The sequence below is a fragment of the Bos javanicus genome, chromosome X (assembly GCF_032452875.1).
Source record: "Bos javanicus breed banteng chromosome X, ARS-OSU_banteng_1.0, whole genome shotgun sequence".
In the NCBI taxonomy this organism is placed as follows: Eukaryota; Metazoa; Chordata; class Mammalia; order Artiodactyla; family Bovidae; genus Bos; species Bos javanicus.
In genome coordinates, this window is record NC_083897.1 from 53,530,138 (window position 1) to 53,602,226 (window position 72,089).

A 72,089-nucleotide genomic window follows, 5' to 3' on the forward strand; every position below is an offset into this window, starting at 1 on the left:
TTTGTGGTAATTTGTTACAGTAACAATAGGCAACTAATAACATTTAGAGAATAACAAGAAAGGTCCATGAAATAGCTGTTGTTGTTTAGTCACTCACTCGTGTTCGACTCTTGTGCAACCCCATGGACTGTAGCCCACCAGGCTTCTCTGTCCATGGGATTTTCGAGGCGAGGATATTGGAATTGGTTGCCATTTTCTTCTCCAGGGGCATCTTCCTGACCCAGGGATCAAACCCACATCTCCTGCATTGGCAGACAGATTCTTTATCACTGAGCCACCTGGGGAGCCCAAAAGAACTGTAAGGGACACCAGTATTTCAGGGGCCTGCAATATAACTGATTGGCTATGACCATAAGTGGTGGTGTCAAACAGATCTGGATCCAAATTCAACTCTTCACTTAAGAGCTGTGTGACTCTGGGTGAGTTTAAAAAACTATATACCTAAGTTACCCTGTCTGTAAAACTGGGACAATAATACAATGTATCTCAAAGGACATTGTTGAGGATTAGAGGTGAATAACCAGTCAATGTACCTGGTACATTAAATACTTCATAGATAGCAGTTTTCAAGAGCCACATGTATAAGCATGACTTATAGCTATTATTGTGTACTTTATGTTTTTAATGTGAAGATGAGCCAAACCTCGAGAGTTGTATTAGATTGTCCAGCTCAGTTTAGCAATGTAAGAGACTATATGAGGCTTGCATGCCAAGGCCTGTACATTTTAAAAATTTTATGTATTTATTTTTATTGGAAGATAGTTACAATATTGTGATAGTTTTTGCCATGCATCAACGTTAATTGGCCATTGGTGTACATGTGTCTCCCCCAATCCTGAACTTCCTCCCACGTCCTTCCCCACCCGATTCCTCTACAAGGCCTGCACTTTTAATAAAGAATGCATCCACCTGGGCTGCTGTATGTGTATATGTGTGTTGCATACATGTACATCCAGGTGGCGCTAGTGGTAAAGAACCCACCTGCCGATGCAGGAGTCATAAAGAAACGTGGGTTTAATTCCTGGGTCTGGAAGATCCCCTGGAGGAAGGCATGGCAACCCACCCCAGTATTCATGCCTGGAGAATCCCATGGAGAGAGGAGTCTGGCAAGAGTTGGACATGACTGAAGCAACTTAGCACAGCACACATACATTGGGAACAAACAGGTAAAAATACAGCTTGTTGAGGATGTGAGATGGCACAAAAATCTTTTTCTACTTTAATAGTTACTTAACGACTGTGACAATGACACCACATTCTCTATTAAGGTTGCTCTCTCCTTCTTGATCATTTACATAGAAGTGAATTCTGAAAGAGATGGGAATACCAGACCACCTGACCTGCCTCTTGAGAAATCTGTATGCAGGTCAGGAAGCAACAGTTAGAACTGGACATGGAACAACAGACTGGTTCCAAATTGGGAAAGGATTACGTCAAGGCTGTATATTATCACCCTGTTTATTTAACTTATATGCAGAGTACATCATGAGAAACGCTGGACTGGAAGAAACACAAGCTGGAATCAAGATTGCTGGGAGAAATATCAATAACCTCAGATATGCAGATGACACCACCCTTATGGCAGAAAGTGAAGAGGAACTCAAAAACCTCTTGATGAAAGTGAAAGTGGAGAGTGAAAAAGTTGGCTTAAAGCTCAACATTCAGAAAACGAAGATCATGGCATCTGGTCCCACCACTTCATGGGAAATAGATGGGGAAACAGTGGAAACAGCGTCAGACTTTAATTTTTGGGCTCCAAAATCACTGCAGATGGTGACTGCAGCCATGAAATTAAAAGACGCTTACTCCTTGGAAAGAAACTTATGACCAACCTAGAGAGCGTATTCAAAAGCAGAGACATTACTTTGCCAACAAAGGTCTGTCTAGTTAAGGCTATGGTTTTTCCTGTGGTCATGTATGGATGTGAGAGTTGGACTGTGAAGAAGGCTGAGCGCCAAAGAATTGATGCTTTTGAACTGTGGTGTTGGAGAAGACTCTTGAGAGTCCCTTGGACTGCAAGGAGATCCAACCAGTCCATTCTGAAGGAGATCAGCCTTGGGATTTCTTTGGAAGGAATGATGCTAAAGCTGAAACTCCAGTACTTTGGCCACCTCATGCCAAGAGTTGACTCATTGGAAAAGACTGATGCTGGGAGGGATTGTGGGCAGGAGGAGAAGGGGACGACAGAGGATGAGATGGCTGGATGGCATCACTGACTCGATGGACGTGAGTCTCAGTGAACTCCAGGAGTTGGTGATGGACAGGGAGGCCTGGCATGCTGCGATTCATGGGGTCTCGAAGAGTCAGGCACGACTGAGTGACTGAACTGAACTGAACTGAATTATGGTTACAAAGTTAATAAATTACCTCTTTGAAGGAACACAAACTTGAAATGTTTTTCAAATCCCTTGGTTCTTTCTGAAGTTTCTAAAGTAAGTTGGTGCAATGTTAATAATCTCAAAAAAATTTTTCTCCTCTCAAATAAAATTAGCTTTATGGTATTTATGATTTGAAATAGAAACTATGCAGAAAAAATCCTGAGAATTAGTAAAAATCACACTTTAGATCCCTGCTACCTTGCATAACAAAAGCAGGGTACTTGGTAGGCATTGATGGCTGGGGGAAAAGGTAAGAGGGGGAAGGGAGGTGGTAGGAGAGGCAGAGGACAGAGAAGCAGAAAAGGCCAAGGCCTGGTGGAAGTAGGGATGGGGAATGGATGGAGATCTTCATTAGTAACCAGAGAAGGGCAAACTCCAACCTAAGGCTGTGATGCCACTTGTAGTTCCTCAGGTTGGTGAGGACGGGAATGAATGACAGGGCAGTGTGCGGACAGGGGCTCCCTGCACAGATTGGTGGAGGGAGGGGGAGCGTATATGTGGCAAGAGTGAGGTAGGGGTTCCTGCTGCACATCCTGCCAGCTGAGAGGTGGGTGGGGGCCCTTGGAGCTGTTTGTGTGTTGGGGGAGGGTGGTTGGCAAGCTCAGTAATGATGCGAGGGCTTCCTGTGACCAGGAGCCAAGGTGGGCATATGTCCCTCTAGTTCAGGTCTTTTTTCTGCAGTATTCACTCCCTTTTCCATTGAGGGAAGCTGGCATCTAGCCAAGAGAGGGAAGGGGATGAACACACTTCCTCAGAACAAAGCAGGTCTGTGTGAGCAATTGGACCAGGAGCTCTGCATGTGTCATGGCATGCAGGGGTGTGGAGGCAAAGGAGGACAAAGACTGAAGTTGGTTTGGGCCTGTTTCACCGAGACCTCTTTAACTCCTCGGAAGAAAAATGATGGGCTTCGGGATGGAGAAGAGAAGGCTGGAGAAGAATGGTCAGGGAGGAAACACAGAGACTTGAGAATAGTTTGGAAATAATCTGTTGCTTTTATACCCTGTCTACAGGGAAGTGGTGTATAAACATGGAGATGACCCTTGAAATGGAGAGGGAGGAGGTAAAACAAATGGTCATGTAAGGGCACACAGTGCATTAACAAAGACAAACAAATATTTAAAATGAATTCTCTATTCCAATATGGAGGCATTTAATGGCTGGGGATAGGGGAGAGGCAGGGCAGGAAGGGGCGTTTTGAGAATTGAGGGGATGGGGTAGGCCAATCTTGAATGAGACCCTTGTTTAGAGTACTGGTCTAGCCACCAAGCAGTTCCATACCACACTCTCTCTCATCTGTCTGCAGGTCCAAACGTCCATTAGGCGTGTCTCAGTCCAAGAAGGGAAAAAGGAGGAGGAAACTGCTTGTGACTGGGGCAAGTAGGTATGACACAGTGCTCTGGGCCGGAATCCCTGGTGGTGCTGGGGTAAAGGAGTAGATATGGTCCAGGACATAACCAGGACTTCACATTGCTTCTACCTGCCCTTCATTCAGTAAAAGAAGAGACTCATAGAAAAGACTAAAGGGGAAATTGTTGAACGAGACTGAGGGAATCTAGAGGTGCTCTTTGGGTATGGAAGAACGGCAAGGACCTGAATAACAGGATGAGAGGGAATTTTACACTCTTTTCCTTGATTCAATAAAGCAGATGGGTGATGGAATGGACAACACAATAGAAAGATGTCTGGAAAAGACAAAAAAGATTAAGAAATAAATTTAGAGTAATGCATTGGAAGCAATGATAGTCCAGGAAGCAGCCACATTCCATTTATTCTTTTTGCCTTGAATTTTTTTCCCCTATATAATTAGAGCCTGACTTTTATTTTTGATAGGGCTTCCCTTGTGGCTCAGCTGGTCAAGAATCCGCCTGCAATGCAGGAGACCTAGGTTCGATCCCTGGGTTGGGAAGATCCCCTGGAGAAGGGAAAGGCTACCCACTCCAGTATTCTGGCCTGGAGAATTCTGTGGACTGTATAGTCCATGGGGTTGCAAAGAGTCGGACATGACTGAGCAACTTTCACTTTATTTTTGGTTGCATTCTCTAGTTATAACTGTGCTTATCTTACTTTTAAAATTCTGATGTTACTGGTTTTATTTTTATTGAAGTGTAGTTGAATTACAATGTGTTAATTGTAATGAACTGTACTAATTAACTACTTAACTGTAATAAACTGTACTGCTATATGGCAAACTGACTCAGTTATACATATGTATCCATTCTTTCTCATATTATTTTCCATTATGATTTAACACAGGATGTTGAGTACAGTTCCCTGTGCTATACAATAGGACCTTGTTTATCCGTTCTATATATACCAGCCTGCATCTGCTAATCCCAAACTCCTAATCCGACCGTCTCCCACCATCTTCCCCTTGGCAACCACCAGTCTATCCTCTATGTCCCTGATTCTGTTTCTGTTCCATAGATAGGGTCATTTGTGTCATATTTTAGATTGCACATATAAGTGATATCATATGGTATTTGTTTTTCTTTTTCTGACTTACTTCACTTAGTCTGATAATCTCTAGTTGCATCCATGTTGCTGCAAATGTCATTATTTCATTCTTTCTAATGGCTGGATAATATTTCATTGTGCATATGTACCACATCTTTGTCCATACACCTGTCAATGGACATTGAAGTTGTTACCATGTCTTGGCTACTGTGAATAGTGCTGCTATGAACATAGGGATGCATGTATTTTTTTAATTACAGTTTTTCCTGGATACATGCCCAATAGTGGGATTGCTGGATCATATGTTAAGTTAGTTTTTAGTTTTCTGAGGAACATCCATATAGTTTTCCACAGTGACTGCAGCAACTTACACTCCCACCATCAGAGTATGAGGGTTCCCTTTTCTCCACACTCTCTCCAGCAGTTGTTATTTGTAGATTTTTTTAATGATGGCCCTTTCTTGGAGAAAAGGGAACCCTCTTACACTGATCGTGGGAATGTAATTTGGTGCATCCACTGTGGAAAACAATATGGAGATTCCTCAGAAAACTAAAAAGAGAATTAATGTATGATCCAGCAATCCCATTCTCCAGCACCACAGTTCAAAAGCATCCTTTCATTGGTGCTCAGCCCTCTTTATGTTCCAACTCTCTACATCCATACACGACTACTGGGAAAACCATAGCTTTGACTAGATGGACTTTTGTTGGCAAAGTGATGTCTCTGCTTTTTAATATGCTGTCTAGGTTGGTCATAGTTTTCCTTCCAAGGAGCCAGCGTCTTTTAATTTCATGGCTGTAGTCACCATCAGCAGAGATTTTGGAGCCCAAGGAAACAAAATCTGTCACTCTTTCCACTTGTTCCCTCCATCTCCCTTCCCAGAAGTTCATCCTGTTTGGTGGAACAGTTACAAATGTGCTTGGAAAATTGCCACTTAGAAAAGCATGGAGAAAGGTAATATATATAAAGACTTTTTATTGGTTCTCAGGTCTGTCCTGACTGAGCACTTCTTACAACGCTAATGCCTAAAGCAGTGCTGTTCATACCTTAGAGCACAACACTATCACTTGGCAGACTTGTAGACACAGATGGTTGAGCCCTACCTTCAGAGCTTTTATTCAGTCTGGAGTGAAGGGTGGAAATTTGCAATTTTAACAGTTTACTAGGTGACGCTGCTGTCCTGGCCATTATACTTTAAGAACTACTGACCTACAATAGTAGTTAGTAGCCATTCAATACATTTGTTAAATAAATGAATGAAATAAATTAATCTTAACAACAATTATTTGAAATACATTAGAATTACTTTTTTACAAACAGGGCATCTGGGGGACAAAGAAGTGAAGTGAATTGTGCAAGGTAAGAATTGTACCGAATTTTCTTTTATCTAAAGTCATGGTTCTTCAAACAAGGTTGCCAGAGGGGAAGGGATAGTTGGGGAGCTTGGGATGGACATGTACATGCTGCTATATTTAAAATGGATAACCAACAAGGACCTGCTATATAGCACATTGAACTCTGCTCAATGTTATGTGGGAGCCTGGATTTGGGGGAGAATGAAGACATGTAAATATATGGCTGAGTCTGTTGTCTGTTTACCTGAAACTATCACAACACTGTTAATCAGCTATGCTGCTGCTGCTGCTGCCAAGTCGCTTCAGTCGTGTCCAACTCTGTGCGACCCCATAGACGGCAGCCCACTAGGCTTCCCCGTCCCAGGGATTCTCCAGGCAAGAACACTGGAATGGGTTGCCGTTTCCTTCTCCAATGCATGAAAGTGAAAAGTGAAAGTGAAATCACCCAGTCATATCTGACTCTTCGCGACCCTGTGGACTGCAGCCTACCTGGCTCCTCCATCCATGGGATTTCCCAGGGAAGAGTACTGGAGTGGGTTGCCATTGCCTTCTCCGTTAATCAGCTATACCTCAATAGAAAATAAACAGTTTTTGTTTTTTTTTTTAAAGAAGGTAAAAAAAAAAGTTACGATTCTTAACAACTATGTTTTGCTATGGCCTCTGGGTAAATTTAATGGTTTTAACTTTAAGATATTAGAGAATTTATTACCACACTCCAGTGTTTGGATGTTTTTCCTATTAGCATTGTTCAATTGTTTTTTTTTTTTTCTTTTCTTTTTCTGCTATAAGCATTACTGTAATCAGAAAATTCCATAAAAATATTATAAATGCCTTAAAATAAAATAACATCATAAAGTATGTTAAAAATACATATAAACAGTGCAATGCAGTATTTACAACATGTGTTACTGATTTGGAGTTTTTCATAATATTTGGGTGGCTCTTACAACTCAATAGCATAATAGACTTGGACATGAATGGAAAATTCAGAGTAAGGGAAACATAAAGGGCCAGTAAACAAATGGAAACTCAACTAACAACAGAAAAAATACAAATGAAAACAAAAAAAATCCTTCCTTTGTTTAATCAAATCATAAAAATTAAAAAGGCTGATAAGATTCTGGTTTGTCTGGGAGTCAGTAAATATAACTATCATATGCTGTGGGTAGGAATAATATATAAGCACAACCTTTACAAAGTAGGGCTTGTATACAGACGTCAATTAGAACAATAATGATAATATTGAAATTTGAAAACAACACAAATATCCATGAGTAGAGAGGACTGGTTCGATACATTATGATACACATACTGACAAGGAATACAGGCATACTGTGGAGACATTTTTTGGCGTGGTTCCAGACCACCACAATCAAGGGAATACTGCATAAAATTCATCACACTGGTTTCCCAGTGCATATAAAAGTTATGCTTACACTATACGGTAGTCTCTCAAGTATGTAATAGTATTATGTCTAAACAAAGTCAGAGAAGGCAATGGCACCCCTCTCCAGTACTCATGCCTGGAAAATCCCATGGACGAATGAGCCTACTAGGCTGCAGTCCATGAGGTCGCTAAGTCGGACACGACTGAGCGACTTCACTTTCACTTTTCACTTTCATGCATTGGAGAAGGAAATGGCAACCCACTCCAGTGTTCTTGCCTGGAGAATCCCTGGGGTGGGGGAGCCTGGTGGGCTGCCATCTATGGGGTCGCACAGAGTCGGACACGACTGAAGTGACTTAGCAACTTAGCAACTAAACAAAGTATGTACCTTAATTTACAAATACTTTATTGCTTAAAAAACATGAACTATCATTTCAGCCTTCAGTGGGTCACAGTAGTAACAGCTATGTTACTACTATGTTACTAACAGTAACAGCAGTAACTTAGTAGTAACAGTAGTAAAGATTACTGATCACAAATCACTATAATAAATATAATAATAACGAAAAAGTTTGAAATATTAAAAGAATTACTAAAATGTGACACAAAGACATGAAGTGAACAAATGTTAGAAAAACAGTCCCAATAGACTTGCACAATGCATGACTGCCTCAAACCTTCAGTTTGTAAAAATACAGTGTCTTCGAATCACAGTAAATTGAGGTATGCCCCATATAGATGTGAATATGTGAATGTATGTGTATATATGAATGAGCACCTATGTCTGAGTGTGTATCTATACATATACAAGTATTGTCTAATTTTTTCCACCCTAATTCTAATTCACTCTAGTTTTTCCTCCCAGAGAGCTTGGGAGCCCAGCACCCCAATAGCAATAAGCACAACTAGAGTCCATATCTTGTCTTCTAGATACTGTTATCCAATGAAAAGGACAAGGACTCTTTGGAGAAATGACTGATTACATGGACAGGGCAGATAAAGAATACAATGGGCCCAGAACATTTTGCTGTGCCAGAAAGCAAGTGCTCAAAAGATGACGGGAGGGGAGCATACCAAAAGGCCACAAAGGTCAGTCTGAAAAGGCTCTTTAGAAACCTGATAAGATAGAAAACAGAATGGCTACACTTCCGTGATATTCCTGCCAAATATGCATAACCTGAATCCACTTAAGAGATATTAAGCAAAGCCAAATGGAGGGGCAATGTAAAAAATAACTGAGCTCCAATGTTGTGAGAGCCAAAGAAAGTTGAGGGCATATTTTATACTGAAGGCAAATAGACATGACAACTACATGCAACTGGGGATTCTGAACTGGATCCTTTTGCCATTGTTAGAATAACTGCTAAAAACCTACTGGGATCTGAGTTTAGATGATAGTAATATATCAATGTTAATTTCTTATTTTGATAATTGTAGTTTGGTTGTGCTGGAAAATGTCTGTTTGTGGGAAATGTGCACTGAAGATGCTTGGGGTTATGTTTATTTTCTATTGCTGTGTAATATGTTACCATGAGCTTTGCAGCTTAAGACAATGCTTGTTTATTAGCTCACAGTTCTGTAGTTCAGTAGTCTGGGAGGGCTTGACTAGTTCTCTGTTTAGGTCTCATGAAGCTGACATCAAGATGTCGGCTGTTCTGTGCTCTTATTTATCTGGGTGATCAGGGGAAGAAGCCCCTTAGAAGCTTCTTTGGGTTGGTGGCAGAACTCAATTATTAATATTTTGTACTGATAGGACTTATTTCCCCATCTCCTTGCTGGCTTTTGACAGAGGGTTGCTCTCAACTCCTGGAGGTTTCTCTCTGTCCTTGCATTTGGCTCCTGACATCTTCAGAGCAGCAGTAGTGATGCATCCAAGCCTTATCATGTTTCCAAATTCTTTGACTTCCCCTTCTGCCAAAGGCCATATAAAACTTTCTCCTTTTAAAGAGCTTGTGTGATTAAATTAGTCCCACCTGAATAATCTCCATTTTTCCGTATATGTAACATAATGGTAGGAGATGAAAGTCATAAGGGCCCTCTTCAAATTTTGTGTACCATGGGGTTAATGGGGTCTCAGGCTGGCATTACTCTCAAACAATTCAGGAAAAAATTCTCTGTACAGCTTTTGCAATATTTCTATAAATTTGTGATTTGTCTTCAAATTAAAAGTAAACATAAAGATTTATACAGTGCAGTTCTGGTCCCAAATAACATAGAATAAACACTTTCTAACTCTGCAGCCCTGAACAGAGCTGTGAAAAACCAGAGAGAGTGTGTGCTGCAGCTATTTGAATTCTCTGTAAAGGAAATATTAAATGGCAGATGTACTGGTGAAGAATACCGGAATCCGAAGTACTCTCAAATGGATAGATGTAAACAAGACCCAAAATTTCATAACATTATATTCAATGTCCAAAATACAAACCAAACTCACTCAGCATATAAAAACCATGAAAATCTCAAAAAGTATGGGGAAAGGCAATCAACAGACACCAGTGATAGTTGCTATCTGTAAATATTTGCTAGTCTTTTAAGCAACTATTATAAAAGTGGTCAAAAGAGCCATCACCCTTGAAGAACTAATTAAAATGGAAATTACCAGCAAAGAAATAAATATAAAAAAGAACTTAATGGAAGTTTTAGAACTGCAAAATGCAATAACTAAATTTTAAAACTGACACAATAGATTTAATGAAAATAGGGAGATAACAGAGGAAAGAGATAGCTAATTGGAACATTAATCAATAGATATTGTCCAAATTGAACAGCACTCAAGATAAAATAGATAAACTCAATAGCCCTACAACTATTAAAGAAATCAAGTTCATGGTTTAAAAACACCCCAAAACAAAACTCTACACCTAGATGGTTGCACTGGCAAATTCTACCAAACATTTAAAGTAGAAACAGCACCAATAGTACACACTCACTTCCAGAAGATAGAATATGTCATAGGCGGGATGATGATTCTCCAGATAGCCACACCCTAACCACTGGAACCTATGAATATGCTATGCTACATGGCAAAAGGGACTTTGCTGATTTGATTAAGAGTTTGGACCTTGAGATGAAGAGATTGCCCTCATTATCCATGTGAGGCAAATCTAATCTTTAAACACAGAGAACATTTCCTATCTAGGTCAGAGAGATGAGATAGAAGGAGAAAGAGAAACTGAAAATGTGGCAAGCACTTTACCAGCCATTACTGATTTTGAAGATGGAGAAAGAGATTCATGAGCCAAAATATACGGTTGGCTTCTGGAAGCTGGGAATGACCTCTAGCTGACAGTCAATAAGAAAATGGGGATTTCAGTCCTACAATCACAAGGAACTGAATTTTGCCAACAGTCTTTGAGGAAAGAAACAGATATTCCCCTAGAACCTCCAGAAAGGAATACAGCTCTGCTGACATCTTGATTTTTGGCAGATGAGGCCTATGAACAAGATAATTGTAAGGTAATATATTTGTATTATATAAAGCTCTAAATTTGTGGCAATTTCTTATCACAGCAATTGAAAACTAATACAAAAAGGAAAAAATACATTCCAACTCATTTTGCAAAGGCAACATTACTCTGATACCAAACCAGAGAAATATACTACAAATAAAAGTAAGACCAATATCTCATATCACCAAATTAAATTTCTCAATATAGAGAAAGAATAACCTACTGCAACCAAGTGGGGTTTATCCCAAAAATGAAAGGTGAATTCAACAGTTGAAAATCAAGCAACATAATCCACTGCATTAAGAACCCAAAGAAGAAAAACCACATGAGCATAGCCATAGAAGCAAGAAGTTTTTTGACAAAATACAATATATATTAATGATTAAAATTGTGAATAGAAGTCAACATCCATAACCTGATAAAAGGCTTCTACAAAATCCTCCAGCTAACATATTTAATGGTGAGGGACCAAATATTTTCTCTCAAGACTGGGAAAAAGCAAGGATATCCACTCTCAGCACTCTTATTCAACATCATAATGGAAGGCTTATTCTGTAAAACAGGAAAAAGGCAAAAAAAAAAAAAAAGAAATAAAAGACATAGAAATTGTAAAATAAATTTTTTTCCCATATTCGTGGATGACATTATTGTCTATGAATAAAATCCCAAGGAACCTATATTGGAAAAGAAGAAATAAAACCAACATAACTAGACATGAGTAATTAAAATATGGACTTCAGCACATACATCACAACTTATAGAAAAGTGACTCAAAATGTAATGTACTTAAATGGTAATTTACATTTAGATATATAAAAATGACTTAAATATAAATGAAAACATAATGTAAATCATAAAGTGTAGATGCAAGACTTAAGAAAATAAAGATGAACTCCCCAGATCGGTAGGTGTCCAATATGCTACTGGAGAAGAGTGGAGAAATAGATCCAGAAGGAATGAAGAGGCTGAGCCAAAGCGGAAGCATTGGCCCAGGTGTGGATGTGTTTGGTGGCGAAAGTAAAGTCTGATGCTGTAAAGAACAATATTGCATAGGAACCTGGACTGTGAGGTCCATAAATCAAGGTAAATTGGAAGTGGTCATACAAGAGATGGCAAGAGGGAACCATCAACAGTTTAGGAATCAGTGAACTAAAATGGATGGGAATGGGCAAATTTAATTCAGACCATTATGTCTACTACTGTGTGCAAGAATCCCTTAGAAGAAATGGAGTAGCCCTCATCGTCAACAAAAGGGTCGAAAATGCAGTATTGATTGGGTGCAATCTCAAAAACGACAGAATGATCTCAATTTGTTTCCAAGGCAAACCATTCAGTATCACAGTAATCCAAGTCTATGCCCCAATTGCTAATGCCGAAGAAGCTGAAGCTGAATGGTTCTATGAAGACCTACAATACCTTCTAGAACTAACACCAAAAAAAAGATGTCCTTTTCAGCATAGGGGACTGGAATGCAAAAGAAGGAAGTCAAGATACCTGGAGTAACAGGCAAGTTTGGTCTTGGACTACAAAATGAAGCAGGGCAAAGGCTAACAGAGTTTTGCCAAGAGAAAGCACTGGTCATAGCAAACACCCTCTTCCAACAACATAAGGGATGACTCTACACATGGACATCACCAGATGGTCAATACCGAAATCAGATTGACTATATTCTTTGCAGCTGCAGATGGAAAAGCTCTAGATAGTCAGCAAAAACAAGACCAGAATCTGACTGGCTCAGATCACGAACTCCTTATTGTAAAATTCAGGCTTAAATTGAAGAAAGTAGGGAAAACCACTAGACCATTCAGGTATGACCTAAATCAAACCCCTTATTATTTTACAGTGGAAGTGAGAAATAGATTCAAGGGATTAGATCTGACAGACAGAGTCTATCATAGCCTGAAGAACTACGGATGGAGATTCATAACATTGTACAGAAGGCAATGATCAAAATCATCCCCAAGAAAAAGAAATGCAAAAAGGCAAAATGGTTGTCTGAGGAGGCCTTACAAATAGCTGAGAAAAGAAGAGAAGTGAAAGGCAAAGGAGAAGAGAATAGATATAACTATTTGAATGCAGAGTTCTAAAGAATAGCAAGGAGAGATAAGAAAGCCTTCCTCAATGATCAATGCAAAGAAATAGAGGAAAACAATAGAATGGGAAAGACCAGAGATTTCTTCAAGAAAATTAGAGATACCAAGGGAACATTTCATGCAAAGATGGACGCAATAAAGAACAGAAATGGCATGGACCTAACAGAAGCAGAAGATATCAAGAAGAGGTGGCAAGAATACACAGAAGAACTATACAAAAAAAATTCTTAATGACCCAGATAACCACAATGGTGTGATCACTCACCTACAGCCAGACATCCTGGAGTGTGAAGTCAAGTGGGCATTCGGAAGCATCACTACGAGCAAAGCTAGTGGAGGTGATGGGATTCCACCTGAGCTGTTCAAATCCTAAAAGATGATGCTGTGAAAGTGCTGCACTAAATATGCCAGCAAATTTGCAAAACTCAGCAGTTGTCACAGGACTGGAAAAGGTCAGTTTTCATTCCAATCGGAAAGAAGGGCAATGTAAAAGAATGTTCAAACTACCCCACAAATGCACTCATTTCACTTGCTAACAAGGTAACACTCAAAATCCATCAAGCTAGGCTGCAACAGTATGTGAACTGAGAACTTCCAGATGTTCAAGCTGGATTTAGAAAAGGCAGAGGAACCAGAGATCAAATTGCCAACATCAATTGGATCAGAGAAAAACCAAGGGAATTCCAAAAAAACATCTATTTCTGCTTCATTGACTATGCTAAAGCCTTCATTGTGTGGATCACAACAAACTGTGGAAAATTCTTAAAGTGATGGGAATACCAGACCACCTTACCTACCTCCTGTGAAATCCGTTTGTAGGTGAAGAAGCAACAGTTAGAACCAGACATGGAACAATGTCCTGGTTCCAAATTGGGAAAGGAGTATGACAAGCCTGTATATTGTCACCCTGCTTATTAACTTATATGCAGAGTACATCATGCAAAATGCCAGGCTGGATGGAACACAAGCTAGAATCAAGACTGCCAGGAGAAATAACAACCTCAGATATGCAGATGATACCACTGTTATGGCAGAAAGCATAGAGAAACTAAAGAGCCTCTTGATGAAGATGAAGGAAGAGAGTGAAAAGCTGGCTTAAAGCTCAGCATTCAAAAAACTAAGATCGTGGCATCCAGTCCCATGATTTCTTGGCAGATAGATGTGGAAACAGTGCAAACAGTGACAGACTTTATTTTCTTGGGCTCCAAAATCACTGCAGATAGTGACTGCAGCCATGAAATTAAAAGATGCTTGCTCCTTGTAAGAAAGTGAAAGTGAAAGTCACTCAGTCATGTCTGACTTTTTGAGACCCCCATGGGATATACAGTCCATGGAATTCTCCAGGTCAGAATACTTGAGTGGGTAACCTTTCCCTTCTCCAGGGGATCTTCCCAACCCAGGGATCGAACCCAGGTCTCCCATATTAGCTATGACAAATCTAGACAGCACATTAAAAATTGGAGACGTTACTTTGCCAACAAAGTTCCATATAGTCAAAGCTATGTTTTTTCCAGTAGTCATGTACGGATGTGAGAGTTGGACCATAAAGAAGGTTGAGCACTGAAGAACTGATTCTTTCCAACTGCTGTGTTGGAGAAGACTCTTGAGAATCTGTTGGACTGCCAGGAGATCAAACCAGTCAATCCTTAAGAAAAGTGAAGTCGCTCAGTCGTGTCCGACTCTTTGCGACCCCATGGACTGTAGCCTATCAGGCTCCTCTGTCCATGGGATTTTCCAGGCAATAGTACTGGTGTGGATTGCCATTTCCTTCTCCAGGGCATCTTCCCGACCCAGGGATCAAACCTGGGTCTCCCGCATTGTAGACAGGCGCTTTAGAGTCTGAGCCACCAAGGAAATCAACTCTAAATATTCATTGGAAGGACTGATGCTCAAGCTCAAGCTCCAATAATTTGGCCACCTGAGGCAAAGAGTCGACTCACTGGAAAAGAACCTGTGCTGGGAAAGACTGAAGGCAGGAGGAGAAGGGAAGGGCAGAGGATGAGATGGTTGGATGGCATCACCGACTCAATGGACATGAGTGTGAGCAAACTCCAGGAGATGGTGAAGGACAGGGAAACCTGGAGTGCTGCAGTCTATGGGGTCGCAAAGAGTCGGACAGGACTGAATGACCAAACAACAACAAAGACAGAAGAAAATCTTCATAACTTCCAGGAGAAAATATAGGAGAATATCTGTGATATACAGGTTTTGGCAATGAGTTTTCAGGTATGACACCACAAGAGAATATGTATCAGTATGACATTAATTAAAAAATGATAAATTGAACTTTATCAAAATGAAAACTTTTGGTCTATGAAAGACACTGTTAAGAGAGTAAAAAGGCAAGCCATACTGTGTGAAAGTATTTGCAGATCACATGTCTTATAGAATACTTATATTCTGAATATTTTAAGAACTCTCAAAACTCAGCAAAAGAAAAAAATTCAATTAAAAATTGTCAATATAACCGGACTTCTCTGGTGTTTCAGTTGTTGAAAATTCACCTGCCAGTGCAGGGGAGATGGGTTTGATCCCTGGTCCGGGAAGATTTTACATGCCAAGGGGTAACTAAGCCCACTCACCACAATTATTGAGCACACATTCTGTGACTACTGAAGTCTGAGTGCCCTAGAGCCCAGGCTCTGCAGCGAGAAGCCACAGCACTGAGAAGCCCATGCACCACAACCCTTGCTCGCTACAACTAGGGAAAGCCTGTGTGCAGCAACCAGGACCCAGCACAGCCAAAAATAGACAAGTAAATAAACATACAATTTTCTAAAATTGTCAAAATGCCTGAAGAGACTTAACTGAAGGAGATATCCAAATGGAAAAAAACATAAATGAAAAAATGCTCAATATTGAGAGTCATTAAGGAAATCCATATTAAAACCACAATGAGATACTAGTGCATACTTATTAGGATGGATAAAATTTTATAACCCTCCACAATTGCATATGGTGGTGAGAATGTGAAAGAAGAACTCTCATGCATTGCTTCTGGGGATGCAAAATGATACCGCTATGTTGTAAAACAAATTGGCAGTTTAATGTAAAGTTGAATATATATTTACCATATGACTCAGTGAATTTCAAACACATATTCACACAAAAACCTGCAAATGAATAATCATAGTAGCATTATTCATAGTCTCCAAAATCTGGGAATAATCCAGATGTTCTTCAACAGTTGAATATATAAATAAATATTGGCACATCTATAAAATGGAATACTACTCAGCAGTAAAAAGAAATACACTTTTGTTTCATGCAACAACATGTAATCATGCAAAATTTAAGTGCATTATACTAGCTGAATAAAGTCAGATACTAAAGGCTACCTATTGTGTAATTACATTTATATGATGTACTAAAAAAGTTAAAATTATGGAATTAAAATCAAATTAGTGAGGGAATTCCCTGATGGTCCAGTGGTTAGGACTCAGCACTTTCACTGCTGTGACCTGGGTTCAATCCCTGGTTGGGGAACTAAGGTGCCACAAGCCGTGTGGCCAAAAAAAAAAAAAAATCAGATCAGTGGGTCACAGGGATTGGGGGTAATGGATGTGTTTGATAGCAAACAGGCTGCAAAAAGGAATTCTTAGGGTGGTAGAACTCTTCTATATGTTATTATGGCGATTAACACGCATATGCAAACCCATAAAACCATACACCACAGAGTGACTTTTACCTATGTTAGTACTTCTAAACTGGGAGTGATTTTGCCCATAAGGGGATATTTAGGAGTACCTGCAGACATTTTTTGTCCTCACACTGGGGAACTTGGTGCTACTGGCACCCTAGTAGGAGACTAGGAATATTGATAAACATCCAACAACTCACAAGACAACCATCCAAACAAAACATGATCCAGCCCAAAATGTCAACAGTACCAAAGCTGAGAAAGCCTTCTACATGGAAAGTTTAAAAGTCAACTAGAATGTCAGGAGAATCCAGGAAAGAGTACAGATACATCTAACTGAATTACACATGTCTTAGTCTATTTGGGCTGCTATAATAAAACACCACAGGCTGGGTAGCTTATAAACAACAGAAATTTATTTCTCACATTTCTGGAGGTTGGAAGTCAAAGATGAAGGTGCCAGCATGGTCGAATTCTAATGAAATTGTTTTCTGGGTTGTAGGTTGCCAATCTCACTGTGTCCTCACATGGTGGAAAGGATTAGGGAGCTTTCTGGGGTCTCTTTTATAAAGACGCTAATTCCATCCATGAAAAGTCTGCCTTCATGACTGAGTATCTCCTAATACAATCACATTTCACATTAACATTTCAACAAATTAACTTTTGGGAGACACAAACATTCAGACCATAGCAAAATGTATGAAATCACTTCCTTGAAGTGGATAGGGAATAATGGAGATGACCTAAGTAACTTTAAGAAACGACATTTGACGGGGTGGTAGTAGTGTTTAGTCACTAAGTCATGTCTGACTCTTTTGCAACCCCATGGACTGTACCCTGCCAGGCTCCTCTTCCATGGGATTTCCCAGGCTAGAATACTGGAGAGAGTTGCCATTTTCTTCTCCACCGGATTGTCCCAACCCAGCGATTGAACCCATGTGTCCTGCATTATTAGCAGGCGAATTCTTTACCATTGAGCCACCAGGGAAACCCTTTGGGTACTGCAAAGCAAAAGCCAAAATTAACTGTACTCTAGTTGGTATATCTGTTTCAGAGTGTAGTATAGCAGTTCATTACATGTATAGCCATACATTGCATGTGTAAACCAGAGAAGGCAATGGCACCCCACTCCAGTGCTTTTGCCTAGAAAATCCCATGGACAGAGGAGCCTGGTGGGCTGCAGTCCATGGGGTCGCTAGAGTCGGACACGACTGAGCGACTTCACTTTCACTTTTCACTTTCATGCATTGGAGAAGACAATGGCAACCCATTCCAGTGTTCTTGCCTGGAGAATCCCCGGGTCGGGGGAGCCTGGTGGGCCGCCGTCTATGGGGTCGCACAGAGTCGGACACGACTGAAGCGACTTAGCAGCAGCAGAAGGTTAAACAAAGAAGTTTATATTATATATTGTAGATAGTGGAAGCCAAGTTTCCAACGTCAGAGAAAAAAGTTGCAAAAAGGAAAAGATTTAGTGTCAGAGACATCAATATGAACTCCTGTGTGTGTGTGTGTGTGTGTGTGCACAGTTAGTTCTGTCCACTGAGAGGGCCTAGACACAATGCTGCCCCATTAGCAATGAACACACACAGGGCACAGATCTTGGTTTCTAAATACCATTTTCTAATAAAAGGAACCATGACTCCTTAAAGAAATAGTTGATCCTAGGATCAGGGCAGGGGAAGTACAAGATGAACCTGGAATGTCTTGTAGTACTAGAAAGTAAAGAAGTGTTTTGTAAAGAATATGCAAATGTATTTGTTTTCCTTTGCTGTGTAACAAATAACCACAAAAGTAGTGGCTTGAAACAGAAATCCAGGCGGGCTCAACTGGATTCCTTGCTTAAGGTCTCAGAATGCTGAAGTCAGGGTGGCAGTAAGCTTGGACTCCTATCTGAAGGTTCTGAGGAAGAACCTGCTGCTGGACTCATTCAGGTTGTTGGCTGAATTCAATCCATGCAATTAGAGGACTGTGGTCCCTGTTTCCTTCCTGGCTGTTGACTGAGGGTTGTTTTTGGTTTTTTTTTTTTTTCCAGCTTCTAGAGACTCCTTATATTTCTTGGCTCTTGGTCACCTCCATTTTACAAACCCAGCAATGACAAATTGAATCAATCTCTTGCTTTGAACGTCCTCGACATCCTCTCCTTTCTTTTCTGCCTTCCTCTTCTGCCACCAGCTAGAGAAGGGTCTATGCTTTAACAACTCATGTGATTTTACTCAGCAGATCAGGATAGTCCAGGATCATCTCCCACTCTTAAAGTCAACCGATTGAGTGTTAAATTATATCTGAAAAAAATCTCCTTACAGCAATACCAAGATTAGTATTTTATTGAAGGACAGGAATCTTGAGGGGAATATCTTTAAAATTCTGTCTAACACATTGGACATGTCAAAGGGACATGAGCCAATACCAAAGAGCTTCTAAAGGACAAAACTGGATCAATTTGAGAAAATCAGATGCTATTTGATTATATCACAAAGAATAAAACATCGAGGTAGCTCAGTGGTAAGGAATCTGACTGCAATGCCGGAGACGTGTATTCAATCCCTGGGTCAGGAAGATTCCCTGGAGAAGGAAATGGCAACTCACTCCATTATTCTTGCTTGGGAAATCCCATGGACAGAGGAGCCTGGCAGGCTACAGTCCATGGGCTCACAAAAGAGCCGGACATGTCTTAGCAACTAAACAACAATAGCAATACGGATATAAGTTAATGATTAAATAAATAAGGTAGGACTTACTTACAGAGTAATTCCAAGTAATAAATGTAGGTGATATGAAGGACATAGAAAATCACCATTAGAACACCAAAGTAGTAATTTGATGCAGGTAAGACCCACTGATGAATGTTAAACCTAATGGGCAAAACTTTAAGGAAAATCAAGATATTTGCATAGCTTCAAAGTATCTCACCTCCAAATTTTAATTAATAATTGTGTTTATTTTTATACTCACAAATTCTTTGGTACTTCTTCCTCCAAGAGGTGAAGCTTAATCCACCTCCCCATTCTATTGACTATGAGCTGGACTAGATGACTGATTTCTAAGAAATAGAGTATGGAAATGGAGAAATAGAAATTTACAGAGGAAAAACTTAGCTAAGGGATCAAAGTAAACACCACCACCAATAAGTCATGTTGATATCATATAATTTATATGAATGATAAAAAGAGCTATCAACGCTGTGGTCTTATTCCCCAAATCTCATAGTAATCCCAGTTATCATGAGAAAACATCAGACAAGTCCAAATTGAAGGCCATCCTACGAAACAGCTGATAAGGACTCTTCAAAAAGTGTTAAGGTTATTAAAAACATAAAATAATAAGGAACTGTCAGAGAATGTAGGAGAATGAGGAGACATGATGACTAAATACAATCAGTATCCTGGATTGAACCTTGGGGAGGAAAAAGGACTTTGGGGAAAACTTGTTAACATTTGTATAATGTGTCTAGCTTAGTTAATAGTACTGAACTAATGTTAATTTCTTAATTTTAATAGGTGACATATGTTAACTTAGGGGAATCTAGATGAAAGGTATACAGGAACGCTCCTTACTACCTTTGCAACTCTTCTGTAGATGTAAAAGTATTCCAAAGTAGAAAGTTAAGAAAGGATTATTAGTTTACTTGGGCTTTCCTTGTAGTTCAGCTGGTAAAGAATCTGCCTACAATGTGGGAAACCTGGGCTCAATCCCTGGGTTGGGAAGATACCCTGGAGAAGGGAAAAGCTACTCACTCCAGTATTCTGGTCTGGAGAATTCCATGGACTGTATACCCCATGGGGTTGCAAAGAGTCGGACATGACTGAGCGACTTTCACTTAATTCTTGTGAGATTTCACAAAGAAAGGAAGACAAAAACCCTTGTAGTCAATTTGCAAAATTTAATCAGAAGTCTCCCCTAAGTTTTTGATTTGCTATATACTACAAATCATACCTCATACCTCGAGGCAGACCTCATTTTATTGTGCTTTGCTTTCTTGTGATTTTTACAAATAGAAAGTTTGTGGCAATCCTGCCTTGAGCAAAATGTCTATTGGTGACATTTTTGAAAGAGCATTTGCTCACTTTGTGTTTCTGTGTTACATCTTGGTAATTTTGCAATATTTCAAATTTTTATTGTTACTATATTTGTTTCAGTGATTCATGATTGATGATCTTTGATGTTTCTATTGTAATTGTTTTGGTATTTTTTATCAATAAGGTATTTTTATATTCAGATATGTATTTTTTAGATATAATGCACACTTCATAGACTGCAGTATAATATAAACATAATATTGTGACTTGCTTTATTGTGATATTCACTTTATTGCTATTCTGGAACTGAACTTGCAATATCTCTGAGGTATGCTTGTAATGCTATTATAAACACTTTTGTACAGGTTTTGCGAACACGTTTTCAATTCTCTTGAGTATATACCTACAAGTGGAATTGCTAGGTCGAATGGTAGCTCTCCGTAGAACTTTTAGGAGGACGGTCACAATGCTTTCCACAGCAAGTGCATGATTACACTTTTCCACCGGCAATGTTTGAAGGTTATAGTTCTCCACATCCTTGCCAACACTTGGTACTGCTTTTTTTGTTTAAGGTGTCAGCAGGGCTGCATTCGTTACTGAGACTCCAGAGAAGAATACATTTCTCTGCTTTTTGAGCCCCTCAAGCCTGCCCACATTCCTTGGCTCAGAGCCCCTGTGTTCTATCTTTAAAGCTAACACCACCAAACTGAGTCGTGCTCATGTTACCACTTCTCTGTTTCTACTGTCTGCTTTTTTTTTTTTTTTTTTTTTGGATACTAGCCTTGCTAGGGGATGTGAAGTGCTGGAGGGGCACATCCCCAGTGGCTCTGCTCTTCTCTAACCTTTCTGCAGAAATTGGTCCTCCTGACTGATTTACTTCTGGACCAAATTCTGCCATTTGCTTGGGAACATTTGGCCTAATGGCATCCTTTTCGGATCTCTATCAGAAAGGATCTCAATAGGTTATTTCCATGAAGCTATACTTGACAAGCTGTGATGAATGTAGGAAACTTCCAAAAATGAAAATGAGATAGAAGGTATCCTATGTGAAAGACTCAAGAGTTTTCAGCTTCTTTCAGTTTACAGAGACCCCAGGGGCTGGTTTAAGATGTTAGAAATACATCTTATAAGGTGACATTATTTCTTACATGTAAAACTAAAACAAGCTTCTCAAAGTAATAATTCTTAACACTACTTGTGGGTGATGAACAGATGCATTTCTTTTTAAAAAATTGCTTGTTGTGACCCACAAAACTGATTTCAAGAGCTGTAATTTACAGCAGTTCCCACTATGAAGAACACTGGATTGAAGGATATTTGAGATTTCTTTCTGCTCTATTCTAAAAATTAACCAGTCTACATTGGAAAGACAAAAAAGCAAAACACAGAAAAACAGCCTCGGTCTTGCTGAGTCTGGTCTTCTTGAGCTTGTTGTCAGTTAAAATAGTCAAATATTCTCCCTTTCCAGATGACAAAGTCCTACAGAAAAAGCCCCAAGTCAGACCCCCCCACCAAAATGTACAGCAGAAGGTCACCTTGGTACTTGGCATCTCAACTCCAGTACCCTCATCTGCCATTGTCCCTACCCTTTTTATAAGCAGTCTACTTTAAGGTCTTGTACTTTTCTTTTTTAATGCTTTTGCCCCGTGAATTCAGGAAGTATTCATCATGTTATTACACTTACTTCGTTTACACTTAATGTGACATGATACACATATGTGTTCATGAAATATACGTACAGCTTCCTTGGTGGCTCAGTCGGTGAAGAATCTGCCTGCAATGCAGGAGACACAGGAGACACGGGTTTTATCCCTGGGTGGGGAAGATCCCCTGGAGAAGGAAATGGCAACCCACTCCAGTATTCTTGCTTGGACAATTCCATGGACAGAGGAGCCTGGTGAGCTACAGTCCATGTGGTCGCAGAGTCAGACAGGACTGAGCAACTAACACTTCACTTTCCAACATACACACATACAATAGTGGCCTCTAGTGATATACACTAGAATTACCTGGAAAGCTTACTAAAAACGGGATCATTTGGAGTTCCCACTCTGGTTCTGGGCTTCTCTGGTGGCTCAGCTTGTAAAGAATCTGCCTGCAATGTGGGAGACCTGGGTTCAATCCCTAGTTGGGAAGATCCCCTGGAGGAGGGCATGGCAACCCACTCCAATATTCAGAATCCTCATGGGCAGAGGAGCCTGTCAGGCTGCAGTCCCTAGGGTCGCACAGTCACACGACTGAGAGACTAAGTAGCGCTCTTGTTCTACAGGATAGAAACCAGAGGTCCCACATTCTCAAAGAACTTCCCCCACTAAGGTATTTTTATGAAGATGGTGGACTCACACTCCTCGAAAACAGTAGGACATGCAAGGAGATCAAACCAGTCAATCCTAAAGAAAATCAACCCTGAATATTCATTGGAAGGTTTGGTGCTGAAGCTGAAGCTCCAATACTTTGGCCACTTGATGCAAAGGGCCAACTCATTGGAAAAGACCCTGATGAGAAAGATTGAGGGCAGGAGGAGAAGCGGACAACAAAGAATGAGATAGTTGGATGGCATCACTGACTCAATGGACATGAGTTTGAGCAAACTCAGGGAGATAGTGAAGGACAGGGAAACCTGGCATGCTGCAGTTTATGGGATTGCAAAGAGTTGGACACAACTTAGCGACTAAACAACAACAACAATGCATTCTTAAAGTTCTATCAGATATTGAATTATGAATATGATCCTTCCTGGTTGGTTGAGGACAAAAATCACCAAAGACAATTGATATTTTGTGTCTAGGGAGCTAGAAGAGGAAAGGTAACATTAACAAAAAATAAAACAAGGTGTGTACCAGGAAGATTGCTTTAAAAACTGCTTTATTAATTTCATATTATGAAAAGAATACTTTTTCTTATAACTGAATGAAATTGCCCTGCTGACAGAAAGTTATACAATGAGACAAAATAGTATTCAGTTAGAAACTGGCAAGTGGAAACACCAAAAGATTTACAAAAAAAGTAACTCAGAGAAACTACAAGCATGTAGAGCAGAGGCCATTTTATTAACCTCAGGAAACCTCTTTAACATTCAAGGTATAAGGCAAAACTCACAATGATTGTCAGGTTCAGGAGTTTGATAGGGCACATGATGTCTCATCTGCTGCTTCTTAGTCTTTCCCTTGATTTCTATTATCTGCCCCATATGCTTTTCTACATTATTTCCCACTTCATTGTGATCAATACGCCTGTTGGGTATAGCCCATCGAAAATTAGGGACAAGTCGTCTAACCCATCCCAGTCTGATATTTCCTCCAGACTTCTGGACTTTGCCCCCTCCCAAGTCGCGTGATTCCTCTCCAGTCTTCAAAGAGGCCTGGTCTCCTCGTTCGTTTTCCTGTTGGGCATCTTCCATGTTGAAACTTTCTATTGCTCGTTCCTCTTTGGAAGCCATTGCTCCTAGGAGACAGAAGATGCAACAAGGGGCTATTTTCTGGATGGAATGATCAGCACCGAGGACAGAGGCCCTACTACGCACCTCTCAGGCTTCCCAGCCCTGGTGGTCAAAGGCTTTTCAAATTTTCCTTTTCCCACCTGGGAGGCCTCCTACGCCCTCTAGGAAGCCCCCAGTCCGAGCACTACCCCCTCCCGCGCCCCAAACCCCCCATTTTCCCTGCCGATCCAGGCCCAGGTCTCTGCAGGCACCAATATGGAGGACGGGGTTGCAGGGAGCATTTGGAGTCTTAGGGTTTTCCCCACGTTCCCCCCACCGTCCCCCACCGCCCCCCACCGCCCCCCACCGCCCCCCACCGCCCCCCACCGCCCAACTGTCCCTCGCACCGACCTGGGCCTATCCTTGCTGTCTCCTGCTCCTTCCGATTCTTGCTGCAAGTGCGCCGCTGCAACACTTCGACTCGCAGACCTGCAGAGGGTCGGGGTGGGGGCAGGGGGCTGCTACAGCCAGGCGCTCGGCTCCTTCCTGGCCCCGCGTCCCCTACCCCCCAGCCACCCCCACCCAGTGTGCCCCGATCCCAGGCTCAACCGCCCCTTCTCAGTCCCCACACGCCGCGCCGACCAACATTTTATAACCCGAGAAGAACGGGGGCGGGGCAGGGGTGTGGGAAAAGCTCGCTACGGTGCGAGAAGCAGGTGTTAGCAAGGGCCTGCGGCCTTAAGGCCTCCCGGCCCGTCCCCCACCCAAGCCCCCGGGAAGGCCTACCGCTTTCGGCGGCCAAACGCCCGGTGTCGGGGCGGGGGCGGGGTGGCGTTGGAGCTGCAGTCTCCACTCCGAGGCAACGGACTCCCGAGGAGAGGTCCTCAGGCTGCGTCCGCTCGCCCGCGCCACCTTTGCCGACCCCACTCTGGGTCCCTTACCTGCTCCTCTCGCTTCTCCTGCTCTTAGGGGTCGTCCCCGGCCCGCGCTCCCTCACGGCCACCCGGAGCAGGTACCAAGAGGCGAGCCGGGTCCGACGCGAGAGCGGGGCGTGCAAGCAAGACTAGGCACTGGCCGGTCACGTGGGGCTTGTGTCACAATGGAAAGCCACGCCCTCGCCCCGCCCTTCCTGCCCCTCGGGGTCTCGCAGAGCCCTTGGTGGTGCACACACACTTTCCGTTGCCCCTCAGTCCTCCTCACCACCACCACCCGCCGCCCTGTGACACTTGTCCAGGAGCCGGCCGTAGAACCCTCCTTTCTTCACGTGTTCCTGGGCCTTTCTCTGCCGGCCACCTAAGGGCACTATCTTCCCAGGGGCCGATAGCCATTCCCATTTCTCTTCTGAGGACTTGCCTTTTCCCTCCTCTGCACCCAGGATACACCCCTCCACCTGCCGGGATTTAGGCGCAGCATTGTAGGGGATGCTAAACCCCTCAGCACTTAATCACACTTTAATGCAATATTCTAAAAAACAAAATTAATGCAAGAATATCTGTGATGAGCAAGTTGTCCCACCCACTTCACTCCCAAGCTGTTATTCTCCTTATCATGATTGTCCCCCGGTTTCTTATTTTCTCTGAACACAAATGCATGGGGGAGAGTGGGGAACAGGAAATGAGCCAAGGAGATGGTGTTGTTTCTAATTATTTTCACACTTTTTTGTTTTGTTCCTATTTTTGACTAAAAATTTCTTCTATTTATAGTTCACATTAACTTTATCTTTTATTATGGAAAATTTCAAACATACGCAAAAATAGAACAGTATCATGAAAGGCAACGTACTCATCACTGAGTGTACGCAACAACTGAAAATGTATCGGGACAACTCATGGTCAATCTTGTTTAATCTATATCCCCTTACCCACTTTCCACCCTTAGAGATTATCTTTGAAGTAAATCCTAGACATATCACTTTGTGCACTTCTGCTGCTGCTGCTGCTGCGGCTAAGTCGCTTCAGTCATGTCAAACTCTGTGCGACCCCATAGACGGCAGCCCACCAGGCTCCGCCGTCCCTGGGATTCTCCAGGCAAGAACACTGGAGTGGGTTGCCATTTCCTTCTCCAATGCATGGAAGGGAAAAGTGAAAGTGAAGTCACTCAGTCGTGTCCGACTCTTAGCGATCCCATGGACTACAGCCTACCAGGCTCCTCCGTCCATGGGATTTTCCAGGCAAGAGTACTGGAGTGGGGTGCCATTGCCTTCTCCGTTGTGCACTTCTACAAGGACTCTTTTAATGACAACCACTATGTCATTAACATGTGCTTAAGTCACTTCAGTCGTGTCCGACTCTTTGCGACCCTATGGATCATAGCCTGCCAGGCTCCTCTGTCCATGGGATTCTCCAGGTGTGAATACTGGAGTGTGTTGCCATGCCCTCCTCCAGGGAATCTTCCTGACCCAGGGATGGAATCCATGTCTCCCTTGTCGCCTGCGCTGCAGGTGGATTCTTTACCAATAAGCCACTGGAGAAGCCCCTTGGCTATGACAATTTGATGGTACTGTGTTTTGGTGAGTGTTTCCTGCTTTGTTTGTTGAGCTTCTCCGATGTGTGTGTTTGTGATTTTCCTTGAATTTTAAAAATTCTATCCATCATTCCTTCAAATAATCTTTCTTCCTTCTCTCTTTCTCTTTTTTCTTTCTGTTCCTCAGACTGAGTAATAGACTTATCTTAAAGTTCCCTGATTCCTTTTTCTGCCTGTTTACATTTGATGTTGAACCTTGATATTGAATTTTTCATTTCAGCTTCTGTACTTTTCAGCTTCAGGATTTCTGTTGCTTCCTATTTATAATTTTTTTCCTGTTTATTGATATTCCCTATTTGGTGAGACATCATTTTCCTGGTTTATTTTAGTTCTTTATCCTTTACCATTTTGATCATATTAAAGACAGTTGATTTAAAGTTTTTGCCTATTAAGTCCAATCTCTGGGCTTTCTGAGTAACGTGCATGCTAAGTTGCTTCAGTCATGTCTAATTCTTTGTGACCCCATGAACTGTAGCCCACAAGGCTTTTCTGTCCTTGGGATTCTCCAGGCAAGAATACTGGAGTGGGTTGCCATGCCCTCCTCCAGGGGATCTTCCTGACCCAGGGATCGAACCCACATCTCCTATGTCTACCTGCATTGGCAGGTAAGTTCTTTACAACTAGCACCACCTGGGAAGCCCTTCTGAAGGACAGTTTCTATTAATGTTTTTTTTTTTTTTCCTGTGAATAAGCCATATTTTATTTGCATGCCTCATAATCTTTTTCCTGTTGAAACTGGACATTTTGACTATTACTATGTGATACCTCTGGAAATCATATTCTTCCCTCTCCCCTGGATTTGTTGTTGCTGGCCATTGTGACTTGTAGTTGAATTTTTCTTTAGAGATTTTTCCAAAACTGTTTTGGTAAAGTCTTTATCCTTTATCATGTGTTTCCACTGAAGTCTGTGTTGCCTAAACTTAGTGGTCAGCTGGTGTTTGGACAGTTTATATAAATCCCCGGAGTCAATGAAAGTTAAGAAGAAACACTCTTCCAAGTCTCTGCAGATTGGTCCTTGCTGGGGAACTCATTCAGTGTTTAGCCAGGCAATTTACAACTCTCTTAGTTTTTACTTCCTACTTCAGACTTGCCCTGGGTAGCTCAAATGATAAAGAACCTGCCTGCAGTGCGGAAAACCTGGTTTCAATCCCTGGGTTGGGAAGATCCCCTGGAGAAGGAAATGGCAACCCACTTCAGTATTCTTGCCTGGAGAATCCCATGGACAGAGGAGCTTGGTGGGCTACAGTCCATGGGGTCGCAAAAAGTCAGACACATCTGAGTGACTAACGCTTGCTTTTCTTTCAGAGTCTGAAGGACATCCAGAGGTGAAAGCTTGGGGTCTCCTCAGGCCTGTAAAGCACATTCCCATTCTGGGCATATGTGTGGTCTTCTTGATCCCCCTGTATATTTGAGAACTTTTAAAAGCCCTTATTCTCCCATGTGTCTCCTTTCACAACCTCTTCCTCCCAGTTTTTTCATTACGTTTATTGTTTATTCTGAGTTTTGTCCTTTGCCCCAGGCAGCTAGGGAAAATATCTGAGCCTTTAAATGCTTTTAGCAAAAACCACTTTACTCCTTGGGAAAGCTCCGAATCAGGCAAAACAAAGATAAACATTCTGCCAGATGAGTTGAGATCCAGAGCCACAATTCACTGAGAATAAACTCCATAATGCTCCTTCTGGTACTAGCAACCTTCACCAGCTGATCTGGGGTGTTGGGGATGACTACTCGGCAGTTTAGAATACCACAGCACTCTAACTACAATACAGGAGCTTCTCTCTTCAACAGGTTTTTCCCTGGTTGCTGACAAATGGAATGTTTCCTGTCATATCAGTAAACAAAGGATGTCACAGTCATCAGCAATTGTAGCCACCACTGAAGGTGAGCTGATGAGTCCTGAGGGAACTCAGGGAGGAAAGAATATCTTCCATTTAGAAGCCATCAGACTGCAAACACTTCCTACTCTGAGCCCTGAGGAAACTCAGGGTGTGAAAACACAGGGTACTGGCCCCAGATAGCTGAGGTGCACATCAAATGAATGATTACAGTGAGTCCAGACTCTTGCATCTTCCCAAACAGAGAAAAGCACTAAATTCTGTAACTTGACATATCCGGTTTCTCTAATCAACAGCAGTCTTTGGATGTTCCTGACTACCTGCTCTTTGTTGCAAAACTCCTATATATCCTAGCTCCTCTCTCACCTCCTTGGAGCAGCAGTTTCACAGAGCTACCTGGGATGCTGTCTCCCCAGCTGCAGCCCTCATTTTGTACCAGATAAAACTTAACTCACACCTCCCATATTGTGCCTTTTTTCTAAGGCAACATTGCTGTAGTTGTTTGTGTTTTTAAAAAATTAGATTCCAGTGTGATGCAAAAGTTACTCTGCCATTTTTTGAGATGTCTTCTCTCTGTGTTTTTAAACTCTCTACAATATAATGTCAGCATGCAGTTATCTTTCAAAATTCACCTAAGAAAGCAGTACAAGATTATGCTTGATTTTCAGTAATTTTAAAGTGGAATACTCGGTTAATTATAATGTTTGGTACTTTGTCACAAATAAATTTATATATTTGACTTGATTAAAAAACATGCTTTCTGGAATATAGCTATGGGAATTTCATAGTTTGAAATATGTTTAAAAGTTATTACAAGGTTAAAAATTATAGATGAATATCAAAAATAAGTTTTGTTACCATTGTGAATAGTAAATATTTGGGTACTGTTTGAGTTCTTCTCAATTAAAAAATCATTTCTATTCAAAACAAATTTACTTAAGTTTCAAAGGTTACTAGTACATGCTTTCCCCTTTTACCTCATGCTCGTACCATGTCTGGTTACAGGAGCATTCCTTCCCTCAAGTCTCTCAAAAATAATCAGGATAAAAGATGAGTGAAAAAATAACTACACATGACAAAAGATCCTGAAAGTGAAAGTGAAAGTTGCTCAGTCCTGTCCGACTGTTTGTGACCCCAGGAACTATACAGTCCGTGGAATTCTCCAGGCCAGAATACTGGAGTGGGTAGCTTTTCCTTTCTCCAAGGGATCTTCCCAACCCAGGGATTGAACCCAGATCTCTGACGTTGCAGGCAGATTCTTTACCAGCTGAGCCACAAAGGAAGCCCCAAAATGATAATAAAACATCATAATGAAATAGAATATGTCCTAGCAGCATTAAAAAAAAAAACCCATTTGTGCAACAACATATTTCTAGTCATATGGAAATCAGCACTTGCATTAGGTATATTTCTAGTCATATGGAAATCAACACTTGCATTAGGTATATTTCTCATTACACAAGTATACTTCTTCATTCAATTCTCCACATCAAGGATTTCTGGCATAAAGTTACAATACAATATCCTCTGACAGTCTCCCCTCCCCTAATAGGCAAGACGTGGCTTGCAAAATAAACATCATAGTGGGTTATATGCAGAGGGAAGCAGGCCATTACAAAAGGAGGGATAAGTCTAGTGAAGTGGGAGAGTTACTTGTTACTTGTCCAAAGTGGATAGAACACATAAACAGCCACTCCACGGGTTTCTTTTGGGGCTATCCTAGATAGAAAGACCCATGGCTGGGCCCACTCTAAAGAGGTTCATCCTAGGGGTAGCATATTGTAAAGGAAAGAGCACAGCTGAATTGGGAGATGAACACCTGGGCTCTTGATACTGGTTCTGTCATGTGCTCACTGAAGACTCTTGAAGTTCATAGGTTGGGAGTTCCTTGGTGCCCATTTTTGTCCACAGTTCCCTTTCATTCCACATTCTCTCCTTTGGCAGCCATCTCACCTATACTTATATCTTCAATTGCCATTCATCCACATATGATTCCTGTGTTTCCCTCTCTAGGTCAGTCTCTGATCTAAATATCTTGCTACATTCTTAACATTCCCACTTGGGTATACAAAGGTATTGAAAAATCAAGATGGTTCATCATGTTCCCACCAGAAAGGATCCATTATACATTGCTCATCCCGGTTGATATCACTACCTGTCACACAGATAATCAGGTGAAACAACTGAGACTCACACTAACACCTCCTTCTATATCCCCCATCCAGCTCTCAAATCTTTCATGAGTTCATCTGTTTGTTCATTCTTTCATATGTCCTCTTGTCTAGTAGAAAGAAGACTATTGCTGGCTTAAGGGAGAATGGGGATAATCAATCACACAATCAAAGTCCTAGAGTGATCCATTGCAATTAGAAGGGGCTACTTCAGGAAGTTTTTTCACAGCAGGGAAAGTAGGGAGCATAGGTGGTGAGGCAGGTAAATTGGTATGTTTGGTGCTAGGGGCATATAGACAATCTCTTCTGTGATATTTTTGATATGCAGACAATCCGCATCTACTTTTCCAAAGAAACAAGAAGCCAAAAGAACAGTTAAAAATGATGAGGTCTGAGAGGGTATTGAAGTTTTGAACACAGACTAGATTGTTGTGCCACAGGGTTCTCAGATATTGAGAAAGTATATTGACTATGAAAATGTGGTAAAATTGCCAGCTAGGCCTGAATTCTTTTCCATATCTTACAATAGCTTCCCTTGTACTTTTTTTTCTCACAGCTCTCCCTGCATTTTCCACCAGGTTCCAGCCACACTGGTTTTTATCTTTTTCTGGAATAAGTCATACTCACTCCCACTTCAGAGTATGCTATTCCTTAGGCTAATATCAAAAGATTGCATACACACTCAGCTCATTCTTATCATCAAGGTGCTAGCTGAAATGTCACGTCCATAGCATGGCATTCTCTGGTCACATAACACGGTGCAGCTCCAGGTATCATCATGTACATTGTAGTCAAAGTAAGTGATGATGATCTTTAAAGTTGTCAAACTGGGGGCCCTGGAAATCCTTGACTGCTCTCTACAGAAATGTTATTTTTGATCCCATTTCTCTGTTTTATTTTCTTCATGGCACTCCTTGCTCACTGAAATTATATTAGTTATTTTATGTGTATCCAAAAAAGAATAGAAGCCCTATAAAGGGAGGGGCCTTTCCTGTCTTTAGCACTCAGTAAACAAGGCAATGGCACCCCACTCCAGTACTCTCGCCTGGAAAATCCCATGGATGGCGGAGCCTGGTAGGCTGCAGTCCACGGGGTCGCTAAGAGTCGGACACGACTGAGTGACTTCACTTTCACTTTTCCCTTGCACACATTGGAGAAGGAAATGGCGGCCCACTCCAGTGTTCTTGCCTAGAGAATCCCAGGGACGGGGGAGCCTGGTGGGCTTCCGTCTATGGGGTCGCACAGAGTCGGACACAACTGAAGCGACTTAGCAGTAGCAGCAGCAGACAAGTGCTGCATGGCTCGATTGTTACCTACCAGGTACACTAATACAGAAACAGATAAAGTTGAATGGCAAAACCACATTCCTGAGTTCTAGACTCCAGGGAAAGTATTTAGCAGGTCTGGGTTAAGGTCTTAGAAGTTGTGATTTTTACAAGATCCCAGCTGATTCTTATAAAAGTGACCTGTGCCTCATGCTTAGGCCAATGCATATCTTTTAAAATGTTGTTTTACTCATTCTCAGACATAAATTGTGGCAATATTTTCTTAGGTTTGTCTCCCAAAGTAAAAGAAATAAAAGCAAAAATAAGCAAATGGGACCTGATCAAACATATAAGCTTTTGCACAGCAAAGAAAACCATAAACAAAATGAAACAACAACCTACAGACTGGAAGAAAATCCTTGCAAAAGATTGACCAACAAGGGACTAACTTCTAAAATATACAAAGAGCTCATACAAGTCAATATAAAAACAAACAAACAACTCAATCATAAAATGGGAGAAGACCTAAATAGACATTTCTCCAAAGAAGACATTCAGATGGCCAATAGGCCCATGAAAAGTTGCTCAGCATCGCTAACCATTAGAGAAATGAAAATCAAAACTACAATGAGGTATCACCTCACACTGGTCAGAATGGCTATCACCAAAAAGTCTAAAAACAATGAATGCTAGAAAGAGTGTGGAGAAAATGGAACCTTCCTACACTGTTGGTGGGAATGGAAATTGGTGCAGGCTCTATGGAGAACAGTATGAAGGTTCCTTAAAAAAAAAAATAGAGTTACCATATGATCCAGCAACCCCACTCCTTGGCATATATCTGGAAAAGATGAAAACTCTTATGTGAAAAGCTACATGCACCTGAATGTTCATAGCAGCACTATTTACAATAGTCAAGATATGGAAGAAACCTAAATGTCCATTGACAGATAAATGTATAAAGAAGATGTGGTACATATATACAATGGAATATTACTCAGCCATAAAAAGAATGAAATAATATCATTTGCAGCAACATGTATGGACCTAGAGATTATCATACTAAGTGAAGTAAGAGAGAGAGACATATATGATGTCACATGTAGAATCTAAAAAATAGTACAAATGAAGTTATTTACAAAACAGAAACAGACTCACAGACATAGAAGACAAATTATGGTTACCAAAGGGCAAGTGGGGGGAGGGATAAATTGGGAGTATGGGACTAATAGATGCAAACTACTATGTATAAAATAGATAAAAAATAAGGATGTATTATATAGCACAGGGAGCTATACTCAATATCCTGTAAAAACCATAGTGGAAAAGAACCTGAGACTTCCTTGGATAAATCTCTGTACTTTGAATTCAGGGGGCATGGGTTCAATCCCTGGTCACTGAAGATCCTTCATGTGGTGGAGTGTGGCCAAAAAAAAAAAAAAAAAGAACCTGAAAAATAATATATATTTCTGATTTAACAAGAATGTAAACATTTGCCATTTGCAATCCGTTTTATTTTCACTTCTTTAAATTATTCATTAACTGATATAATATACAAAACACCAAATGAGTATTTTGTACCTAGAAGGTAATGATGAGTTTGTCCTGGTATTCTGAATGCTAACATTCCTGAGTGGCTAGGAGGACTCCATATTTTTATCTCGTTTAATCAATGAGGCTGGTGGAAGGGAGTAGCCTCTCCAAAAGGCCTTTATGATGAGAACATCTAACTCTCATTTCAATGTTTTACTTAGCCAAGTCAGTATCGCACTGTGTGCTTCCTTATCAGCATCAGTGCCTTAAGATCAAAGTTCACACACTTTTCTGATGTTAAATCTAAAAGTCAAAATAAGACAATTGGAGAGCTTTTTAAATAGAAGGGTAGGGGGAGATTTTCTTCCTCTACCCTGGACTCGACTGTAGATGATTCAATTAAATGGAAAGGATATAATGACATTCTTTCTCTAGGACTCCATCTGGCAGCCAATTCTTCATAACAAACTGGCACAGAAACTCGTGTGGGCAGGTAATGAATTTGTATGCTTATCCCTTTATGCTGTTACATTTTCAAGTAAGAGGGAATCCTCTAGTAGTCAAACTTTTCCATTCATGTTCAGGACATCTCTTTTAAGGATGGAAGGGGCACTTTAGATCAGATAGAGAGAGACCTTCTGCCCTTACTGGGCTTCCCTGGTGGTTCAGAGGGTAAAGCGTCTGCCTGCAATGCAGGAGACCCAGGTTCGATCCCTGGGTCAAGAAGATCCCCTGGAGAAAGAAATGGCAACCCACTCCAGTATTCTTGCTTGGAGAATCCCATGGGCAGAGGAGCCTGGTGGGCTACAGTCCATGGGGTTGTCTGCCTTACTAGGCAGGACTACACCCACTCTCGGCTGGAAGAAGTTACAGAAGAAAAAGACTTCTGCCCCAATTCCCAAGAAATATTTTGAGTATGAAGTCTCTCAGTGGGGAGTTGTTAAGGGTGACACACTGACTGAAACCACCCACCCTGACCAGCACCATAGTAACCATTTGCATGAGTTATTTTATAACAGGAGGTCCTGGTAAGGAACACAGAACTAACAAGCCACCATCAACCAGAAAAATTCAGGAAATGTCAAAAGGAGACACCACATGTCCTACCACTTCCCAGAATCCTTCTCGCTGTCATCTACCTTGGCTGAGCAATGTGAGTGCCACCAGGAAGAACCCTGAATCAGAATGACTGGACAAAGAAAAGCCAGAAACTAATCCCATCACCATAAAGCCCAAGACTTTGAGCCACATGGCAGAGCAGTCTTCCTGGGTTCCGTTACCCTCCTGCTCTCCACCCAGGTGCCCCTTCCCAATAAAGTCTCTTGTTTTGTCAAAAAAAAGAAAAAGAATGTAGGGGCAAATTGGGAATCAAAATGGCATCTTCTAAAGTGCCCCACTAGGTGCCCAACATTGGTACTTTAAAAATGAGGAAGGCTGAATGTCAGAGCAGTTAAATATCATTTTCAGGTCCCACAGTTAAAAGGCTAAGACCATCTCTGTGAGGGTTGTCTGACTCTAGTGACCATGGTCTCACCACTCTTCCACTTGAACTTCTCTTCTATATGGTGGCCTTGAAAGGATGAGGAATGAGTGAGTTTATGCTTTCTGGGTAGGAAAATCTGTGTGGAGTGGTACAGGTTACCAGGGGATTTGTACTAACATTTATCTGCCTCCATTTGAAGATTTCTGATAGATACACAGGATTAGAGTTCATGTAAGAAGTCTGGGATGAAATGTGGATAGGATCCTAGCAGATACCTAATACATGCATGGTAGCCATGTTCTATTTTATTCTTTCTTGTCTTTTTTCAACTTTTACCGGTTAAAATTTTTTTTTAATTTATTTATTTTAATTGGAGGCTAATTACTTCACAATATTGTAGTGGTTTTGCCATACATTGACATGAATCAGCCACGGGTGTACATGTGCTCCCCATCTTGAACCTCCCTCCCCCTCCCTCCTCATCCCACCCCTCTGGGTCATCCCAGTGCACCAGCCCTGAGCACCCTGTCTCATGCATAGAATCTTGACTGGTGATCTGTTTCACATATGATAATATACATGTTTCCATGCTATTCTCTGAAATCATCCCCCCCCGCCACCTTCTCCCACATAGTCCAAAAGACTATTCTATACATCTGTGTCTCTTTAGCTGTCTCGCATATAGGGTTATGGTTACCATCTTTCTAAATTCCATTATATGCGTTAGTATACTGTATTGGTGTTTTTCTTTCTGGCTTACTTCATTTTTATAAAACTCTCACTGTTTGCAGAAGACATGATCCTCCACATAGAAAACCCTAAAGATTCCACCAGAAAATTACTAGAGCTAATCAATGAATAAAGTTTCAGGATATAAAATTAACACACAGAAATCCCTTGCATTCCTATACACTAACAATGAGAAAACAGAAAGGGAAATTAAGGAAACAATTGTGTTCACCATTGCAACAGAAAGAATAAAATACTTAGAAATATATCTACCTAAAGAAACAAAAGACCTATATATAGACAACTATAAAACACTGGTGAAAGAAATCAAAGAGAACACAAAAAGATGGAGAAATATACCATGTTCATGGATTGGAAGAATCAATATAGTGAAAATGAGTATACTACCCAAAGAAATCTATAGATTCAATGCAATCCCTATCAAGCTACCAATGGTATTTTTCGCAGAACTAGAACAAATAATTTCACAATTTGTATGGAAATACAAAAAAAACCTCAAATAGCCAAAGCAATCTTGAGAAAGAAGGATGGAACTGGAGTAATCAACCTGCCTGACTTCAGGCTATACTACAAAGTTACAGTCATCAAGACAGTATGGTACTGGCACAAAACAGAAATATAGATCAATGGAACAAAATAGAAAGCCCAGAGGTAAATCCACGCACCTATGGACACCTTATCTTTGACAAAGGAGGAAGAATATACAATGGAGAAAAGACAATCTCTTTAACAAGTGGTGCTGGGAAAACTGGTCAACCTCTTGTAAAAGAATGAAACTAGAGCACTTTCTAACACCATACACAAAAATAAACTCAAAATGGATTAAAGATCTAAATGTAAGACCAGAAACTATAAAACTCCTAGTGGAAAACATAGGCAAAACACTCTCCAACATAAATCACAGCAGGATCCTCTATGACCCATCTCCCAGAATAATGGAAATAAAAGCAAAAATAAACAAATGGGACCTAATTAAACTTAAAAGCTTTTGCACAACGAAGGAAACTATTTGACTCTTTCTGAGCCTGATTATTGTCTCTGCGAACTAAAGTTGCTGGACTAGGTAACTGGTAAGGTCCCTTTCTGCTTTGTTTTTATAAGGACTAAAGATGGCTACTTAGTAGTTTTTGGATGCTACAAAGTGAGTCAGAGTTCCTCATCAACACCCCATCCCTCCTTGTAGGCTGTACTTCAGCCATATCAGACTGTCTCCTGGCTGTGTACCCCAAGCACATTGGGTACATTTCCTCTTCCATGTTCTTTGCATAGTCAAGAATATCCATATCGGTATTCCACTTCCTGGAGTGGGGTGCCATTGCCTTCTCCAGAGGGAGGACTAGGGTTCCCTTAAACTCACATAACAGACTTTTCTAGATGTGAAATGCAGCACAAGACCCTGTGCTTCCATTGCTATTACCTATGCAGTCTCTGAGCCTCATGACAGACAGATCCTACCTGATCAGTAAAATTTGGGATGATGGTATACATAGTATCTAATTTGCTTCCTCCTCTATTCATGATTAATTATGGACATATTTTCAGAAAGTAAATCTCTCATTACAACAACAATTTGCAAATAAATGTAAGACCAGATTCCAATCTCCTGTTTTAAAATGTTATTTTTATCGTAATTACATAAGTAGTAAATTTTGGATGTAAGGTAAATTCAAACAACACAGAAATACATATAATGTCTATATTTTGCCACAGCCCTGGAGATATCCATTACTGCAGTTGGTGTATGTATAATTTATATATAATGTACACTATTTGAAGAGCTTTATAGAAATACCATTTTGTAGAACATTCTCCACATCCAGCCACCTGTAAATGATGAATTCAGTGTTTACACATTGTCCTGGCAATGCAGAAGAATCAGAAAAACTAAAGACTGTTTATCATCTTCATCAACTTTTAGGCCTTGAACCCTTACATTTTCAACATTAATACAAACTGGTTTATGATTCTCTTTTCAATGAAGAGATAAACAAACATACCAAGACCCCCCCAAAACGCTTCCTTACAAATCAATATTCCTGAACTACATCCTCCCCTCTCTCTTTTCATTTTCACAAACAATAAACTTCTCAAAACAGCAGGGAACTATTAATATAGTCACAGTCTCCACTTTCCAACCTCCCTGTCATTCCTCAGCCCGTCCTTGTCTATTGCCTCTCCATTTAGCTCAATCTGTTCTTAACAAGGTCACCAATGGCATCATTGTTATAAAATCCAAAGGGGTTCCTTTCAGCCCATATATATAGCCCATATATATACAGGAGCCCATGTTTCTGATGAAAATAATACATGCTCTTTGCTTCACCTTGTTAAAAAATCACAAACTTATAGAAAAGTTGCTGGTATAAAACAAAGGATCCTCTGCCCCACCTCCTTCTCTGGACCCTAAGAGAGCAAGTTGCCAACACAATGCTGATGCCCCGTAGCTCCCAAATACTTTAGAGTGTATGTTTTAAAGACAAGAATATTCTCCTGTGTAACTAGAAGACAACCATCAAAATCAGGGAATTATCATTAATAATATTTATTACAAGCTAATCCTCAGACCCTGTTCAAGTTTTGCCAGTGGTCTTAACAATATCCTTCATAGCAAAAGGATCCAGGACAGAATCTTATATTGTCATGTCTCTTTAGTTTTCCACAGTCCAGCAAAGCTCCTCAGTTTTTTCTTGACTTTGATGACCTCAACATTTTTGAAGACTGTGAGTCAGTCATTTTAAACCCTCTCCTCCCTCTCTTCCCTTTCCATTGCTTACTGCCTTGAGACTTTCAGAGCTACAATTCTAGATCTGATCACCAGCGGTATTTGTCCACATTGACTACATTTTACAAACGAAAAGCTATAATTTTCTTTCTTTCTTTCTTTTTCTTCTGCTCTTATTTCAGTGACTCATCAAACTGTTTACTATTTCCATTATAACTTTCAAGTCTGTTTTGTGTATGACTTCTCTGGCATGTGATTGATTTGCACTAACACTTCACCTAAGAAATTACATAAATGGCAAATACGTACATGAAAAGATGATCAACAGTATTAGTCAAAAAAACAAACAAAAAACAAACAAACAAAAAACATTATTAGTCAATACGGAAATGTAAATTAAAATTACAATGAGACATCACTACACCCTGTGTGAATGGCCAAAATGTAAAATAATGACTACACTAAGCACTGACAATATTGTGCTTGGAGGATTGAACCCTCGTACACTGCTGATGGGAATGAAAAATGGTACAACCACTTCAGAACCAGTTTGGCGATTTCTCACAATATCAATCTTACATCTGCCATATGCTCCAGCCATTGAACCCCTAAGTATTTACCCTACCGAAAGAAAGCATGTGTTCATCTAAAGACTTAAATACAAATGTTCATACTGGTGTCATTTAAAAGAGCTTCATATTGGAAACAACCTCATATCCATCACCAGATGAATGGATAAAACAAATTGTGATATATCCGTATAACAGAATACCATTCAGCAATAAAAAGAAATTACCTATACAGTCAACAAATTAATAAATCTAGAAATAGGCTGAATGAAAGAAGCTAGAAAAAAGTACATTCTGTACAATTCTATTTACATAAAATCATAAACAATGAAATTAATTAATAGAGACAGAAGTCCAGTGGTTTCCTGGGAATGGAAAAGATCCAGGGGAGGAAGTTTGAGGCCAGAGGCAGGTGGGTGGGGAGGTTACAAAGAGGCAGGAGGAATTCATTGGCTCCTTTGTAGTGTTAGTTTCATGATATAGACATGAGGTAGGAGGTAGATGGACCCCCACCACCCAGGAAAAGCAATTTAATTTCCTTCCCTGTGGACAGAAACTCCAAATCATCAATAGCAGAACAACTGAGAGGAGGCTGGGCCCTACCCAGATAAGAAATAAAAGATCACATATTATTCATTCTTACTCTTCAGAGGCACAGGTCAGTAGTGGCCTGCCAAAGGGACAGGGTTTCTGGATGCAGCAGACCTGGGAGGTGCAGTGTGTGGCGTGAGTCTTCTTCAAGGAGGTCACCATTAGCTCCACTATAGAGCCACTGAGCAGATGACCCACAAACTAGAGACAAATTATACCAAAGAAGTTCTCACACTGTTGTAAAAATTCTAGGGCCCATCACAGATTTCCCAAAGTGGGGATGCAGCAAAGGGACTGAGAACTCCCAGGGAATTTGACTTTGAAGGCCAGTGGGATTTGATTACAGAACTTCCCTCAGACTGGGGAAACAGACTCTTGGAGGGCACAACAAAACCTGGTGTGCACCAGGACCCAGGAGAAAGGAGCAGTGACCCCACAAGAGACTGCGGCAGACTTGCCTGTGAGTGTCTGGAGTATCTGGTGGAAGCATGGGTTGACAATGGCCTGCCGCACAGTCAGGGGCACGGACTACAACAGTCCTGGGAGCTGTGGTGTGCTGGCATAAGTCCTTTTGAAGGAGGTTGCCATTACAGCCATTACCCCTACCGTAGCTTGGCCTCAGGACAAACTACAGGCAGGGAACACAGTCCTACCCAGCAGCAGAAAATTGGATTAAAGATTTACTGAGCATGGCTTTGCCCAGCAGAGGAAGACCCAGTATTCCACACAGCTAGTCCCTCCCATCAGGGAGCTTGCACAAGCCTATTATCCTTATCCATCAGAGGGAAGACAATATGCAAGCCACAATCACAGAAAACTAGTCAAACTGATCATCTGGATCACAGCCTTGCCTAACTGAATGAAACTATGAGCCATGCCGTGTAGAGCCTCAAGACAAACAGGTCACGGTGGAGAGTTCTGACAAAATGTGGTCCACTGGAGAAGGGAACGGCAAACCACTTCACTATTCTTGCCTTGAGAACCCCATGAACAGTATGAAAAGGTAAAAAGATATGACACTGAAAGATGAACTCCCCTAGTTGGTATGTGCCCAACATGCTACTGGAGGAGAGTGGAGAAATAGTTCCAGAAGAAAAGAAGAGGATGAGCCAAAGTGGAAAAAATGCCCTGTTGTGGATGTGTCTGGTGGTGAAAGTAAAGTCTAATGCTGGAAAAACAATATTGCATACGCACTGAGAATATGAGGTCCATGAATGAAGGTTAATTGCAAGTGGTCAAACAGGAGATGGCAAGAGTGAACACTGACAGTTTAGGAATCAGTGAACTAAAATGGATGGCAATGGATGAATTTACAAATGGGAATCCCTTATGATTATACAGTGGAAGTGACAAATAGATTCAAGGGATTAGATCTGATAAGAGTGCCTGAAGAACTATGGATGGAGGTTTGTGACATTTTATAGGAGGTGGTAATCAAAACCATCTCCAAGATAAAGAAATGCAAAAAGGCAAAATGGTTGTCTGAGAAGGGCTTACAAATTGCTGAGAAAAGAAGAGAAGCGAAAGGCAAAGGAGAAGAGGAGATACACATCCATCTGAATGCAGAGTTCCAAAGAATAGCAAGGAGAGATAAGAAAGCCTTCTTCAGGGATCAATGCAAAGAAATAGAGGAAAACAACAGAATGGGAAAGACTAGAGATCTCTTCAAGAAAACTAGAGATACCAAGGGCACATTTCATGCAAAGATGGGCACAATAAAGGGCAGAAATGGAATGGATCTAACAGAAGCAGAAGATATTAAGAGGTGGCAAGAATACACAGACGACCTATACAAAAAAGATCTTAATGATTCAGATAACCATGATGGTGTGATCACTCACCTAGAGCCAGACATCCCAGAGTGTGAAGTTAAGTGGGCCTTAGGAAGCATCACTACAAACAAAGCTAGTGGAGGTAATGGAATTCCAGCAGAGCTGTTTCAAATCCTAAAAGATGATGCTGTGAAAGTGCTGCACTCTCTATGCCAGCAAATTTGGAAAACTCAGCAGTGGCCACAGGACTGGAAAAGGTCAGCTTTCCTTCCAATAACAAAAAAGGGCAATGTCAAAGGATGTTAGAACTACCACACAATTGCACTCATCTCACATGCTAACAAAGTTATGCTCAAAATTCTCCACGCCAGACTTCCACAGTTCGGGGACCGTGAATTTCAAGATGTTCAAGCTGGATTTAGAAAAGGCACAGGAATCAGATATCAAATCGCCAACATCTGTTGGATCATAGAAAAAGCAAGAGAATTCCAGGAAAACATCTACTTCTGCTTTATTGACTATGCCAAACCCTTTGACTCTGTGGATCACAACAAACTGTGGAAAATTCTTAAAGAGACGGGAATACCAGACCACCTTATTTGCCTCCTGAGAAACCCGTATGCAGGTCAAGAAGCAACAGTTAGAACCAGACATGGAACAATGGACTGGTTCCAAATTGGGAAAGGAGTACATCAAGGCTCTATATTGTCACCCTGTTAATTGAATTTATATGCAGTGTATATCATGTGAAATGCCAGGCTGGATGAAGCATCAGCTGAAATGAAGATTGCTGGGAGAAATATCAATAAACTCAGTTATGCAGATGACACCACCCTTATGGCAGATAGCGAAGAGTAACTAAGGAGCCTCTTGACGAAAATGAAAGAGGAGAGTGAAAAATCTGCCCTAAAACTCAACATTCAAAACACTAAGATCATGGCATCTAGTCCCATCACTTCATGGTAGATATATGGGGAAAGAATGGAAACAGTGACAGACTTTATTTTCTTGGATTCAAAAATCACTGCAGATGGTGACTATGACATTAAAAGACGCTTGTTCCTTGGAAGAAGAGCTTTGACAATCCTAGACAGCATATTGAAAAGCAGCGACATTACTTTGCTGACAAAGGTCCTTATTGTCCAAGCTATGGCTTTTCCAATAGTCATCTATGGGTGTGAGAGTTGGACTGTAAAGAAAGCTGAGCGCCAAAGAATTGATGCTTTTGAACTGTGGTGTTGGAGAAGACTCTTGAGAGTCCCTTGGACTGCAAGGAGGTCGAACCAGTCCATCCTAAAGGAAATCAGTCCTGAATATTCATTGGAAGGACTGGTGCTGAAGCTGAAGCTCCAATACTTTCGCCACCTGATGGGAAGAATGGACTCATTAGAAAAGACCCTGATTCTGGCGAAGATTGAAGACAAGAGGAGAAGGGGATGACAGAGGATGAGATGGTTGGATGGTATCACTGACTCGATGGACATGAGTTTGAGAAAACTCTGGGAGACAGTGATGGACAGGAAAGGCTGGTTTGCTGCAGTCCACAGGGTCGCAAAGAGCTGGGCATGACTGAGGGAGTGAACTGAACTGAACTGAAATGGGCCTCAGGACTACTACAAAGCAAGTAGCTGCTAATGGATTGACATTCCACTTGTTAACTCTCTTTCCCATGAGATCAAAGGACCTTCTCTACTTTTAGGGTAGAATCTCACAGGAGTATTTCTTTTTATTTTCTTAAAATATCTATTTATTTATTTATTTGGGGTTGTGTTGGGTCTTCATTGCCACACTCAGGCTTTCTCTAGTTGCAGAGAACTAGGGCTACTCTTTGTTGCAGTGCACGGGCTTCTTATTGTGGTGGCTTCTCTTGTTGTAGAGCACAGGCTGTAGAGTGCACAGACTTCAGTAGTTACTGCACATGTGTTCAGTAATTTTGGCTCCTTGGCTCCATAGCTCAGGCTCAGTAGTTGTGGCACATGGGCCTAGGTGCCCCATGGCATGTGGGATCTTCCCATACCAGGGATCGAACCATTGTCCCTTGCATTGCAAGGCAGATTCTTAACTGCTGGACCAGCAGGGAAGCCCAGGAGCCATTTCATAACATGCTTTCATCCAGATCTATGAACTCCCTAGAGCCAGATGTCATATTCCACCACGAAGTGAAGTGTTGGGGTCTCCAGAGGACCACTGCCCTTGAACCTGGAGTAGAAGCTCCATCAGCCATCAGGACACAGGTCCTCAGAACCTGCCTCCTTCAGACACCTGATATGAGCAAGGGCATCAGCATGAGGAACCCACTCCAGTACTCTTGCCTGGAATATTCCATGGATGGGGGAGCCTGGTAGGCTACAGTCCATGGAGTCGCAAAGAGTCAGACAGGACTGAGTGACTTCACTTTCTTTCTATAGTTCCTTTTGGAAAAGGAAACGGCAACCCACTCCAGTGTTCTTGCCTGGAGAATCCCATGGACAGAGGAGCCTGGTGGGCTATGGTCTATGGGGTTGCAAAGAGTCGGACACGACTAAGCAACTAACACACACACACACACACACACGCACGCACATATCAGCATGAGAGCTGCACAAGGAAAGACACATCCAGCAATCACCATGGTTTCCCGGTGTAACTGCGTGCCCTGCACGGTGCTAGGCACTGGGTTAGCTGACAATGACATTGAAACAACTGGGTAGTGATGAAAACAACCAGATGTTACAATGAGCTTCCCACCATGGCCTTTTTCTTCTCCTTTCCTCATCTATCCCTTAACAACAAAGTTGAAAAGGAGTAAGAAGTGGCCTGACTTCATACAGATGTTCATGATCCCGCAATAACCACAGGGCCATAGGCTTACTCATGTGTTATCAGTGAATGTTCTCAGCGATCCTGTGGGGAAAGCAATCTCATCCCCATTTTACAGAGGGAAAAACTGAGGCTCAGAGAGAGTCGCTACCTGTCTCATCTCCTGCGCTCCTGCCTTAAGGAGGAAAGTGGCTCCAGGACACCCCTGGAGCAGGACGCCACACTCACTGGGGCCGGGTGGGACCCCAGAGCTTTACCTACGAGACAGCGGGACACCGAGCCCCAAAGCGGGAAAGCGGCGGCTTGAATGCGGATCCCTTTGTCTCCCCACAGCCCAGGGCGATCCCGCCCCCACCCGCTGCCGGGCCCCACACCCTCAACAGAGTCCCAAACACCTCAAGATTGAACCTGTGGTACTCACAGGTTACGCGTCTCGGCAGAAAAGTCGTCACGGTCGGCATATTTACGTCAGGTTTCCATGGCAACGGCGACACGCAGGCTAGTCCGCCACATCCGGAAATGCCTTTTCACCCTCCTTCACCACCCTGGACTTCTGTGAAAGCAGAGCACATTAGCTTTGGCTGCCAACAGAAAAAGCGTACTAATTAGAGGTACTAGACTGGGATCTGGGAAACTGGCAAACTCCAGGAGGAGAGTTGCCCCAGAGAGGTATCCATCCTGGGGTTCTTAGAGGTGGTCTACCCCTCAGAAGGCTAACAGCCGTCATCTGTGGTAAGAACATTCAGAGAATGCTTATAATCATGTGATTGAACAATCTAGGAACTCGGAAAGATGTCATTTAAAGAAACATTCAGAGGTGCTTCAGGGAGGCAGGCCTAGAATAATATAATCATTTAATAGGCAGAAAGAAATCTGGTCGATTCCCTGTACAGTTGGCTTCTGTTTGGGAAATTCTTATTATCCATTCCTGATACTTTCTTCCATGAGGAGGGACATCTATGACCAAAACATTTCTAGCTTCTCTATTAATTGACTTCTCTACTGTGGGAATCACTTACCTGATTAGTGGCTTTGGAAGGAGGAACACACAGCCCAGACCCTTCCCCTTCAAAACTCTTGAAGCAAGCTGCCTTTGTGGAGCACATGTTTGCTTTGCTCTCAGGGCTGTGTCCACAGCTCTTCTTCCCTCCTCTGAGTCTTGATGGCTCCCCAACTAGTTCTACGATCTGTTACAGAATGTTTTTGTGTTTAAGAGGTTCCCCAAATACATCCTTTCTCCACATCTGGGCTCTGACCCAAGAACTATGACAAAAGAATAAAAAGAACATCAATTCTATTACTTATAAAGGTGATATTGGGGAAAATGGCTTAGATTTGTAGGCAATTGAGCTTCCTTTTAATGAACCCCAGAATCGTACTGACTTGACCAACTGAAAGTGCTTCGTGAGGACTTCCATGGTGGTCCAGTAGTTTACAATCTGCCTGCCAATGCAGGAGACACAGGTACAATCCCTGGTCTGGGAAGATTCCACATGCCACCGACCGGGCAACTAAGCCCAGTCTCCACAACTACTGAGCCCATGTACCAGGGAGCCCTAGAGCCTGAGCTCTGCAACAAGAGAAACCACCATAATGAGAAGACTGTGCACTAGAGAGTAGTCCCCCCTCCCCTGCTGCAACTACAGAAAGTCTGCACACAGCAAGGAAGACCCAGTGCAGCCAAAAAAATACAACTGTTTCAATTGCAGCAAGTAAGTTTTTTAAAAAGTGCTTCATGAGACAGTCACAAAGGCCAAACACTGCAATGTAGAGCTATCTGCTGCTGGTGAAGAAGCTCTGTCTATACGTGTTCAAGGAAAGTAACTTTTTTGCCAAAGGTCATCCCAGTAGCAAAAGAGTGTTTCAGGAAACAACCTTTGACAATCATTTTTCAAAGTGAGTAAACACCCCTAGTTCTGACTGCCTACTCACCAAGCAACTCTTTGAGGATATGGAGCCAATTGTAGTAACAATCTCTCAGATCCTTAACACAGGAGATTGCACTGGAGGCTCTTGTTGTGGAGGGGGATTGGAATTAGGTTCTAAATCCCAAGAGTAGGGTGAAAAACATGCATCATGAAAATTTCCTGTGGAAATCCCTTCAAGAAGGAATGGAAATATTCAGAGATCGATACCCACATATAAACTGGCATGCAATCTATAGCCGAAACTATACCAAGCCTTCAAGAACCAGTGAATCCCTATCCTAGTCAATGATTCCAGACCACAGGAAAAAAGTACACCCAAAATGTATGTTTTGGATATTCATTTTTACTTAATAAATTCCCCCAAATAACAGCCATGTATTATCTCTCAGGATTCAGTGTGTTGACTTGGCTCAGTTGAGTGATTTTTGCTCTACATGATGTCTTTCACTCAGACTCACAGTCATCTGGAGGTGTCATTCTGCTGGGACATCCAAGAAAGGGTACTCACATGGATGATTGGTGCTGATTATCTTCTGGGGGGCTCAACGGGGACTGTTACATTCACCTATCCAGGGTGTCCTGATTTAGCAAATACAAATAAAGGACACCAAGTTAAATTTCAGTTTCAGATAAACAAAATCACATTATATTTGGCATACTTTTGCTAAAAATCAGTCTTTAGTTCTCTGGAATTCAAATTTAATTGGGTGTCCTGATTTTATCAGGCAACCTGACTCTAGGAGAGCTATGTGGAGAGGAACCAAGGTGCTGGTAGTGAGATATGGCTGTCTTGTCTTCATGATGTGTGACAAAAAAGCTTGGGCTGCTCACCAGAAACAGGTGGTAGAGAGGTTTCCCCCCAAGCCCACTGCCATAGTTAAGGATACAATCGGCAGCCTGGGCACGTTTTGTTGTGGGTGACAGATCTGTACAAAATGTGTTAGGACACATACTGCTGCAGTGTTCATCTCTGTTCTCCCTATGTTTACCTTCCCTACAGCAAGAGCCAGTCTTGATGCTCCTTCCCCTTGTCCCCAAGGAAGTTTGTGACAGGGCTGGGAGCAGAAGTTGTCCTACATCCACGTTTCTTCCATCCTTTGTAAAACCTTAAACTCAGTATGAGGACTGGGCTGTTTGTACCTGCTACAGAAGGGAGGGTTTCTGAGAGCCTGGAGAGGGAGAGGAAGAGAAATTTCTTCTACACAGGGATGAGATCAGAGATCTACAAGTCCCTCCAGAAGTAGGGACCGAGCACTGCTGCCGCTGCTGCTGCTAAGTCGCTTCAGTCATGTCCGACTCTGTGCGACCCCATAGACGGCAGCCCACCAGGCTCCCCGTCCCTGGGATTCTCCAGGCAAGAACACTGAAGGGGGTTGCCATTTCCTTCTCCAATGCATGAAAGTGAAAAGTGAAAGTGAAGTCGCTCAGTCGTGTCCGGCTCTTAGCAACCCCACGGACTGCAGCCCACCAGGCTCCTCCCTCCGTGGGATTTTCCAGGCAAGAGTACTGGAGTGGGGTGCCATTGCCTTCTCTGGACCTAGCACTACTCCATATCAATACTTGTGGTGGTTCTGTGGATGGTTCATCAAGGCTGGGAAAGCAGCAGTAAGAGAGATTTTCTCCTTTGAATCAAGGAGTCAGGGGATCTGAAGACACTGAGTCATCTATGTTGATGGTTCAACCCTGAGCAGTGTGGTCAGATGGGTCATGATGGCAAGGGTCTACCCTGGCTGCCTCAGGAAGACAAGATCCCATAAGTGGAACTGCTTTGTCAAAGAGCACACACATTGAATATTTTCAGTATTTACTGTTTAGTTGACCTTTACAATTTACAATCTTTTTATTAGTGTTCAGCACACACAACCATAAGACAAGAGAACCTGTTTTAGTAGATCTGAATCCATGATGGATTTTACACTTTTATTGCTTGCTAATTTGATATCCTGGCACTAAAATGTTAGATTATTTTAATCTTTCATTTTATGTCCCTATAAGTAGCATATTTTGTATTTGTGCCCAAGAATATATCCTGGAATAATTCCAGAATTTGAAAGAAAATCTGATCAGTGAGTTTATGTTTATACTGCATCCTCTTTAAGTGGAAAATGTAGGGCTACAAGAACTTCATATACTGCTGGTGGAGGACAGATTGGTACAACCTCTTTTCAGAAACATTGGCAACATCGATGAGACAAGAAAAAGCAAGATCCCCATCAGCTGCTGCACTTTTGGACACTGACCGCAGAACATCTTGGGTACTCATGCTCTGGGAAATATGTGCAAAAATGGTCAAGGCCACATGGAATCATATCAAAGCAGTCCCATAGTCACTTTATTAGAGAAATCTGGAAAAGAAGCTATTTTCAGATTTAAAAGAAGGTTGCCAAAAGGAATTTTGTCTAAGATGCGGGTGTGCTAAGTCACTTCAGTTGTGTCCGACTCTTTGGGACCCCATGGACGTAGGCTGCCAGGTGCCTCTGTCCAAGGGATTCTCCAGGCAAGAATACTGGAGTGGGTTGCCATTTCCTTCTCCAGGGGATCTTCCCCCACCCAGGGATGAAACCTGCATCTCTTATGTCTTCTGCATCGGCAGGCAGGTTCTTCACTACAGCACCACCTGGGAAGCCCAAGATAGTATTTATATATTTATAGCTGAAACATTCACACAATTACATACCTTACATTATCCTCAAAACAACTCTGGGAGGATGGCATCATTATTCCAATTGACAGATGACACACTCAGATTCACTAATGGAAGACCAATCTTTCAGAGTCATCTTAAGGAAAAGGAATGAGATCTACCTCTTACGATCCCCAAAGGTCATCATCCAACGGTCTCCTTGACAGATGATGGCCTTCTAGAATTTAAAACTTGGAGTTTTATATGTTTCTAAGCTATGCCCACTGAGGTAGTATTCACTGCCTATCCTCTCTCTTTGAAGAAGCTGATGGTGCAGATGAAATCCTAGTGCATAGTCATGTAGGGGGTAATGGATCTGGTGTCAAAATCAAGAGTTTGTGATTCCTGCGGGGGCTCTATGGGAAACTGCTTCTCCCACTATCAATCTAAAAGGTAAACTAAGGGGCAGTAAAATGACTAGGAACTAAAGAAATAGCTTGATGATCTTCCTTCACTCTGGATTCCTCAGGAAAGCCATCCTGCAATGCCTCAGGCTTGCTTTACTATGGAAGTGATGTTGCTGTTGTTTAGTCACTCAGTCGTGTCTGCCTCTTTGCAACCCCATGGACTGCAGCATGCCAGGTTTCCCTGTCCTTCACTATCTCCCAGACTTTGCTCAAACTCAGGTCCATTGAGTCAGTGATGCGGTCCAACAGTCTCATCCTCTGTCATCCCTATCTCCTGCCCTCAATCTTTCCCAGCATCAAGGTCCTTTCCAGTAAGTTAGCTGTTCGCATCAGGTGGCCAAAGTATGGGAGCTTCAGCCTCAGTATCAGTCCTTCCAGTGAATGTTCAAGGTTGATTTCCTTTAGGATTGACTGGCTTGATCGCCTGGCTGTCAAAGGGACTCTCAAGAGTCTTCTCCAGAACCACAATTCAAAAGCGTCAATTCTTCAGTGCTCAGCCTTCTTTATGGTCCAACTCTCATATCCGTACATGACTACTGGAATAACCATAGCTTTGACTATATAAATGTTTGTTGGCAAAATAATGTCTCTGCTTTTTAACACACTATCTAGGTTTGTCATAGCTTTTCTTCCAAGCAGCAAGCATCTATTAATTTCATGGGTGAAGTAACAGTCCACAGTGATTTTGGAGCCCCCCCAAATAAAGTCTTTTACTGTTTCCACTTTTTCCCCATCTACTTGCCATGAAGTGATGGGACCGGATTCCACAATCTTAGTTTTTTGAATGTTGAGTTTAAAGCCAGCTTTTTCACTCTCCTCTTTCACCTTCATCAAGAGGTTCTTTAGTTCCTCTTTGCTTTCTGCTCTTAGGGTGATGTCATCTGCATATCTGAAGTTACTGATGTTTCTTCCAGCGATCTTGATTCCAGCATGAGCTTCATCTAGTCTGGCATTTCCATGATGTACTCTGCATATAAGTTAAACAAGCAGGGTGGTAATATATAGCCTTGAGGTATTCCTTTCCCAATTTTGAACCAGTTGGTTGTTTCATGTCCAGTTCTAACTCTTGCTTCTTGACTCGCATACAGGTTTCTCAGGAGGCAGGTAAGATGAACTGGCATTCCCATATCTTTAAAAAATTTCCAGTTTGTTGTGAGAACAACAATATGGCAGAATAGAAGGACGTGTGCATCTTCTCCTGTGAGAACTCCAGAATTGCAACTCGCTGCTGAACGACCATCGACAGGAGAATGTTGGATCCCACACACACACAAAAAGATACCTCGCATCCAAAGGCAAAGGCAAAGATACCTCACATCCAAAGCCCCAACAAGATGGTAGGAGGGGCAAAATTGCATTTAGAATCAAACCCCATACCCACCGGAGAAGTTTGGAGGGCTCAAACAAAACCTTGTGTGCTCCAGGACCCGGGGGCCCCACAGAGACTGAGCCAGACCTGCCTTTGAGTGTATGAGTGTCTCCTGTGTAGGCATGGATCAGCAGTGGCCTGCTGCATGGACAGGGGCTCTGGCTTCAGCAGACCTGGGTCACCCCAGTCTCTATGTTAGCCACCATAGAGCCACCAAGCAGATGATCCACAAACTGCAGAACAATTATGCCAAAGAACTTCTCACACTGTTAAGAAAGTTCTAGGACCAACAACAGATTTCCCAACCTGGGGATCAGGCAAAGGGACTGTGATCCCTCACGGAATTTGAGTTTGGAGGCCAGTGGGATTTGATTACAGAATTTCCACAGGACTGGGGAAACAGCCTTTTCATGAAAGCAAAAGAGGAAAGTGAAAAATCTGCCTTAAAACTCAACATTCAAAAAACGAAGATCATGGCATCCAGTCCCATCACTTCCTGGCAAATAGATGGGGAAACAACAGAAACAGTGATAGATTTTACTTTTTGGGTTCCAAAATCACTGCAGATGGTGACTGCAGCCATGAAATTCAAAGACTCTTGCTCCTTAGAAGAAAAGCTATGACAAACCTAGACAGCATATAAAAACGCAGAGACATTACTTTACTGACAATGGTCCATATAGTCAAAGTATGGTTTTTCCAATAGTCATGTATGGATTTGAGAGTTGGATCATAAAGTAAGCTGAGCACCAAAGAACTGATGCCTTTGAACTGTGGTGTTGAAGATTCTTGAGAGTCCCTTGGACTGCAAGGAGATCAAACCAGTCAATCGTAAAGGATATCAGTCCCCGAATATTCATTGGAAGGACTGATGCTGAAGCTGAAGCTCCAATACTTTTGCCACCTGATGCGAAGAACTGACTCATTAGAAAAGACCCTGATGCTGGCAAAGACTGAAGGCAGGGGATGACAGAGGATGACATGGTTGGATGGCATCACCAACTCGATGGACATGAGTTTGAGCAAGCTCTGTGAGTTGGTGATTGTCAGGGAAGCCTGGCGTGCTGCAGTCCATGGGGTCGCAAAGAGTCGGACACAACTGGGCAACTGAACTGAACTGAACTGAACCAAACTGAACACAGTTAAAGACTTCAGTGTAGTCAATAAAGCAGACGTAGATGTTTTTCGGGAAATCTCTTGCTTTTTTATGATCCAATCGATGTTGGCAATTTGATCCCTGGTTCCTCTGCCTTTTCTAATTCCATTTTGCACTTCTGGAAGTTCTCAGTTCGTGTCCTTGAAGCCCAGCTGGAAAGATTTTGAGCATTACGTTGCTAGCATGTGAGATGAGTGCACCTGTGTGGCCGTTTGACCATTCTTTGGCATTGTCTTTGGGATTGGAAGGAAAATTGAACTTTTCCTGTCCTGTGGCCATTTTTGAGTTTTCCAAATTAGCTGACATATTGAGTGGAATACTTTAACAGCAGCATCCTTTATGATTTGAAATATCTTAGCTGGAATTCCATCACCTCCACTAGCTGTGTTCCCAGTAATGCTGCCTAAGACCCACTTGACTTTACCCCAGGATGTCTGGCTCTCGGCGAGTGATCACACCATCGTGGTTATCTCGGTCATTAAGACCTTTTTTTGTGCAGTTCTGTTGTGCATTCTTTTCAATTCTTCTTAATATATTCTGCTTCTGTTAGGTGCAAACCATTTCTGTCCTTTATTGTGCCCATCTTTGCATGGAATGCTCCCTTGGTATCTCTAGTTTTCTTGAAGAGTTCTCTAGTCTTTCCCATTCTATTGTTTTCCTCTTTTTTCTTTGCATTGTTCACTTAAGAAGGCTTTTAAAAAATCACTCCTTGCTATTCTTTGGAACTCTGCATTCAGATGGGTATATCGCCCCTTTTCTCCTTTGCCTTTTGCTTCTCTTCTTTTCTCAGCTATTTGTAAGGCTTTCTCAGACAACCATTTTGCATTTCTTTTTCTTGGGGAAGGTTTTGATCACCGCCTTCTGTACAATGTTACTAACCTTTGTCTTTAATTTTTCAAGTATTCTACCAGTCTAATCCCTTGAATCTATTTGTCACTTTTATTGTATTATTAGAAGGGACTTGATTTAGGTCATATCTCAATGGCCTAATGGTTTTCCCTTCTTTTTTCAGTTTAAGTCTGAATACAATCCTGAAGAATTGATGCCGTTGAACTGTGGTGCTGGAGAAGACTCTTGAGAGTCCCTTGGAGAGCAAGGAGATCAAACCAGTCAATCTTAAGAGAAATCAACCCTGAATATTCATTGGAAGGACTGATGCAGAAGCTGAAACTCCAATACGTTGCCCAGTTGATGTGAAGAGCTGACTCATTGGGAAAGACCCTGATGCTGGAAAAGATTGAAGGCAAAAGAAGTTGATGGCAGAGGATGAGATGGTTGGATTACTTCACTGACTCAACAGACATGAATTTAAGCAAACTCCATGAGATGGTGAAGGACAGGGAATCCTGGTGTGCTGCAGTCCTTGGGGTCACAAAGAGTCAGACATGACTTAGCAACTGAACAACAAAAACAAGAACAATAGGAAGTTAGGAGAAACTAGATAAAGGGGGGAAACTGCTTTTTAATATGTGCTTAGTCGTGTAAACTCTATTTCACTAAAGATTTCCCCATTGAGTCCTGTAGCCTCCAGAACATGTCTGAATCCTAATTTCTCTCAGTACTCACATTTCATTCTGTCCAAGGTAGCAAATGTTTTAGATGTAATGAACGATATTATTTTCAAATTATAATATTTAAAATATTAAAAACAGTATTACAAAATAATCATTAAATCTTGCTTGACAAGGCAGGAGTAAGTACTTACAAATTATATGGAGTGAGTTCTCATGATATTGAAGCATTCCCAGAGAAGTTCTAGAATAACACATGAAAAAGATGTCCATTTCTTCATGGGATTGGAATGCAAAAGGAGGAAGTCAAGAGACACCGGGAGTACCAGGAAAGTTCGGCCTTGGAGTACAAAATGAAGCTCAGCAAAGCCCAGTAGAGTTTTGCCAAGAGAATGCACTAGTCATGGAAAACACCCTCTTCCAACAGTACAAGAGATGACTCTACACATGGACATCACCAGACGGTCAAAACCAAAATCAGGTTGATTGTATTCTTTGCAGCTAAAGGGGGAGAAGTTCTATAGAGTCAGCAAAACAAGACCGGGAGCTGACTGTGGCTCAGATCATGAGTTCCTTAATGGAAAATTCGGGACTAAACTGAAGAAAGTAGGGAAAACAACCATGCCATTCAATATGATCTAAGTCAGTTCCCTTGTGGTATGCGGTGCAAGTGACGAATAGATTCAAGGGATTAGATCTGATAGAATGCCTGAAGAACTACGGATGGAGGTTCATAACATTTTCCAGGAGACGCTGATGAAAACCATCCCCAAGGTAAAGAAATGCAAAAAGGGAAAATGGTTGTCTGAGTTGGCCTTAAAAATAGCTGAGGAAAAAATAGAAGTGAAAGGCAAAAGAGAAAAGGAAATGTAGAGTTCCAAAGAATAGCATCTGAATATAGAGTTCCAAAGAATAGCAAGGACAGATAAGAAAGCCTTCTTAAGTGGACAATGCAAAGAAACAGAGGAAAACAATAGAATGGGAAAGACTAGAGATCACTTCAAGAAAACTGGAGATACCAAAGAACATTTCATGCAAAGATGGGCACAATAAAGGACAGAGGTGGCAAGGGCCTAACAGAAGCAGAAGATATTAGGAATACAGAGAAGAACTGTCCAAAAATGGTGTGGTCACACCAGTGACCACAATGGTGTGGTCATTCACCTAGACCCAGACATCCTGGAATGTGAAGTCAAGTGGGCCTTAGGAAGCATTATAAGAACACAGCCAGTGGATGTGATGGGATTCCAGGTAAAGATGAGTGCTCTTAAAGTGCTGCACTTAATAGGCCAGCAAATTTGGAAAACTCAGCAGTGGCTGCAGGATAGGTTAAGTTCAGTTTTCATTCCAATCTCAAAGAAGGGCAATGCCAAAGAATGTACAAACTATGGTACAGCTGTGCTCACTTCATATGCTAACAGGTGGCAGTAGTGGTAAAGAACCCGCCTGCCAGTGCAGGAGACATCAGCAAAACAGATTCGATCCCTGGGTCGGGAAGATCCCCTGGAGGAGGGCATGGCAATCCACTCCAGTATTCTTGCCTGGAGCATCCCTTGGACAGAGGGGCCTGGCAGGCTATGGTCCATAGTGTCACAAAGAGTCAGACACAGCTGAAGCGACTTAGTACAGGTGTTTTTCTGGAATCCCCTTGCTCTTTCTATGACCCAATCGATGCTGGCAATTTGATCTCTGGTTCCTCTGCCATTTCTAAATCCATTTGTACATCTGGAAGTTCTCAGTTCACCTACTAATGAACCCTAGCTTGATGGATTTTGAGCATGACCTTGCTAACATGTGAAATGATCTCGATTGTATGGTAGTCTGAACATTCTTTGGCCTTGCCCTTCTTTGGGATTGGAACGAAAACTGACTTTTCCAGTCCTGTGGCCACTGCCGAGTTTTCCAAATTTGCTGATATGTTGCATGCCACACTTTAACAGTGTCATCTTTTAGGATTTAAATAGCTCAGCTGGAATTCCATCACTTCCACTGGCGTTTCATAATCATGTTTCCTAAGGCCCAGTTGACTTCACACTGCAGGATGTCTGGCTCTAGGTGAGTAGCCACACCATCGTGGCTTTCTGGGTCACTACTATCTTTTTTGTATAGTTCTTATGTGTTTTTGCCACTTCTTTTTAATCTCTTTTGCTTTTGTCAGGCCCTTGCTGTTTCTGTCTTTCATTGTGCCCATCCTTGCATAAAATGTTCCCCTCATACCTTAATTATCTTGAAGACATCTCTAGTTTTTCCCATCCTATTGTTCTCTTCTGTGGTTTTTTTTTTTTTTTTTTTGCATTATTCACTTAAGAAGGCTTATCAAAGACACTTTATTTGTAGAAAAAAATGAAAAATGCATTTAGGAAAAAATCATTCAAAACCCCTGAAACCATCTTATTTGTGGAGAAGAATTCCTAACGGTTGAGTATATATTTGTTTCTGAGACATTTTACTATATAAATATAACTGTTCATCATAGAGCATGGTAGTGAGGTGATAGCCTACTTATTATTTTATACAACTGCTTTCTTTGGAGCAATACCAATGTGGGCTTTCTATGTGGTACTAGTGGTACAAGAACCCATCTGCCAGTGCAGGAGACCCAAGAGACAGGGATTCGATCCCTGGGTCAGGAAGATGACTTCAGGGAGGTCATGGCAACCCATTTCAGTGTTCTTGCCTGGAGAATCCCATGGACAGAGGAGCCTGGCGGGCTAGAGTCCATAGAATCACAAAGAGTCATGATATAGGCCCATGTAAACATAAAAATGGGAATAGAAACACCAATGGCCAATTTAGGTATGATAATTCTAAGAATTGTTAATTATTATTGCTGACTCCCTTGGTTCCCCACAGTTGTAAGTGCTAAACCTGTAGTTGCTCATTAAACCCTCACCACAATCTATGAGGAGGAGCTACTGTTGCCCAACTTTAAACATCAGGGAAATGAGGCACACTGAGGGCAGGGCTAAGCAGTCACAAGACTAAGACGTGAACAGACTCTAGGTGCCTGCTGAGCCCCACATCTAACCAGTGCCCACTGCTACCTCTCACCTGATAATACTCATTGTCATCAGGTCACACAAAGCTTTGGAAAACCATACATAAAAACAAACTCAAAAGGGACTAAAGACTTAAGTGTAAGGCCAGAAATTACAAAACTCTTTATTAAAACATAGGCAGAATAGTCTATGCCAAAAACCGTAGCAAGATTCTCTTGCACCCACCTCCTAGAGTAATGGAAATAAAAGCAAAAATTAACAAATGCAATTTAATAAAACTTAAAAGTTTTTGCACAGCAAGGGAAATGATAAACAAACAACCCTCAGAATGGGAGAAAACAATTGCAAATGAAAAAACTGACAAAGGATTAATCTCCAAAACATATAAGGTGCTCAGTCAGCTCAATATGAAAAAAACAAACAACCCAATCAAAAAAATAGGCAGAAGACATAAACAGACACTTCTGCAAAGAAGACATACAGATGGCCGATAAACACATGATACGATGCTTCAACACTGCTCATTATTAGGGAAATGTCAATCAAAACTGCAATGAAGTACCACCACATACTAGTCAGAATGGTTATTATAAAAAAAAAAATCTATAAACAATAAATGCTGGAGAAGATATGGAGAAAGATAACCCTCTTGCACTTTTGGTGGGAATGTAAATTGATACAGCCACTGTGGGGAACAATATGCAGATTCCCGAAAAAAACTAGGAATAAAACTATCATATGACCCATCAATTCCATTATTGGGCATATATCCTGAGAAACCCACAACTCAAAAAGAAACACGTACCCTAAGGTTTACTGCAGCACTACTTACAATAGCCAGGACACAGAAACAACCTAGATGTGCATATACAGATGAATGGACAAAGAAGTAGTGGTTCATATGTACAATGGAATATTACTCAGCCATAAAAAGGAACGAATTTGAGTCAGTCATAATGAGGTGGATGAACCTAGAAACTGTTATACAGAGTGACGTAAGTCAGAAAGAGAAAAACAAATATAGTAAATTAAAGCATATCTATGAAATCTAGCCATATGGCACTGATGAACCTATTAGCAGGGAAGGAATGCAGAAACAGAACAGAGAACAGACTTGAGGACACAGCAGGGGAATGAGAGGGTGAGACAAATTGAAAAAGTAGCACTACACACACACACACACACTACAATGTGTAGAAGAGACAGCTAGTGAGAAGTTGCTATATAACACAGGGAACTCAGACTGGAGCTTTATATGAACTAAAGGGGAAGGATAGGGGGAGGGGAGTGGAGAGGGAGAGGATACACATACATAGTGGCAACTGATTTGTAATGTTGTGTGGCAGAAACCAGCACAACATTGTAACACAATTATCCTCCATTTAAAAATTTAAAATGTCAAACTGAGGTCCAATATTTTCCCGCAATTTAATAACAAGAAATTTAAAGCCCCGATATTCATCATTTTGGTTGTTATTGGAGGGGAATTTTCTTGTTACATGGAGGAAGGGGCTTCCTCAACCTCTCATCTCTCTTCCTGTCCCTGAAAAATATTACCGTTCTAAAGGCTTTTATGGGGGTGCAGTAAGAATGTACTTGCTTCCCTGCCATTTTATGTTTTACACACTTGCAAGAACAATAGACATCTCTCCTAGGTAAAAAATAAATAATATAAAAAAAGAGCAGAAAAGCAACCTTTCCCCAAAACATACAACCCCAAAACACCTGCTGAATGTTTTTATCTGCATTTCATAGTTCAAGAATATATTATATTCTTTCTTATGCAGGCATTTATATATTTACGCATGTAGGGATGTGTTTGTATACTGATCTACAAAAGGTAACATCTCATTTTAGTTTTCCAACCCTCCTATCACTATAGTGGGTTGACATATGTCCTGAAAAAGACATGTCCAAACCGCAATCCCTGAACCTGTGATGAGACCATTTGGGGAATAAGGTCTGTGGCATGAAACTACATGAAATCATGAAATTGACATTAAATCATCCTGTATTTAGGGTAGACTCTACAATGAATGATTGGTGTCCTATAAGAAAAAGGCGAGAGGGAGAGCGTTGTGACCTCACTAGCCCTTTTGAGATTGCTACAGCACCGCCCCCAAGATTAGGCTTCCCTGATAGCTCCGTTCATAAAGAATGTGCCTGCAATGCGGGAGACCTGGGTTCTATCCCTGGGTTGGGAAGATCCCCTGGAGAAGGGAAAGGCTACCCACTCCAGTATTCTGGCCTGGAGAATTCCATGGACTGTATAGTCCACGGGGTTGCAAAGAGTCAGACACACCAGGGCGACTTGCACTGCACAAGAGAGAGGAGGGTCGGCTCAGAGCCCTGAGAAGTGCACAGGTGCAGTCGACCCCACAGCAAAGGTCAAACGGAAGTTCCTCTGCTGAGGCGGCATCCTGGAAGAGGCTTTGGTCTTTGTGGAGTGGTGGCCTGGGGCCTGTGCACCTCAGCAGTCTCGGGCTTAGCTGCTCAGAACTGAGGGAGAAGCCTCACCTGCGAACAGGGAGGAATGGAACTTGGCGCCTGCCTTGTGCCTCACTACAGAGCCCTGCGCCCACCACTGCCCTACTGCAACAGTTGGCAGTGCCTGGTAACAGTCAAGGTTAGTTTGCTTCCTTTTGGGATACTTGTCTTTAACACCGACAAACATACCGCCTTCTGGGGTCGTACAGTTTTCCTGGCCCACAGAAGACATTTGAAGCTCCCAATCCTGGAATTCTGGTATTGATGTGAATACACCTTATAGCATATTAGAATGGCTGTACTCAGAGATACCATCCCTTCCTTGTTGGAATGCCAGTGCCACATCTGTCTGGAAATCCTCATTGAGCCTGTGACACTGCCTTGCAACCACACGCTCTGTAAAGCATGCTTCAAATCAACTGTGGAGAAGGCACATTTGTGCTGTCCTTTCTGTCGCTGCCGGGTCTCTTCGTGGACTCGGTACCACACCTGAAGAAATTCTCTTGTCAATATGGAACTGTGGGAGATAATTCAAAAACACTATCCAGAGGAATCCCGGCTTAGAGTCTCTGGGCAACAATCAGAGGAAATCATTGATGACTATCTCCCTGTTCGTCTATTAAGTCAACCTAGGGAGTTAAGAAGAGAATATGAAAAGCAGAGAAGCAAGGAGGAGGCAGAGCGATGAGCCATTCAGGAGGGAGAAAACAAAGCCAGTGAAGAATACATACAGAGATTACTGGCAGAGGAGGAAGAAGAGGAAAAGAGACAGGCAGAAAAAAGGCAGAGAGAGATGGAAGAACAACTGAAAAGAGAAGAAGCGCTGGCAAGAAGGCTAAGCCTTAATATTAGCAATGTCTGTGAGGAACGTGTCTCGGCTCTCCTCTCGTATTCCAAAAAATCTAATCCAGTCACACCCGACTCACGAAGGAAAAGGAAGAGCAAACGAAAAAACACTGGCGATATTCAGAAGTATTTGTCACCGAGTTCTCAACTTGAGTCAGCGTCACAGTCTGAAGTTGTAGAAGAAGACAGGAAACCTCCAGGTCCAAGGAAACTGACAGCGGTGATGGGAAGAACCCTACATGGCAAGACACAGAAGTTGAGGAAGATATGCCAGCGCTTTCTCCTCAAATACGCCTTGAAGTTCAAAAGCAAGATGCAGAAGCTTCACTGCAGTCACTGAAGTAGACCTCAGTTATGTGCCAGTGGTGGAGAATGGTAGCTTGAAGGAAAAGTGAAAACAAAACAAATCAGTCATGAAAGAGAGTTATGTGTCATCAGTCATGAAGAGCCTAAAGCTGGAGTTTCCTCTTTTGGAGAAACTGCAGTTAAGCCTTATGGCGAAACAGAGAGTGGATGTACAGTGTCAGATGTGACACAGACACTGAAAAATAACACAGTTGTGAAAGAAAATGAGGAGTCTCACCTACTGACCAATAAGGACATCTCCAGAGCAAAAAACCAGGAACCTTTGTCTGAAGCAGTCAGCGATCCATGCTATTCTACAAAAAGAAGGAAAATGTTCCTCAAAGTTTCCTCCGACCAAAAGTAAACAAGTCCACTTCACCCCAAAACTGTTAGATTTGGAACGTCTATTTTTTGAGAGACATAAACAAGAAGAACAGGATAGGTTATTAGCATTGCAGCATCAGAAAGAGGTGAATCAAGAACAAATGAGGCCAACCTGGCTAAAAGGATCCCCAGATGAATATCAGCTACGAGCTACGTCTTCACCTCCAGGCAAATTACTAAATGGACAGAGGAAGCATGCCAAAGAGAGAAGCTTCCACAGACAAACTGATCTAGAGCATCCAGCACCTCACAGAGCCTCAAAAAGTGAACATTGGCAACCTTCTTTTAGGTTCCAGTTGGAACATTGTTCAGTTAATGCAAGAAAGTACCAAGTTCTACTGTAGATACTTGTACATAAAATGACTCATTCCCTACAGCCTGGTAAGTCAAAGAAAAGTATTTTTCAGATGTTTCACAGATACACAAAGTAATGCTTGGGTAAGAAGAGTGTTTACAACCTAGTAAAGCTGGATTGTGAAGCTCTATCATAGACTCCTTATAAATTTTTCATTAGTGCTGCTCTGTGGGCACACTCATTGTCCCTAATTAAAGGCCTGTGTGATCACAGAGGCAGAGTATACAGATGTGTTTCTGCCAAACCCAGTTGTAAGCAAGAATTCCACTCCTTTCCTTTTTTTTAATAACTGTGACAGACTAAGTTTAAGTTGACAGTCCTTATGGATGTAAAAATGCCTTGGCCAACTCCCAGGAAATCTTAATGTCCATGCATTTCCCCCCAAGATGCATATTTTAGTGCCTTTGAGCACTTTATTGTCCTGACTAGTAATCAGAGCAACATTATCGTATACCGAGTAACTAAGGAAGCCAGGCAGAGTTTAAAATCTGTTTTCTTGCAAGTTTCTCATTACCTTTGCAGAGCACTTGACATGTATCTTCCACAACACTAATTTCCATCTCTAGTTTGATTGTTTTCAGTATTACAGCATTTTCTTTGACTTCAAATGGGTTAAATCGTGGAGTCAGAAAAATCAGACTTTTCTGGAAAATGATGACTTAGCTGAGAGAAAGGAGAGTTGGTGCAAAAGGAGTTAATCTTGGCTTGAGACTGAGTGGGGTAGATTGAGAATTTGGAAGTACTGGAACTGAGTGGATGATAGACAACTGGGTCTAGGATGGAGTAGCAGGTGGAGTTTGGCAATATATTCTTTCTTGTCTTTGCTAAATGACACAAAAAGCATGTGCGTTTTACTGCTTTTCACACCATACTATGTAAGCTGCTCTTCCAAAACACAAAACGGGAATTTACTGTAGCAGAGTTATGTCCTAGTATCCTGTGTTATAGAACCTGACTAAACATGTTGTCTCCTTATGTTGTCATTTGTATTGCTACTGACTCTTATTTGTGTTTATGCACAAAAATGGAAAGGATGATACTTGGATTTTGCCCTGTCTTACCCCAAAAGTTAAATCAGAGAGCAGCAATTTCACCTGTGAAATATATCTTAGAGACTGTTAAACTTTTATTTCATTCATATGAAAAACTTGGAGCAAAAAAACCCAACAGTTTTAACAGCATTTCTGCTAATGTCTAGTTTGCCATCCTTTTAAGGTAATAATACAATACAGTGTCCTAGAGCTAATAATACTAGCTTAAATTTGTCAGTGATTTTATACATAATTACGCTTTTTGCCTCCAAATTTCATAACTGAAATTCTGTAATTTTGCATACTTGATGACATATACTTCAGTATCGATTGGGTGATAATGTGTAGAATTCTGAAGGTAATTTAAACTTTAATTTCCCCTTTCTCATAAATGATTGTCCCCTGAGTGATGATTGTGCTGAAATGAAGTGTAGTTAGAAACTAACCAGATTTGTCTAAAATAGACTAAAATCTCTCTTTTCATCAAACCAATATTTTTTAAGACCTGTTTTGCTTTACATTTTAAGGACTCTTTGAATTCAAGTTTTGTAATTACATCTTCCTGGAGTAGTCCATTACCAAAATGGATATAAAATAGTGTAATGTATTTAGGATTTACATATATAGCCACTTATTTGTCAAGCCACTTATTTGTAAAGTTTCCTAACTGACATCTTTTTTAAGGTAAATTTTAATTTTTCAGTTACTCTTTCTGATGCTCCTTCCATAAATGCATTTTTGTGATAAACTAGTAAATGTTTTGTGTCAGTCATTAGTATATACTGATGCGTTTCCTCCCATTTTTATGGAAGGGATAAGACAGTGTTTAATTTCTCAGGGAGTACTAAAACTGTGCAGAGCTTGAGAATCTGGAAATGAAAATAATTGATAAAAAGAGAAAGAAGAGAAGGAGAAAGAGATGTCACACAGGCAAGAAGGCCATGTGAAGATGAAGGAGGCGATTGGGGCCCTGCTGCCACAAACCAAGGAGCTCTAGAAGCATTCAGACCCAAGAAGAGGCAAGAATGGATACTACCCCAGAGCATTTGGAAGAAGCACGGTCATGCCCAACACGTTGATTTTGGGCTTTATGTCTCCAGAATTATGAGAGAATACATTTTTTACATTTCAGACAACATAGTTTGTGGAGTTTTGTTACACAGTCTTCAGGAGCTAATATGCTCACTAACAGCATCCCCAAATGTTCTTGTAAATAATCAACACACTGCATTCTATATTTTTCATGCCTACTGTGAGAGAAATTGCAATAAAGATTTATAAGTAGAAATAAAATAGATAACATTACTCATTACCAGGGTTTATAAAATGTATTGTCACTTTGAGAGCTCACAGCATCCCTGTGAGGTAGTCATTGTTACTACTTCCCATTTTGTAATAGGAAAATAAAAAAGGATAACTGAGGGACAGGGAGAAGAAGAACTTGGGGGAGAGGGAAGAGGTTACCCAAGAAAAACATAAACAGTACAAAAGAGGCGGAAGTGTGTGTTGTTGTTTAGTCGCTCAGTCGTGTCCGACTCTTTCGTGACCTTGTGGAATGTAGCCCGTCAGGCTCCTCTTCCCATGGGATTTCCCAGCCAAGAATGCTGGAGTGCCGTTTTCTTCTCCAGTGTTACCTCTATAGAACCCCCTTAATTTAAAAAGAGGAGGAAGGGCTCTCTGGAGTCATCAGAAACTCCTGAGAGGAGCTGGGCCTGGGATAGTGGGCAGGACCTAAGGGGGCTAGATGGAAAGGAGGGGATGGGGAGTCCATCCTGACTGGAGTGAAGAGTGGGGGTGCCAGGTGAGCAGACAGGGCTCAGAGGCAACTGATGGGACACTCCAGGGATCTGAGGCCATCCGGGTGTAGGACTGATTGGGGAAGGACCATAGTTGCTTCCATGGGACACTACACAGCTCCTTTATACACTGATATGGTGTACAACATGGGTAAGGAGTAAAGCGCCCCATGTCTGTCACTGGTCTACAGGGCAGAGAAGGACCAGGTCCACTGAGAGCAGGGAAGTTGAGCTGATGCTAAGTTCCCAGAGCCTCCTTTAAAGTAGGAAGCAGACATAAAGCAGAAGGATTCATGACTAAGGGGTCCCCCACACCTCCTGGAGACCATAACACTCTCTTTAGTTTCTCTCTGACCCCAGGTCCTTTGGACTCCATCTGCCAGTGAGGTCCTGTCTGCCTCCTGGGGTCACATTCCTAACCAGAACACTCTGTCCACTCGTTAGCTCTCCCCACATTCTGGTCTGTTCCATCTCTGCATCGTCACTGAGATCACTCAGGCTTTTCTCCTCCTTTGTTGCCTCAACCCCTTTCATCAGCTCGGTGAGGTGTATCCCAACACTGTGCTTTCCTTCACACCTATTATGATTTATTTCTTATAATGTTTCTTTGAAGAATTCAATGATTTATACTCAGAAGTTATATAGCTAAGAGATAACCAAGTATAATACAAAGATTGATCTGAAGTCTTCACAGTGAAGCCCATACACAATCTCTTATTTCAAGGAAATAGGAAAAATGAACAAAAGGAAGACAAGACTCCTTTGACTTCAGAATCTCAATAAAAAATAGCCTCAACAGTTAGTGAAATTGTAGGTGTTAACATAACATGGAAAACAGATCTTGTGCCAATATTAAAATTAACAGCCAGGCTTTTGTATAGATGGCATTTATTATAAACAGTAAAATATATGTAATGTCTCAACTATAAAACGTTCATATTAAAGTGTCTCTAACATGAGCTGCTTTAATATTTCGAGGCGAAAAAGTTTCAGAACATCACAGTGGAAACAATCAAACTCTGATAAACTCTAGTGATCAAAGACATTCTCTTTTAGTTTATTTAAAACAATTCATAATTACAGAGGGAATGTCCCAGTTGTGTATAGTAGGAGACAAGCCACTTTTCCAGAACAAAAGACACTCAAGACTTAGGATGACATGAGCTCTGATCCAATCCAGCCAAGTGGAGCTGGTTCCTTTAAAGCAGTGGTTACATTTCTTCAGGTTGATTCCTCAAGGACAAAGGAAATTAGAAAACACTCCTTCTCTTTAAACCTACCTTAGGCTCCCCAGGTGGCACAATGGTAAATAATCTACCTTCAAATTCAGGATACACAAGAGACACAGATTTGATTCCTGGGTCAGGAAGGTCTCCTGGAGTAGGAAATGGCAACCCACTCCAGTACTCTTGCCTGGAAAATCCCATGGACAGAGGAGTCTGGCAGGCTACAGTCTATGGGGTCGCAAAGAATGGGACACAATTCAGCATGCATGTGGACGCGTGCACACGCACACACACAGACACACTCACTTCACCCATACTGGTCAGTCTCATTGCTTTGGTCAAGTGAGTGGAAGGCAGTTCAGTTTCAGTTCAGAGCCACCATGTTCCCATGCAAAGGTGCCATGTGGATGATCCAGACTTAATATCTTTCCTGAGAGCCCCTTGCCACACATCGTCATGAGATGATCAAGACCGTATACTTTGAGACTGCTTCCTGACTAGGCTCCTTTCAGGACAGACACTGAGTGCCTTTCTTCATGGGGCCAAGTAGTTTTTCTTGGTCAACTCCTGAGTCCCCATGGCAAGGCAAGAGGAACTTGAGAACATTTGTTGCTGGACTTTTGTGGGAGCATGAGCGAATATGCGAGAGTAAGTCTTCTTCACTCCTAAACCACGGAGTCTACTTCAGTGTGGTGCTGGACTTGACTGGCCCAACTCTTGTGCACTAGTTTTTCCCCCACACTTCCTTTTTTCTATTTTGTCTTCATTTTGTTAAATGGCAGGTATTGGATCCCACCCTCAATAAAATAAAAACACTATATACTGGGGAAGACAAATAGGGCAACATTTCTATCAGAAAATATAGGTTTGAAGAGCATGGCACTATAGATGCTTGCATGACCAGTCACACTAAACATGCTCAGGGGTGAAAGTTTAGCATCAGTATTTTTATGCTTTTTTCAGCCTTTAGAAATGAAACACAACTTTTAACATAGAACAATTCAACAGTAATGAGTATAACCTTGAGTATTGATACTGTTGTGCAAATTAAAGGTGGGTGGTTTAGTCCAGAGCTGACCATCCTGATATCAATCCTTGGCACCTAACAGTACCTGTCATCACATTTGTTTATAACAACCTCTTCATGTTTTGGTGTTAAGGAGAAAACTAGTGTCCTACTGTGACATTTGCTCTTGCTAAAACATCTAGCAATCGGTATATGTAGCTAAATTTTCTGTTTCAAGGAAGAAAGAAAATATCTTTTTCTAGAAGCTTTTCACAATCACCTGATTAAGTGCAAATGTATGATAAAGCTTCTTCCAGGCAGATGGTGTCTGAGCATCCCATCAAATGAGACAAGGGACAATACTGGCAATGAGAATCACACAGCTGCTTTAAAAGCAAACATTGTGAAGAGGAAGGTCAAAGGAGCAAAGGGGTCAAGGTCCTACTCACACCCTTGATTCTGTGCCAATTCTGCACAAATCACACCTTTTGTCCATGTGATAATCATATCCGTTAGATTTCTGTGAATTTGTGGAGTTACAGGATTTTAAATTAAATTGTAAATGACCACTCTACTCTGAAAAATTGATGTCATATGTTATTGTAGAAAGTAATTTTATTATCTTGGCAAATAAAACCATGAATTCTACATAAAAAGAACAATCCCTTCATGTTCAAAAGTTTTTTTCATTGGCATTGCCAGGGGAAAGTGGCAGGATGTGAGAATGCAGCACAACAGTGAGACGGGGTGATGCCGCCTGGCCCGGGCAGTCTGCCATCAGCCCCATCCTGATATTTCATTGCACGTTCTGTATTCTCATGAACAGCAGAGGATGGTAGCAAGCAAATCTGCTCACGGTCACCAATTTCTTCCAAGAAATGAGACAGCAGTGTCTTGAAGAGCACATATATGGTTTCCTAGATTGTGTCGCTTCTCCCCCTCTCCCATTCCTGGCAGAAGAAAACTCAGAAGATCTTTTGACTTGAATATTTTCCCATTTAGTAAAACCGCACCATCACCACACACTTTTTCTTTAAAGCTTTATTGATTTACTTGTGTTTGCAATGAGTCTTCATCGCTGCGTGCGGGCCTTCTCCAGTTGCAGCGCGCGGGGCTACTCTCTAGTTGTGGTGCAGGAGCTTCTCGTCACGGTGGCTTCTCTTCTGGCTGCAGGACGGGCTCTAGGCATGCAGGTGTCTGTATTTGCAGCATGAGTACTCAGGAGTTGCAGTTCACAGGCTCTAGAGTGCTGGCGCAGTAGTTATGTTGCATGAGCTTAGTGGTCCCACAGCATGTGGTATCTTCCTGGACCATGGATCGAACCAGTGTGTCTTGCATTGGCAGGTGGATTCTTCACCACTGAGCCACCAGGGAAGCCCACCAAATGACTTTTTAAATAAATTAAATGAAGACAATGCAGGATTCATTCACATAATGGGAGCATCGACAGGTCCCAGAGTTAAGCTCGACACATTCTCCCAACCTATGCTGCCATGCATGGGCTGGTGGTTTTGAAGAGGTCCTGAACTACAGCTGAGCACAGGTTTCTGTGACTGCGTGCTCCACTTCCAGATAACTTGGGCTTCTTGACCCCAAACAGCACATGCTGCCAACTTGGGCTCAAGTGGAGCCCATCCTGATTCAAGGCTTGAGTCCTGGAATGCTGCAGAACCTGAAAGCAGAAAGTTTGTATTTCCTGGGGAACAGAGACAAGACGCTATTTTGTCTTGGAAATGAATTTTCTTCCTTCTGGTTCTTTTCCTTCTTCCTATACCTTTCCTCCTGGCTCAGACGCAACCAAGGTGGATGGGACCCTTGCATTCTGCCTCCTCCTGCTGCATGGAGCCAGGCACTTGTGTGGGGGCCCCGAAGAGAAGTGGGCCTTGGGCAGGCTGGACCTAGCTTTTGTGCCCTTATTTCTGCAGAGTTAAATCCAACATCATGACCACCTCCCACACAGAACTGCATTTGTTGACTAAACCACCCCCTTATGTTTGGGTAATTCTGTGCTCTGGGAGGCACATGGGTTATTCCTATCTTCCTCAAATGTGCATTTTACTGTTGCCCACACTAACTGACCTTTTCAAAGTCTGTTCAGTAGAATCTCTGCACAGGATTTCCCCTGGGATATAATAGTTTGTTTCTGTAAATAGAAATGGGTTATCTGGAGAGGTTCCTTCATATACAGTTGGCCCTATCACTTTGGATTCTTTTCTTGGTAGCTTTCGTGCTTTACCAGGTGGGCCCACAATGCCCCATTCATTTATCTTAAATTCATCTCTCTGCCAACCTCCTGAAGATCAGGATTAACAAAGATGCAAGGGATAATTCCTAGGCTTCCCTGAGTCCTTTGACCTTAGAGAAGAAGTATTTAATAACCAGGGAATTGATCTGACAAAATCAGATAGAAGGTGTTAGTACAGTTTGGAACATCACATTCAAATAGAGGTATGTTTTAAGGAAAGAGAAAAAGTCATTGAAGTCAAAGTAACCAAATATCCAAGGAGGAGATGTTCACTTCCCAACTGCCTGTTTAGAATATGGAGAAAATGTGTATCCTTATCTGTCATTCATTCATTGACTTATACATTCATATTAATAAATAATATGTTCCCCAACAGTGGTGAGGGTCTGCACGCCCAGCTCTTTCCATTGATGTGGTCAATAAAGTCCCCTTATCATCTACGATTTGTAGAACAAGACACTTTAAGGTTTTCGCTACATATATTGAAACAACATCCTTTAGTATCATAGTGCATTTTTTCTTTTTTTTTTACCACGCTGCATGGCATGCAGAATCTTAGTTCCCCAACCAGGGATTAAACCCATGCTCCTTGCAGTGGAAGTGTGGAGTTTTAACCACTGGACCTCTGGGGACATCCCTGGTGTTATATATTTTGCTTCTATTATTAAACAGAATTTGGAAATTTCAAGAGGAAAAGGAAAGTAATCATATTTGGGGGCTGTTCCTCCTTCCAGATGTTTCTAGATTTATTCTTTTACTAATTCCTTTCTGTTTCCTCTATGCATTCTTCAGGGTGTATCTGCTAGTGAAAACTTTTTCTTAGTCTTTCTTCTCTTGAGAATGCCTTTTTAATCCCCAGTAATTTCTGAAGGATAATTAAGCTAGATACAGGACTTGAGGTTGTCAATTCCTTAATTCCAGCACTTGGAAAATGTGCACTTCCTTGTGGACCCCATCATTTCTGATAAGAAATTGCTGTCCTTTATACCACTTTTCTCCTATAGGTAGTATGTTGTCTTTCTTTTCTGATTTCCCTTTTGCATTTACTGTTCTGAGCTTTGACTATGATGTGTCTTTTCCTAAACTTCTTTAGATTTACTCTGCTTTGGGTCCACTCAGTTTCTTAAAGATATAGATTTAGACACCTATGTAATCAACTAATTTACTTTTATAGGTTATCTATTGTTTATTTTGGTTGCACTGGGGCTTTGGTGCTGTGTGTGGGCTTTTCCTAGTTGCAGTGAGTGGGGGCTGCTCTCTAGTTGTGGTGTGCAGGCTTCTCATTGCGGTGGCTTCTCTTGTTGCAGAGCCTGGGCTCCAGGCTCACGGGCTTCAGTAGTTGCAGCTCGTGGGCTCTTGAGTGTGGGCTCAGTAGCTGTGGTGCACCGGCTTAGTTGCTCCTCGGTATGTGGGATCTTCCTCGACTGGGGATGGAAACTGTGTCCCCTGCTTGGCAGGCTGATTCTTAATCACTGGAACACCAGCGAAGTCCCTGGTACATTAATTTATGACAAAAGGAACCAAGAATATACACTGGGGAAAGGACAGTTTCTTCAAGAAATGGTGTTGGGAAAATTAGACCACCACATGCAAAATAATGAAATTTGACCAGTATCTTCAACCATACACAAAAATGAACTCAAAATGAGGTTAAAGACTTGAACATAAGACCTGAAGTCATTAAACTCCTAGAAGAAGAAAACAAGCAGTACGCCCCTTGACATAGATCTTGGCAGTGATTTTTTAATCTGACACCAAAGCAAAAGCAACAAAAATAAATGGGACTACATCAAACTACAAAGCTTCTGCACAGCAAAGGAAACCATCAACAGAATTAAAAGACAACCTACTGAATGGGATAAAATAATGGCAAATATCTGATAAGGGGCTAATGTCCAAAATATACAAAGAACCCAAACAGCTCAATAGCAAATAATAATAATAATAATAATAATCTTATTTAAAAATGGACCGATCTGAACAGACATTTTTCCAAAAATACATACAGATGGCCAACAGGTACATGAAAAGTTGTTAAATGTTATTAATTGTTGGGGAAGGGCAAATCAAAACCAAAATGAGATATCACCTTACACTTGTTAGAATGACTGTTATTAAAAAAAGACAGGAAATAACAAGTGTTGGCAGGGATGTGGAGAAATTTGTGCACTGTTGATGGGAATTTAAATAGGTGAAACCACTATGGAAAACAGTCCGGAGGTTCTGAAAAAAATTGAAAAAAGAAAAGAACTATCATATGACCTGGCAGTTCCACTTCTGGGTATTATCCAAAGAAAATAAAAACACTAATCTGGAAAGGTATATGCATCCTCATGTTCATTGCAGTATTATTTACAGTAGCGAAGATGTGGAAACAACCTAAGTATCCACAGTGTGAATGGATAAAGACAATGTGGTACATGTACTTAATGGAATATTATTCACCCACAAGAAAGAATAGAAATCTTTTTGCTTGGGAATGACATGGATGAATCTTGAGGGCATCATGCTAAGTAATTCAAACAGAGAAAGACAAATACTGTTTGATCTCTTTTATGTAGAATTGAAAACAACACCCGCCCCCCCGCCTTAATCAAGGTCATAGATACAGTGAATGGTTTGGTGGTTGCAGTAGGTGAGGGGTGGGGGATGAGCAAAATAGAAAACTTTTTTTAGCTTAAATAAATTGAGTAAATAATTTTAATTAAAAATGTTTGTTTAGATTTTTTGCCAGATTTGATGATTATTAGCCATTATTTTTCAAATCCATTTTCACCCATGCACTTTTTCTCCTCTCCCTCCAGAACAAAAATGAGAAGCATAGTATATATCCTTTGTTAGATCAATGGGTCCCTGAGGCTTTGTTCTTTTTAAAAACACCTTTTCTCTTTGTTGTTCTGATTGTATAATCTCTAACATACTGTCTTCGAGTTCACTGATTCTTTTCTCTATTCTGCTCTTCAGGCTGTCCATTGAGCTTTTAACTCATGTTTCAGTTCTAAAATTCCTAATTGGTTTTCTCTATATCTTGTGTTTGTTTGCTGAGACTTGGTTGTTTTTTTTCATTTGTTTCAAGCATATTTGTAAGTAATTATTGAAACATTCTCATAAGGTCTACTTTAAATTTCTGGTCAGATAATTCTAACACCCATGTCATTTCTGTGTTGGTGTCTGTTGATTGCCTTTTTTCAATTTGAGATTTATCTGGTTCGTAGATATATCCAGATTTTGAATAATGTGATATGACACTCTGTATCTTATTTAATTTTATTTTTATTTATTATTTATTTGGCTGTGCCAGGTCCTCATATTGAAGCCCCTTTACATTATTAGAATAAGCTCCAGAACGTGGAGCTCCATAATAAGCTCCATAATTTTGAACTGTGGTGTTGCAGAAGACTCTTGAGAGTCACTTGGACTGTGAGGAGACCAAACCAGTCAATCCTAAGGAAAGCAGTCCTGAATATTCATTGGAAGGACTGATGCTGAAGCAGAAACTCCAATACTTTGGCCACCTGATGCAAAAAACTGACTCATTGGAAAAGACCCTGATGCTGGGAAAGATTGAAGGCCGGAGGAGAAGGGGACGACAGAGGATGAGATGTTTGGATGGCATCACTGACTCTATGGACATGAGTTTGAGCAAGCTCCAGGAGTTGGTGATAGACAGGGAAGCCTGGCATGCTGCAGTCCATGGGGTCACAAAGAGTCAGACAGGACTGAGCCATTGAACTGACACAGAAGTCTGGTAATGGAGGTATGTTGGTTCCACCTTGTGACAAAAGCCTGAACTGCAGCTTAAACATTTGGGAACAGGAAAGTGGGACAGGAGCAAACTCACCAGACAGAGCTTTCTAGAAGTCTGGATGGAAAGCAGGGAATTGCTTCGGTATGGCTATACTGGTGGCCTCTTTCTGGCCATTTCATATAAAGGGAATTATATAATATGTGATCTTTTGCATATTCAGGTTTTCACTTGGCATAAATTTTTGAAGATTCATCTAAGCTGTAGCATGTATCTGTACTTCATTCCTTTTTATTGCCAAATAACATACCACGTTTTATTTATTCATTCACAAATTGGTGGATATTTAGGTTATTTCCACTTTTGGCTA

At 41.5% G+C, this 72,089-nt stretch overlaps 1 protein-coding gene, 1 non-coding gene and 1 pseudogene across 4 annotated transcripts; 2 read left to right on the forward strand and 1 right to left on the reverse strand.

Moving 5' to 3' along the window:
• The first annotated feature begins 16,530 nt into the window (after positions 1 to 16,530).
• TRNAE-UUC (transfer RNA glutamic acid (anticodon UUC)) lies at positions 16,531 to 16,602 on the forward strand. The gene has a single exon. It is a non-coding gene; the product is annotated as a tRNA-Glu (tRNA).
• A 7,018-nt stretch (positions 16,603 to 23,620) lies between these two features.
• BEX4 (brain expressed X-linked 4) lies at positions 23,621 to 44,754 on the reverse strand. Of its 3 annotated transcripts, none has more exons than XM_061409267.1 (3): positions 44,622 to 44,754; positions 24,602 to 24,679; positions 23,621 to 24,216 (listed from the first exon to the last, which is right to left on the reverse strand). In XM_061409267.1, exons 1-3 carry the CDS (start codon positions 44,659 to 44,661, stop codon positions 23,849 to 23,851), a joined length of 486 nt encoding a protein of 161 aa, XP_061265251.1. In that variant the 5' UTR covers positions 44,662 to 44,754; the 3' UTR covers positions 23,621 to 23,848. The 3 variants fall into 3 exon arrangements, with proteins under 3 accessions (XP_061265251.1, XP_061265252.1, XP_061265253.1); XM_061409268.1 differs by lacking the exon at positions 44,622 to 44,754 and adding an exon at positions 25,132 to 25,277; XM_061409269.1 differs by lacking the exon at positions 44,622 to 44,754 and adding an exon at positions 24,977 to 25,001.
• Positions 44,755 to 59,018: 14,264 nt separating this feature from the next.
• On the forward strand, positions 59,019 to 61,483 carry LOC133242971 (E3 ubiquitin-protein ligase RNF168-like; annotated as a pseudogene).
• Positions 61,484 to 72,089: the final 10,606 nt, after the last annotated feature.

What these genes read in the sequence shown, in the direction of transcription:
- BEX4 (XM_061409267.1), bottom strand. Translation starts at nt 44,661, where the DNA reads ATGCCGACCGTGACGACTTTTCTGCCGAGACGCGTAACCT. An exon ending in TCTGCCGAGACGCGTAACCT is followed by an intron (nt 24,680 to 44,621) that starts GTGAGTACCACA and finishes GACCCTCTGCAG; the next exon opens with GTCTGCGAGTCGAAGTGTTG. An exon ending in GACAGCAAGGATAGGCCCAG is followed by an intron (nt 24,217 to 24,601) that starts GTCGGTGCGAGG and finishes TCTGTCTCCTAG; the next exon opens with GAGCAATGGCTTCCAAAGAG.